This window comes from Talpa europaea (genome assembly GCF_964194135.1).
Source record: "Talpa europaea genome assembly, chromosome: 1".
NCBI lineage: Eukaryota > Metazoa > Chordata > Mammalia > Eulipotyphla > Talpidae > Talpa > Talpa europaea.
The window spans coordinates 108,169,783-108,220,933 of NC_140073.1; the positions used below are offsets into that span (position 1 = coordinate 108,169,783).

General features: G+C 36.5%; 2 protein-coding genes across 2 annotated transcripts; one reads left to right on the top strand and one right to left on the bottom strand.

Moving 5' to 3' along the window:
- Nucleotides 1–5,624: 5,624 nt before the first annotated feature.
- Nucleotides 5,625–37,850, bottom strand: CFAP210 (cilia and flagella associated protein 210; the record flags this gene model as incomplete). The annotated part of the gene is made up of 9 exons (XM_084255321.1): nt 5,625–5,969; nt 12,901–13,065; nt 14,572–14,764; nt 17,902–18,041; nt 21,518–21,674; nt 26,108–26,301; nt 26,393–26,566; nt 29,193–29,419; nt 37,784–37,850. 9 exons carry the CDS (start codon nt 37,848–37,850, stop codon nt 5,625–5,627), a joined length of 1,662 nt encoding a protein of 553 aa, XP_084111447.1.
- A 7,601-nt stretch (nt 37,851–45,451) lies between these two features.
- Nucleotides 45,452–46,197, top strand: PHOSPHO2 (phosphatase, orphan 2; the record flags this gene model as incomplete). The annotated part of the gene is made up of 1 exon (XM_084230911.1): nt 45,452–46,197. The coding sequence occupies exon 1, from the start codon at nt 45,472–45,474 to the stop codon at nt 46,195–46,197; it is 726 nt and encodes a 241-aa protein (XP_084087037.1). The 5' UTR covers nt 45,452–45,471.
- Between the last annotated feature and the right edge of the window lie 4,954 nt (nt 46,198–51,151).

A 51,151-nucleotide genomic window follows, 5' to 3' on the forward strand; every position in this document is an offset into this window, starting at 1 on the left:
AAGTAATGCTTAACATAATACTTCCCATTATTGATTAATACAGTAATGTTAGATTGGGCATTGTAGTAGCTGTTTGCAGAATGAACAGGGTTTTATTTTAAGATTGATTGGAGTATCTTGAAATAATATCCACAGTAAGTCTTTCCAAATTTTTTTCTGAATAATGAAAGTAATAGATGCATATTGTAATCCAATGTAATCAATTCCTTAGATTTTGACCACAAACCCACCTTGGGGATAAGTGAGTCTTGAGTGCCCAAGTTGTATAATCTGTTGTGTGTTTTAAGCTAGTTATTATTTAATCTCAAGTTCAGTGAACAGCTTTTTAAAAGTCTTTGTTAAAAATTATTTGAGCTTCAAGAAAGGTGCTATTTGAGAGGATTTGTAATAACAATGACATTTAAAAATTTTAAAACCATGTTAAGTAAAAATCCTTCTTTGTTGTCTGATCCCAGAGCTTTATCTACTAAGAATTAGAGATAAGCAACCATAGGTAGCAAAACTTGCTACTTTCTATATGTGGTGACTTCCTGTTTTGATTATCAAAAGAATAACTCCATGCTAAGCATAATTTATAGGCCTTTTAAAAAAAGCTTTGTGAGCTGTTTTTATAGTAGGACAGATGTGATGAAAAAATTGAGAGATGACAATCAGCTAGATTTTATTTTCAAAATATAAAGTACATTTAGAAAATGATTAAACAGCATTGACTGTACCTCAAATCTGCCTTTGCATCTAAATAGCACGTGGCTCTAAAGGTCCTTACATTACATTTTTAATAGTTGTGCCATCTTGTTACTTTGAGCATAATTATTTTTCTAAAAAGCAAATACTCTTCTCTGTGAAGTTGACGTTATAGTTACGTCTGAGCTTACAATTTACTTGCACATGTCTTTAACCTAAATTCCTCTTAAAGGTATTTCAATCCGTTTGTTTTTAATTGCTTGATTTGACATATGAGAATTTTTTTTCATGATTATTTCAAGTGAATTCTTTTTCTGTGTAAATGATCTGCTACAGAAATTGATGCTACAGGGAGATAAATGTTAATGATCAGTAGAGAAGCTACTGGGTTGCTTTAAAACACTTTTTAATTACTCTATAGTTACTGAATTCATAGGGCATTGTACTTTCAAAGTTCCCCTTAACAAAACCCTCACAAAAGTTTCAAAGAAATTGTGTAAGAAGTCTCTCTTTGCACAAGTATGATAACTTATTTCAGATTAGCTTTGCTGAATGGCCTTTGATTTTTGTGACCATTGGGAAATACAAAATTAAAATGTAAAACTTAATATTACAGACCAGAATACATTGGGTTTCTGGTATTTTGAGTACTGATATTAACTGAAATTTCTAATTTGTTTTCAAGTTAGTATGTGGAGCAAGTTTGTATGTTTTTTAGTAATTCGTTTCATCACCTTGAACCTTTTATAGTAAATTTCATAGAAACTTGTTCCCTTAGCCTTCACCAGAAGGAACTTTATATACACCATATAGTTGTGAATAAGGAAATGTGAAATGGGTATTTTTGGTCTCCTTTTGATTGTGTTTACTATAATTACTCAGTTTAGTATTCATATATTTACAGTTGAATAAACTTCAAGGATTGCAGGTTTATGACCTGTTTATTGTGAAAAGATGTTTTGTTACAAATACTTGTTTAAAAATTTAATAAATACACCAGGAAATGCAGGAGTAGCTGATACCTGCATATCATGGGCTTTCTAACTATTGGCCTTTTAAAAGATCCAGGCAAATGCCAACTGGCCTTTGATGTGACGGAAAATCAATATTAAAGGAAAAGAAAAATATATTTCATCAGGTTGAATGATGGTTTTTGGTTTCAAGGGTTTTTGTGTTTTAGGTACAGAAGCCAGTGGTGGGGTTGATTTGTGTTTCTACCTTTTTTTTTTATTAAGTAAATTCCTATGTTACTAAAAGCACATGCTGTATATTTTGTTCATTTGTGTGTTTATAATGTTTTGAAGGATTGAGAAATGGATTGGGTATTTGTACATGGGAATGTTAAAAAGTGGCTGCTTTCTGTGGAAGGGAAAAGCAAATGAAGTTGATGCACTTCTTTTCCTAGCTCAAAAGTCACTGTGATGTATATTTTTTTAATAAAATTTAGGAATAAAGCTGTTGTTGCAGTTGTATAATTAGTTTAAAAATGCTGCTTCTCTTATTAGTAACTGTTAAACTGTTTTCTGCAAACTGCATTTTACAGAATTTAAACTTTAAACTGTATCAACTTTTATAGTTAAACATTGTATTAAATAAACTATGCTATAATAACCCGTTTGTTTTGCATTTTTAATTAATGAGTTCACCTTAATTTTTATAAAAAATTAAATAGTAAAGATAAATCAATTATACTTTTAACCATGGGGATATAGAATTATTTGTGTTAAGAGTAAGGAGTTTAACAGTACTGAGCTTCTTTAAGAATTTAGCCAGCAGTGATGATTTCCAGAAGTTTGAGAATAAGTTCTAGTGTAAATGTTGATCATAGTGCTTCAGATTGCAGTGTGTCTTTTCAGCAAAATTTTAAGGTTACAGTTGGAATTTGCATTACTGTATACTGGAATGCTGCCGTTTGCTTTTTAATTCCTCCAAGTTTCTCATCATTAGAAACACTGTATTATATTCTGTTTTAATACAACACATTGTAAAGTCATATGAGTGGTGATTGGCTTTTGTAAAATAAATTGTCTTAATTTGGAGGAGGTTTATTTTTATGTAAATTAGACATTTAGGGAAAAATGCACCTATTTGAGTTAGTCACTAAATATATGTGTAGATATATATGTATATATATGCTTAGGTTAAAATCTGGCCAATCATTTTTATATGTTAACAGTTGGATATTAGCTCAAATTCTGGAGTGTTTTCCAATGCTTTAGTCAGGAAAATCTGTAAAATGTGAGTGCTTCATATGGACTGCAGATTGTGTATTAAAATACTTTTCGTATCAATTTGCTTTCTATTTTTCATTGCTTTCTAGGTTTCTTAAACATCAATACTGTATTTTTAAATGCTGATTCATAATTTTTACCCTTTTTAACTTTTTGCCACAAATTTTATAGCAATGGGTTCCTTTTGTTGGATTAGTAAGTTAGAACTGTTGTGTTTCTAGTGCTCTCAATGTGCTTTGCAGTTTTCACTTGAATTGTTCTGATTTTTAAAAATTTGACATAGCCTTTTTTTAGTGTGTGTAATTAGCAGAAAGCCCAGATCAATAGAAAGTAAAACAACTTAAATATGTGAGGGAGAATTAATGATGTCTTCAGTGTTTTATGTTAGCCTTTGTTGGGCAAAGTTGGTTTTAAAACGTAATTAACCATTTTGTAGAAGCTTATGTTCTATTGTATAATGTGAGATAGCTTTATCCCAAACTGTTAATCACCCCTGAGTAATATATGTATTAAGACAACTAAAAGATATGATAGAGGTTCACAGTTTACTGTGCATTTGTTTTTTAAAATCTCAGTTATTTTAACAAAGGGCAACCTGAAGCCAAAAGAAATACTTGTTTTAAATAAGTTCAAATAGCCAACCTACTGCCTTGTACAAAATTTTAAAACATTTTTATTTCACTCAGACATGAATAATTAATGGAATGTGTGCAACTTAGTCATTGCACAACACAAAATAGTATGCCTGTGGTGCTGTACCTATGGAAGAGTATTTTAATTAAAATACTGTTTCCCTTAAAAAATTGTTTTAATATCCTACCAACTGCATTTGTGAGTACACTCAGAACAGCTGACAATCGTGTAATGTTTCTAGCAATCAGTTACATTATTCCTTTATAGCCAAGGTTTTTGTTTTTACTAGGATACATAAACCCCAAAGCAGTGATTCAGAATGACGGTTTGCTTTCAAAACCATCTGATGGGAGTAGGGGAGGGTACAGATCCAATAGAACATGGCAGATTGTTGACACTGGTGTATAGGCAAATACAAAGGTATAACCCCACTTTACTTGAATAAACCTAATTTGGATGCTCTCTGCATCTATTGATGTAATGATACTTTTTTTGATGTGAATTATTACATGGATTGATTTTCAGGTATTGAACCATATTGTTGGATTTTTGCATCTATGTTCAGAGAAATTGGTCTGTAGTTTTTTTTGTTTTTGTGATTTGTCAGGTTTTGGCCTCATAAAATGTATGAGGATATTAAAATGTATGACTGATTTGTCAGTGACGTTGGCCTCATAAAATGTATTTAGAAGCTTTCCCTCTGTTGTTGGGATAAGTAAGATATTAGTGCATCTTTGAAGGTTTGCTAGGACTCACTGGTGAAACTGGGGGCCTGGACTTCTGTTCTTCCAAAGACTTTTGGTTACTGTTTCAGTATCCTTGTTTGTGATTGGTTTGTTTGGGTTTTCTACTTCCTGGATCAGTCTTGGAGAGTTGTAGATTACTAAACATTTCTCTATTTTATCTACATTACTCATATGGCTGTTTCAGTAATCTCTTATGATCTTTTATTTCTGAAACATAATTTCTCTCATTTCTGATTCGATTAAATTTTTCTCCCTTTTTTTTTAGTGAGTTTAGCTAGAAGTTTGTGGGGTTGTTTTTTTTCCCCAAAGAACTAGCTTTTGGTTTCATTGATCTTTTTGACTTTTTTATTTCATTGGTTATTTTTCCTTCTGGCTTTTGTGTGGCTTGCTCTTTTGCTAATACTTTGAGGTGAGAGGTAAGGTTGTTTGATATTCATTTTTTAAATGTTTAAGTGACCATCCTCACCACTACTTAATCACATTCTTGAATATGGGTGAGAGTCATTGTCCTGTGTAGCCTATGAGAGCTGTTGTTAAAGTCCTATTATGGTATATAACTGTCATGTATCACTTGTTTCCATCAATAATAGGCCACATATATGATACTTGTCTCAATAGGCTATACCATATAACCTAGGTGTGTACATAGGTATACCATCTAGGTTTGTGTAATTATACTCCAGTGTTCACACACTGAAGAAATCACCTAATGAGTAATTTCTCAATACATCCCCTTCCTTAAATGACATTTGACTGTATATATGATGGAATACTTCCAGCATAAAAAATGAAATTTTGCCATTTGTGACAACTTGGAGAGATCTAGAGAATATTACACTAAGTAAGAGACAAATACCACTCTGATCTCATGCAATCTAAAAGCAAAAACAAAACCAAAAAAACCCTAAGCTTAAAGTTAGAGAAAACAATTGTTTAATAGTATAGTATCAAAACTTGAAAAGTAACAAGGAAATATATAGAGACATAGCAGATTAGTGATTGCCATAGGCTATGGAAAGGGGAAGTAGGGAGTTTCTGCTTGTTTAATAGGTAAAAGTTCTCCTTTTAGAGCAATAAAGTTCTAGAACTATATAAGGGTAATGCTTGTACAATATTGTAGATACACTACTGGATATTTTATATGATTTATATTGTGTATATTATCAAAATTAGAAAAAGGAATCTGAGTTAACGTGGGTGGGTGAGAAATCAATTAGACTTGACATAATTAGTTGAAGAACAGCTTTATTAACAAATTTTAGGCATATAATTCACTTTGAGTTGTAGCTCATTCTATCAGCTACAACTTATTCTGACAAAAATAAACTTTCTACCACGTAAAACCTAGTCTTCCCTTAGATTTTTGAAAATTATTATATTTTGATCCATGAGAGTTATAAAATGGAAGCTGAACTCCAGTAACATCATTTGCCTGATAGCTGGGTCTTATCCCACCTCTGTCCATAAACACTGGCCCACGACCACCTCCAGGTCCCATCTGAACAGCTTTTACTAGAGGGTAAATATGTTTATTTGTTGACTCAGATTCAAATTCAATTACTTCTCTGGCATAATCCTGAAATTCTTTCTCCTTTTCAGCCAAAAGTGCATCAGTTAGTCTCCAATAGTCCAATTCAGCTTGTTTTGCTTGCTTTGCATTGAACTTATTTTTGGCCTATTTGGAAAAAAAAATACATTTTTATATTGGTAAACAAGATTAACTTTCTAAATAGACATAGCATATGAAGTTATGCATTTAATTTTCTAAACTCATTGATATTTTACATTTCCTGAGTACATAGCTATATAATTTATTTCTAAAACCTTCACATGCTTCTCATATAATGCTCAAAGTATTGGCTCAATGAAACTTACCTTAATAGCTTTGTATGATGATAACATCTTCAACAAACTATAGAAAAATAGCTAAAAAGCATGAGGTTTAGATAAAAATGAAATAACCCAAGTTGAGAATCCCATTTCTACCATTTTTAAGACATATACTTTGGCAGATGTAGAAAACTACAAGTTACGTATTCCTGCCCAACCATTACTCTGATGGAACTCACTCAAACCCACTGTCTTTAGTGCAATAGGCTACGTGAACCATGCACATAAGATTCAGCAATGAATATCTGAATTAAATTAAACCAGTTACATTCTTGTTTCTCAATAATTTGAAGTTGGAATGAGTGACTTTCATTATATCAATGTAGGTTTATCTGTGGCTGCATGGAATAAATACTCTGAAATCTTCCAAAGTTCATTTGCCAACATTTTATAAAATTTTTTTGTAAAGATTTATTTATGCATACAAGAATTGGGGTGTAAGCCAGAGGTGTGGGGGTGGGTGAAGGGATTCACCAGAGAGAATGGGGGAGCAGAACAGGCAGATCTACTGAAATACACTGCTGAGGGGAGCAGCAGGTAAGGCAGGAGAGGTCTGCTGAGCCATGTGGGTTGCTCCCTGGCCTGCCTGGGATTGAACTCACACTGCAGTGGCTGGCAATAGCTTGACAGTACTGTCTTTAACCCCTGCACAACCAGGGAGGCCCTAACATGTTTTTCTTTTAACTGTTTATAAAAATACTGTTATTTTAACTTTATATTACATGACATTTTATTTTTTATCAAATTATATTAACAATTTGTTTACAAATCTATAAACTTTTAAGGATACAGCTCACACCTTGAAGTGCACATGCTTAACTCACTCTCTGTATGAGGTGATTTTAATGCTTTTAAAAAATTCTATGAAATATTGACAAGATTTTCATTTTGTCTTCTCAGCAACATTTTTGAGAAATGCTGAGTTTATTAAAAATTAAGAATATTTTTCTTTACTTATGAATGTATTTAAAACATTCATGAAAACATTTTTCAAAATCAGGGATCTCCCTGGTGGCCTAGGGGTTATGTCTCAGCACTATCACCAGCCACTGCAGCATGAGTTCGATCCCAAGCCAGGGAGCTAACCCACATGGTGTGGCAGACCTCTCCTGTCTCACCCGCTGCTCTCCTCAGCAGGGTATTTCAATAGATCTGCCTATTTTGCCCCCCCCTCTGTCTCTGGTCCTCTGAATCCTCTCATACACACACCCCGCCCCTGCCCCACACCTCTGGTCTACACCCCAGTTCATTTATGCATAAATCTTAAAAGTTTCAAAATCAATAACCAATACTTAAGCATAAAATAGTTGCCCAAACCTGCAATCTGTCATAAGTTGTTTTGCTATTTTTATCATAAACTGAAATTTATGAGGAAATAGAAGCCATATGAATATAAAACACCACGTTTTTTTTATTAGTTCTGTAACAAGGCAAAATTAAGGCTTTAAATGTTACTTGTTTAATTTATTATAGAATACCAGGAACTTGAAAATGATATTCAGTGAGACTGGGGGAAAAAGTCAGAAAAAAGCTAAAAACTATCTCATCCAAGGTCAAATGTTATAATTTGGGAACTTGACAAGAACCATTTGGGTTATGTTGGTTTTCCAGCAGTTTGTAAATACTGAGGTAACGGGGGAAAATATTTGAAGTACAGAAAGGAAGTGACAATGGAAGGAATGGATTATAATACCGGATCACATAGGTGGTACCTCAAATTTGATATGTATTAAGCATAAATGTAGGTCATAAAGTTTTAAAATATTGATTTAACATTCTAAAAGTTATAACAAATAGGTAGCCAATGGGAGTAAAGTAAGAAACACCTTGAGGATGTTAGATTATAAAACAAAATGTATCAAGTATCCCATCTTTTCTTTCGAAATTGTACCTCAAAGAAACCAAACTGCTGATAATGAAAAGTTCTTTGAACTTCAGCAAATGAATAAAAAGAAATGAGAGACTATCAACATCTAGCCACTTCTTCATGAATTAAAAGGTCTAAGCAATCAAAGGCTGTTCATATCACAGAAAGTGAGATAACCATCATTATGTGCCTTCTAATAGGTATACCCTATAAGGAATTTTCACCAGAATATTGAACCTTAATGTGAACTAAACAAAGTTTATGAAATGTAGGGAACATATTAAACTATACCACAGAGATCCAGTCAGAAAAACCCAGACTTATAATTCTAAAAGACAAAAACCTAGTTTCTTAAATAAATTGCAACACTAACATAAAGACAAGGAGGTAAAACTTTAGAGGATAGGGCTGGAGGAGTTAAAGCTTAAAAGAGACTTGAAAGACGTAACCAGATGGAATATATGGGCCTTACTTTATCCTGTTTGAAACAACAAATCTTAAAGAATATTTATGAGACAATTTTGGGGAAATTTAAACACCAAATGCTAATAGGTTTAGATGTGATAATGGAATTGTGATAATGTTAGTTTCAAATGAGGAGGTTGGTCAATTTCCCTCCACAGGAAAAAGTTTATTATTAAAACCAAACAATCCAGAGCACTACTGGAGAAGTATTTTTGCTACTATGTCAGGTAAGAACTTCAAGCTTACAGCATTTATGTCTGTGGGCACTGTTACCTTTCCAGCTCAAGGGGTGAAAACTTGTAAATTTACTGGGCTATTCATTTGGTGGGGTGACAAAGTAACTACAAATAGAAGAGATTTTTGAAAGCAAGAGTTTTAGAAGGATAGAAGTAATAAACTCCACAAACACCCTTGGCTAATTGATAAACTACACATTCAGTCAGGAGACCCTGAGGGAGAGCGCCTAAGAAAAATTAAAAGCCTGGAGAAAATCGTTAATATGCTTTTCTTTGGAAAATCATCCTCTACCTATCACAGTTTTTGCAGCAGGGTACAAAAGCACTATTGGCTTACTTACTCTTAAAAATGACTGAAATGATAAATTTTAGGTATATTTTATCACATAAAAAATAAGTTCAAGCTCAACAAATAGTAATAAAGCTATGAAAAGATGTTTAATATCTTTAATCATTATGCAAAATAACATGAGATAGCACTACACTAGAGTAGTTAACCATTAAGGGATGACAACAAAATGTCCTCACATACACTGCTAGAAGGAACAGGAAATGGAACAACCATTTTGGAAAACAGGTGTAAGTCACAAATGATTTTTTTTTTTCCCAGATCATTTTCAGTCTTTTTTTTTTTGGCATTTTTATTTTAATTTAAAATTTATTTTTATATTCCCCATACAATTACAACCCCCTTATTCTGACCCCAAGCCCTCCTTTCCCTGCTCCCCGACCCCCCATAGAGTGTCTCTGGTTCATAGTTGTTTGTTGATTTTGATATTTTCTTGTGTATAGGAAGGCTACTGACTTTTGCATGTTGATTTTGTATCCTGCCACTTTACTGAACTGATTAGTTGAATTAGTTTTTCTGTGGAGTTTTTAGAACGGGTTCTCTATGTATATTATCATCTGCAAATAATGATAGTTTGACTTCTTCTTTTCCTATTTGGATTCCTTGTATGTCTTTCTCTTGTCTTATTGCTCTGGCTAGGACTTCCAGTATTATATTGAAAAGCAGTGGTGAGAGTGGACATCCTTGTCTTGTTCCAGATCTTAATGGAAATGCTTTCAGCTTTTCACCATTGAGAATGATACTGGCTGTTGCCTTGTCATAGATGGCCTTTATGATATTGAGGTATGTTTCTTGTATCCCAAGAATTTCAAGGGCTTTTATCATGAATGGGTGTTGCACTTTGTCGAAACCTTTCTCAGCATCTATTGATATTATCATATGGTTTTTATATTTCTTTTTGTTGATGTGTTGGATAACGTTGATTGATTTTCGGATGTTAAACCATCCTTGTGCCCCTGGAATGAATCCTACTTGGTCGTGGTGAATTATCTTATGGATACATTGTTGGATTCTGATAGCTAAAATTTTATTGAGAATTTTTGCATCAGTGTTCATTAGGGAGATTGGCCTGTAGTTTTCTTTTTTTGTGTTGTCCCTGTTCGGTTTTGGTATTAGTGTAATGTTGGCTTCATAGAACGTGTTTGGTATTGTCCCTTCCTTCTCAATTTTTTGGAAGAGTTTGTGAAGGATAGGCACTAATTCGTCTCTGAATCTTTGGTAGAATTCATTTGTAAATCCATCAGGTCCTGGGCTTTTGTTTTTGGGGAGGTTTTTGATTACCATTTCAATTTCGCTGCTTGTAATTGGTCTGTTTAGGTGTTCTATTTCTTCTTTATCTAGCTTTGGGTGATTGTAGAGTTGTAGGATTTTGTCCATCTCCTCTAGATTGTTGGACTTGTTTCCAGACAACTGTTCATAGTAGTTTCTGATTATTCTTTTGATTTCTGCTGTGTCCGTTGTGATTTCTCCTCTTTCATTTGTGATCCTGTTTATTTGTGCTTTCTCCCTTTTTTCCTTTGTGAGCCTGGCTAGGGGTTTGTCTATTTTATTGATTTTTCTGAAGAACCAGCTCTTGGTTTCATTGATCTTTTGGATTTTTTTTTTTTTTTTTTTTTAGTTTTGATTTCATTTATTTCTGCTTTGGTTTTTATTATTTCTTTTCTTCTATTGGTTTTGGGTTTTTTTGTTGTTCTTTTTCTAGATCTTTGAGCTTCGAGATTAGGTTGTTTCTTTGAGTTCTTTCTTGTTTCTTGATGTGAGCCTCTATTGCTATATATTTTCCTCTTATTACTGCTTTTGCTGCATCCCATACATTTAGGAAATTGGTGTCCTCCTTGTCATTCAATTCAAAGAATTTTTTAATTTCTTCTTTGATCTCCTCATTAGTCCAATGGTCTTCCAGTAGTGTGGATTTCAATCTCCATGAGGTAGGAGAGTTCCTTACCTTCTTTTTATGGTTTATTTCTAGTTTGATGCCTTCATGGTCAGAAAAGATGCTTGGTATGATTTCAATCTTGGTGTATCTGTTGATGTTTGTCTTGTGCCCCAGTATGTGATCAATCCTGGAGAATGATCTGTGTGCGCTTGAGAAAAATGTGTACTCAGATTTTTTTGGGTTTAGTGTTCTATAGATGTCTGTTAAGCCCAAGCACTCTAGATCCTTATTTAGAGCTTTAGTGTCTTTACTTATTTTCTGTCTCGTTGTTCTATCCATTGTTGATAGTGGTGTGTTGAAGTCTACTACGTATGTGTTTCCTCTGATGTCTGTTTTCAAAGATGACAATAGTTGTCTGATATATTTTGATGCTCCTTCATTTGGTGAATATATGTTAATGAGTGTTATTTCTTCTTGAAGTATTGTCCCCTTGATCATAATGCAGTGACCTTTGGGGTCTCTTTTTATCTTTTTGAGTTTGAAATCTGTTTTATCTTACATAAGTATAGCTGTTCCTGCTTTCTTTTTTGGTCCATTTGCTTGTAGGATTGTTTTCCATCCTTTAACTTTGAGTCTATTTTTATCTTTCGTAGCCAAATGTGTTTCCTGGAGACAGCAAAAGGTTGGGTTTTGTTTCTGAATCCAGCCTGCGACTCTGTCTTTTTATTGAAGAGTTTACATTTAGAGTTAATATTGATATGTTAGCATCTGTATTTGCCATTGTGTTTGTCTTTCCTTTGATTTTTCTTTCTTTATTCTTTTAATAAAAATTTTTTTTTTGGCCTTCTTTCGTTGTTATTCGTCCCTCTGAGGTTCTGGCTTTAGGACTCTTGTAGTATTTTTTGGAGTGGGGGTTTAGTCGTAATGAAATTCCAGAGTTTCTGTTTGTCTGGGAAGGTCCTTATTCTTTCTTCATAGAGGAAGGAAAGCTTTGCAGGATAGAGTATTCTTGGTTGGCATCTGTTGTCTTGAAGTCTGTTGACTATGTCCCTCCACTCTCTCCTTGCCCGTAGTGTTTCTTCAGAGAAGTCTGATGTCAGTCTGATTGGTTTTCCTTTGTATGTTATCTGTTTCTTCCCTCGTCAGCTTCATTATTTTTTCCTTGTCTTGGATTCTTGGGAGCTTTACTATTACGTGTCTTGCTGTATTTTTCCTTTCATAATGGAAGTTTGGTGTTCTTCTTCTTCTTGTATATCAATTTTCAGCTCCTTCTTCATGTTTGGGAAGTTCTCTTCAATTATTTCCTTGAATATTTCCTCTGTTCCTAGGTCTCTCTCCTCTCCTTCTGGGATTCCTATAACTCTTATATTTCCTTTCCTCATAGAGTCAGATAGTTCCAGAAGTCTTTCTTCAGTCTTTTTCCTTTGTACTTCTCTTTGCTTTCTGTTTTGCTTCTTTTCATTTCTGTGTCTTTGAGAGTGCTTATTCATTCTTCCATTTCCTCTATTCTGTTATCACTGCTTTTCCCAGTATTCTTCAGCTCTTCTGTTAATCCTTTGATCTCCTGCATTTCCTTCATTTCCCTCTTTAGGGACTCAATTTCATTCTTCTGAGTGTTGTTTTCCTTAATGTAAGTCACAAATGATTGAATGCCAAATCCTTCAAACATGTTCTAAATCCTCTGGTACTCCCACTCACCTCAAATCTTAAAACTGTGAGATCCACTTAATACAGACTCAGGTTTATAGTAATAAAAAGTAAAACAAAGGTGAATATCATGGCTTTCCATATGCATATGTAAAGAGATTACAATCTCTTTAATAATGTAACTAATGCACAATGCACAACAGATATTAAAGAAGCATTAATATTTGTGCAAAAGATATTTATTGCTAAAATAAGTAAACATTTAATAATACTTACTATTTGCTGAATATGGGCCTCTTGAATTTCTTTATGTTCTTTATCAGCTTTGCGTTTTTTCTCCTTTTCATGCTCATAGAAAATTTGATCTGCTTTCAAAATAGCCTGCAATTGTTCTTTATCCTCTATTTTTTTTTGCCTTTCTTCTTCCTCTTTATTTTTCATCTAGATGGCAAAGGCAAAGGAAAAATTAAACCTATTTGCAACCAATGCTTTCTCGCAGGGCACTAAGTTAGAAATCCCCAAGCTGAAAGTCAGCCAGGAGCAATGATGGAGCACAAAAACCTATATACCTGGATTGACTTTCAGATGGTCAGTTTCCTGAATAGCACACCATGCACAAAATGAAAACTTAGAGTGATACGGGTTTAAATAAGAAAACAGGAATAGAAAAGCAAGAGCTGGGCCTCCCTGGTAGCACAAGGGGTTAAGAGACAACCTGTGAAGGTGTCCTAAGCCACTGCAACACAAGTTCAATCCCCAGTTGGCCAGGGAGCTACCCACATGGAACAGCAGACCTCTCCTGATTTGCCTGCTGCTCCCTTCAGCAATGTATTTCAGTCAGTCTGCCTGTTCTGTTCCCCATTCCGTCTCTAGTGAGTCCTCTCGCCCCCCACACCTCTGGTCTGTACCCCAGTTCTTGTATGTATAAATAAATCTTTATTTATTTTTTTTTAAGATTTATTTAATGTATTTATTTATACAAGCACTGGATGCAGTCAGAAGCGCGGGAGGGTGAGAGAATTCACCAGAGCCAGAGCGTGGAGCAGAGCAGGCAGAAGGACCGAAGTACACTGCTGAGGGGGGCAGCGGGCGGCAGGAGAGGGCTGCGCGCCATGTGGGACCCTCCTCAGGTGGCCGGGGAGCAGCCGGGGATCGAACTGGCGCAGCAGAGGCTGTGGGCAGCTTCGCAACCCAGCGCTCAACCGCTGCGCCACCGGGGAGGCCCTAAATAAATCTTTAAAAAAAAAAAATGAAAAGAGCTCCTCAAGGGAAGAAAATATTTGTAAGTGAAAAGTTGCTACAGTGTTTATAAACTATCCAATTTAAATGTCATGACAGTCAGTCATGTAGAAGATAAACTTTGAAGGATTAAGAAATATAGAACTGCCACAGTAATTTTTCTTGCTTTGTCTTAATATTCCAATGCAAATATATTAAATGAGTAAAAATTTTGAATTTCAGATTGTCCTGAAACAAAGAGATTATTACTTTGCTTCTATAAACATCTTATTTGTAATTGATTGCTCCATCATCTTCTGTTAGAAAGTAAGCATGGTCGGATTTCAAGAATATAGGAAATAATTTGTACTCATTTCTCAAATCTCTGAGTTCTTTGTCAGAGAGACAGAGGGAGTAGAAACTATAGTAGAAGGGGCTTTTTTTTTTTTTAAAGATTTATTTATACAAGTACTGGGTACAATCAGAAGCGTGGGAGGGTGAGAGAATTCACCAGAGCCAGAGCAGGGAACAGAACAGGCAGAGTGACAAAATACACTGCTGAGGGGAGCAGCGGGCATGGCAGGAGAGGTCTGTCACACCATGTGGGATCCTCGCCAGCGGCCGGGGATCGAACTGGTGCTGCAGAGGCCACAAGCAGCTTCACAACCCAGTGCTCAACCACTGCGCCACCAGGGGAGGTCCATCACTTGTCATTATTGAATTGCTTACCACAGTGGCTCTGTATTCTGCAATTGCTTTTAATTCTGCTTTATTCTTTTCATATTTTTCTCTTTCTTTTTTTTCCCATTCAGCCTCAGCTTCTGCAATATCTCTAGCAATAATCAAATCTTCGTTGTCAAGTTTCTTTTTCATTAGTTCACTCAGGAAGTTGTTGATTCTTTCTCTCCGTTCCTCCATTAGCCTATAATAAAATAACGATGTCAAATCTTCATGGATTGATTTGTTACAGAGCCAATATAATTCAATTAGCGAGTCAGATATTTTAAGTATTTTATATGCCTAAAAGAAGCCCCATTACTCCATTTCTCTCTCTATATATATATACATATATACACACATACACATAAAGTGAAAATTATTTTAATACTTTATTTTTAGAAGTATATTCTAAAAATACAAAGGGGGGTAATGTATATAATATGATTTTGTGTCTGTTTCTGTGTGTGTTTCTGTGTGTGTATGTATCAAATAAAGTTAAAATTCTGTACAATTAAAAATATTTTAAGTACTTTATTAGACTGCTTACTCTAACACTGAGGTTGACTTTATAAAATAAATCAAAGTACTTTCTTCAAGTAAAACCTAAAAAATATCTAAAAAATTTATCAAACTTCTGGATAACTCCACCCTCTTACTCTACCCTGTCTGCAACTTATGTACAGCACTTTATGGACTTAATCTGTTTCTCTCCCTTTACACTGAGATTTCCAAAGTCAGAGTTAAAATAAGTCCTTCCTCACTCTAATCCAAGACCAAGGACGGTGTCTGGCACACTCTCAGTAATAACTAGGTATTTGTTAAAGGAATGGGAACATTTTCATTAAGGAAGTTAAGGGCATTAAAAAAATTTTATTCCAGTGTGACAAACACACTAATTTATTGAGTGAATTGGCAAAGAAACCTGAGAGAAATAATGAGAAAGGACACAATGCATTCCACCAGTAAATTACAACCTAAGGTAGAAAAAAGACATTTATGAAAGTAAGTACAAAATGTAAAGGGTAATAAATACCATGAGAAAACTGGAAAATGAAGTGGGAAAATGAAGGAGGCAAAGGAAGACTACATGGTGGAGGTGATATTTCATCTAGGATTTCAAAAATAGTATTTTAAAACATTATTATTTTTAAAGATTTATTTATTTATGCGTACAAGATCTGGGGTACAGGCCAGAGTTGCAGGGGTGGTGAGAGGATTCACCAGAGACAGACTAGGGAACAGAACAGGCAGATCTACTGAAATACAATGCTGAGGGGAGCAGCTGGTGAGACAAGAAAGGTCTGCTACGTCATGTGGGTAGCTCCCTGACTGGCCAGGCATCAAACCCATGCTGCAGTGGCTGTTGATAGTGTGATAGCTGTGTGTCTTTAACCCCTGTGCCACCAGGGAGGCCCTAAAACATTATTATTGATTGCCAACTATGGGCAAGGTGCTGGAAACATAACATTTAAAAAAAAAAAAACCTCTGTTATTATGGACTATTTATTATAGCTGCATTGGAGGGACAGTACCAAATTAAAATCGATAGTGCTACATATTATGCAATGAGAAAAAAGAAAGCAGTTTAAAAGACATGGAATTTGGGGGGCAGACACTGTAATTTTAAGTATTACAGTCAGGGAATGCATTAATGAGAAGGCAATATTTGAATAATAATCTAAGAGTTATGGAAAGTTATAATAGCCAAGATATGGAAACCATATGCCAACTGATGATTGCATGCTAGATAAAGAATATGACTGAATAAACTGGTGTCTACATATGCACAATGGAATACTACTTAGCTATAAAAAAGATGAAATCTTGCCATTTGCAGAAAAATGAAAATAACTCAAGGGGATTATGCTAAGTGAATTAGAAGGAGAAAGACAAATATTGATACTCTCAATAGATGTAGAGTATAAAGAAACAAAGCAAATGAGCAGATAAAAGAAAAAAAATAAACTAGTGGGCTTTGATGACAGAACTGTGGATATTAAAGGGGCACATGGTGGGGATAGGAAAGGTGGAGGGGACAAATGGTGGTGGGGTTTTGAAGTTGTTTTATTTTTGGTTGATTTAAAAAAAAAAGAATTACAGGTCTTAGGCACACAACTCCAGGCACTTCACTTTTTTGAACCAATATTAGTATATACATTAACACATTCAAACCCACACATTTCTGCTCAAGTCCCTCAAATTTTGGCACAACTCATAACTAACACATGACTTTAGAGTTTTATATTCTGTGTTATTACACTGTGCCCTTGTTAAATTAGTGTGAATGTTATATGAGAATATTTTCTTTGGAAGGGGTTATCTATTCAACTATGAGTAAGTTTTAAGACCTTTAAATTTCTTCATAGCCTTATAGATTACTAATGCAAGATCATTTGGGTATAAAAATATTTTTCACAAGTGCTATCTTTAATAAAAAATTCATCTTGACCGATACAATTTATTTTTTTGTAAAATGCTCTATGTACATTAAAACATTTGAGATCAGATTTAAATAAAAGAGCTAAGGGAGGGCCTCCCCGGTGGCGCAGCAGTTGAGCGCTGGGTTGCGAAGCTGCCCGCAGCCTCTGCAGCGCCGGTTCGATCCCCAGCTGCTCCCCGGCCACCGGAGGAGGGTCCCACATGGCGCGCAGACCTCTCCTGCCACCCGCTGCTCCCCTCAGCAGTGTACTTCGGTCCTTCTGTCTGCTCTGCTCCCCACTCTGGCTCTGGTGAATTCTCTCACCCTCCCGCGCTTCTGACTGTACCCAGTGCATGTATAAACAAAACAAACAAATAAATAAATAAATAAACATGCCTCTATTAAAAAAAAAATTAAAAAAAAAAAAAGAGCTAAGGGAAGTGACCATTCCCCAGAGAGTATACAGGAGAAATACAGCATGAGTGACAAAAAGGAAAAGAAGAACAGTAAGAGATGAGGACTGAAAAATGAGGTTGGGGTCAAGTGGAAATCAGGATGGTGTAGAGCCTTATGGGAGATAGCACAACTTCCCTAGGGAGTACACCACCTTCATTTCTTACTGGTCCAGGTGAGCTCACCTATATCCACAGCTTCAACTACCACTTATATATCAATGACTCACAAAGTCATTATCAGCTCCCTCTCCTAGCACATGGATTTCTAGTTTTCCAAGCATGTACGTGTCCTCAATATTCCAAGGGAACCCGGACTTCACACACCCCAAACTAAAATCATGTCACTAAATACCCTAGTCATATGAAATTGTATTCTAAAGACTACTCTCAAGTCACAACTTCTGATTTCCAGTAAAATAATTTCAAAGAACTATATTAATTACATAAATTACTTTAAAAGTTTACCTGTGTGTTTCATCTTCTTTTTCTTTCCTCAATTGTGTAAGACATTTTTTCGCTTTGATAAATTTTCTAATCTTTTCATCAGCTTCTTCTTGTTGCTGCTGTTCTACAGCTTTTATCATATTTTTATCATTCAGGTGTTCCTTGGGGGAGAAAACTGTGTATTATCCTATCACAAACAAAATCTTTCAACATATGAATGTTAATAAGAACCTGTTAAATGGTTACAGTCTCTCTGGTTACATTTTCTCTCTGGAAATTTATCCCATAAAGATGATCAGAGATGTGCATTAAGTTTTATGAACCATAAAACTTCATAAAACTTCATTTCAAAGTTATTTATAACAGCAAAAAATTGGGAACAATCTTTAAATATTCAATAATGTGGAAATGGCTAAATTATAGTCTAAGTGACATGGAGAGATACAAAAAATCAGTAATAACATAATTGGTAAAACATATATATGATAAATAGGTACAAATTTATGATATATATATAACCAGAAGAAATGTATCAAATATTAATATTAATCTTGAGTACGAGACTATGGATGACTTTTACATCTTCTTAATGCTTTTCTGGATTTCTTTTCAATTATCTCATTTCTTTAAAAATAATTACATAATCAGAAAAAATACACTAAATATATACAACTTTCATTTAATGTTTGAATAGTTAATATAGTTGCATGGAACATAAATTTTAAATATTTAAAAGATACACAGTGTGAAGTATCCTCCTTACTCCAGCTACTACTTAGTCCTAATTAGGACTGGGTTCTGTGACCCCAACCTGAATTAGCCATTATAAAAATATGTGCCTTTGAATACAATAGCCTGGGTACATTTAGTGTGTTTTGTTATTATAAATGGAAACCAATTCAACATGAAAATTATTAGATGTGCCATTTAACCTTCCAATATATATTCAAAACTCAGTGTCTGCTTTGTGCCTAGCACTCTTCAATTTTACAGTCTGTTACTTTTTTAAAGTCCATAATCTGGTTAAAAGATGCATTAATCAACTGAAATGCAAAAATGTTAAAAGTATTGTTTTGAATACTTTCTTTTTTTCCCCCCCTATGTTCACTGTAATATCCATACAGATTTTGTAGAATAGGAAAATATGGAGTTAAGTAACACAAAATTAATTCTCATTTTTAAACACTGCAAGTCTTAGCTCAAGGTCAGACAGTAGTAAATGGCAGAGTTAGCAATGAAAACAAAGTCTATCCCACTCCAAAGTGACTTGGAGAGAGGAAAAAATAGTGCATCTGTGAAACAGGAGTAAGATTTTATACCAAAGAAACAATAAGGTTAGGGCCTCCCCTGGTGGCACAGTGGTTGAGCACTGGGTTGCAAGGCTGCCCGCAGCTTCTGCAGCACCAGTTCGATCCCCGGCCACCGGCGAGGGTCCCACAAAAAAAAAAAAAGAAAAAGAAAGAAAAAAGAAACAATAAGGGTATAAGCAAAACTTAGAAATTAAAACTTTGATAGCTAAAATTAAAAAATTCAATAGAAAAGAATAGAAAATAAGGTTTAGAGTAATGCTCAAGGTCAGAAAAAAAAATGGCAGATTCTTCCTTCTCCATTAGTAGCAGGACATGGATTTTTATTCAAAGTGGCAATATGCCCAGCAAAAAGACTTCATTTCTAAGTTTTCTTTTCAGCCAGGTGTGACTAAATTATGACCAATGAGATTTAGTGGAAACCAGTTAAGTGGAATTTCTGGAAAAGTTCCTTAAAAGGAGAACAGATAGTTAGGGCACTCTTTGTCCTTTATCCTTTCTTCCTTCTTGCTACATAGAATGTGGCCATAAGGGTAGAGCTTTAGCAGCCATTCAGGGCAATAAGGCAACCTTAATGACAGAAGCTATCCATGTTCCAAGAATAGCAAAGGAAAGAGATGTCTCAGTCCCTGTTGATTATGGAGGTGCCATAAGTGTTTGGATGACTACTTCTGTACTTTAAGTTTTGATTTGTTTAAGGTACTGTTATATTTTGGGTTTTCTGTTATATTCTTTTGATCCTTTTCCTAACTATATAATAAAATGAGAGTTTTAAAAAATAGCTATCAATTCAGATAGTCCAATATCTATCAAAGGTTACTGAAGGGGTTCTAGAATAGAAGAGACAAAAAGGTAAGGGACAAAATTATACAAGAAACAAAATATTAAAAGTTTCCAGGATGAAAGGAATGTGAGTTTCCACATTGAAAGTATCAACTGAGTGTTCAGCAAAATGAGTGAAAATGACTTATAGTAAGGTATATCGTTATGAAATTTAGAGCTTCAGAGATGAAGACTTGAAATCTTTCAGATAAACAGAGAGAATGAAAGAAGGGAAGAAAACAAAACAAAACAAAAACCACATCAGATTACAAACACTGAATGAAGAACGCAAGTGGCATCAAATTTCTCAATAGCAATATAGGAAGCTAGATGGTTATAAAACCATGAATATAAAATTCTTAATTCTAAACCCAGAATTCTACATCCAATCAAAGTATAAAGCAAGTATGATTTGAGATGATAAACCTTTTAAATCAGAGTAAAAATTTTTACCTCCTAATTACCCTTTCATAGGAAGCCACTTAAAAATATATTTCAGCAAGATGCAGGAGCAAACCAAGAAGGAGGCAGAAGATTCAGGAAATAGAAGCTGCAACCTAGGACAGTAGCCAAGAGACATCCGAGAATGACAACTGGGCAGCAGACCTACAGAACAAGCAGTCCAGAGGGAAGGATTTTGGATGGGGGTGTTCCAAGAAAACCAGTAACATAGATAACTGAATATTACTTAGCTTAGTATCAATATACATGAAAACAATTATTTTAATCATAAAAAACAATTACACAACAAGGAAATATAATCATAGCATATTACTGAGTTCTTCTGAGAATAACATTTATATAATTATAATGATTTAACTAAAATTGTATGACAATAATTTTGGGAGAAGGGGATAGTATTAGAAAAGAGCTAACTCCTCTATTACTGGGGCAGAGAGACAGAAAATGCCTAAAATTTGTAAGTCCAATTTTAGAACTTAATATGTATTTTAAAATACAATATAGATTATTTAGAATATAATTTTTATACCAGAAGAAACAGCTAAAAGAATTTGTATGCCACCAAGAAGTAGAAGGATTGAAGTAAAGAACTACTACTCTTCTCTTAAGCCTATAGGTACTGCTTGATATTTTAACTATGTGCATGTATTATATAAGAATAAAAGCAAATTTAAAAGAAAAGAATGTAAAGACTTATGGAATAAAATAAATTTCAATAGCCATTAAGTTATAACCACATATTGAACACATATTAATAGGTCAACAGACACCAAACAGAATTCACATTCATTCTTCACAACTCTCATTTTAAGGATATGAAAACGAATACATTTAGGGGAAAAAACCATTCTCTTCTCTTTTTCTGTTGATGCAAGAAAACATATTCATATAAAATCATAAATATAGTTCCCTCAAAAGTATTCATTCCCTAGAAACACTGTAAGTGGTTTTCTACTCCGTTATTATTTCTTTAAAAAAAATTAAAAGTTAGGCACTGGACTGTGCATATTTTTAAAGAAATTAAGAAATGCTTATTTTCAACTTACAAAAAACAGTCTTCTGCTTTCATTTATCTCTTCTTTTTTCTTCTCTCGTTTTTTTCTCTTTTCTATTTCATATAATAAATTCTGTTGCTTTATTTCCTCAGCCTCCTTTTCTTCAAGTTTTCTCCTTCTTTCTTCTTCTTCTTCATGTTCCTTTATTCTAAAGTAAAAATGTAATAATAATTGAGATTAAAGTAAAGGGACAGGTTTTATTTTTATGAAATGAATCAGAGTCTAACCTGGGATGATTTGAAACTATATAAGAAGAACTTTTGGACTTCTTTGGGGATAAGAACAGATAAGTAGCAGTGACTACAGCCAAATTCAACCTTGATTACCCCAGAATTACCAATATCTTACTTCAAAATTTATTTCATTCCTCATCAAAATAAGTTCCACGTTAGACTCAAGTGTTCCTTTCCTTTAGAAAGAACTAATTAACTAATTGTATGGTGGAATGGTGACACTATTTTACAGAAAATTTTCTGACCTCTAGTACTTTTTTTTTCAATACTAGTGCTACATTATGCCTCTGCCTTTCAAGAGATGTAGTTCTATGGAAAGAGAGGAACAAAGGTTTCTTTACCCAATGCTGGTTCTCTCTCAGGTCTTGTGAGATGTGAGAGGTCTCCTCACTGCACAGCTCTGACCTGGGAGATTTAGCTTCAGCTCTACTTCTTCAACATCCCTCATGACCCTCCACAATCACTACCAGGAACTTCCACCATCAGTAGGATATTGCAAAATTCTGAGTGTCATCATCAGACAATTCTCCACATACTGGCAAGACAACTCAAGCCCATGGAGTCTACTTGCCCAAGCACCCCTGTCAGCCAATCAACAGTACAGGTTGTTTCACTGCTTCTTCTTATCTGCCAAGGCTAATATTTTTTCTTCCTGAATGGGTTGGCACAGAGTAAGTCAACAACTCACCTAAACAGATAAAAAGACTGAAAAATAAACCTTTCTTTCACATGTACCCTATTAAAAAATTTTTTTAGAGTCTCCTTACTTATCTTCAGGAAGGGAAAAATTCCCTTCCTCTCTAACACTGAGGACAATATAGAAAAGTGAGCAAGTTTTATTCACTTTGGTAGTAGGCCAGTTCAGAACAGGAAATTCCTAGTTGAGTCATCTGTTCAGAGTAAGTAGTTTTAGAGTCAATCACTCTCTTTAGGAACAGCTAAGAAAAATGTCACTGCTAGCCACAGTTATGGCAAGTTTATGACTTCCCTTTAAAAAATAGGTTTACAAAATTTTATTTGTTTATGCCCAAAAATAGATGACTGGATCAAGAAGATGTGGTACATATATACCATGGAATATTACTCAGCATTCAAAAAAGATAAACACATGCAATTTGCAGCAACATGGATGGAGCTGGAAGGGATCATGCTCAGTGAAACAAGCCAGAAAGAAAAAGAAAAATACTGGATGGTCTCACTCATAGCAGGAATCTAGAAAACTTAGATAAGGGACCAGGAAAAAGAATAACTATAAGAAAGAAAATATCAAAATCAACAAACAACTATGAACCAGAGACACTCTATGGGGGGTGGAGGAGCGGAGAAAGGAGGGCTTGGGGTCAAAATAAGGGGGTTGTAATTGTATGGGGAATATAAAAATAAAATTAAAAAAGTTTATTTGTTTGTTTAGTTTGTTAGAACTATTTAATACTTTACCAATTCTTTTAAGGCAATTTGGCAAATCAATAATCAAGATTTCAATGACATTGTAAAGAGGAACATATCCAATTTTGAGAATATTTCTGAAGTTTTTAATTGCTACTTTAAGGGAAAACACTAAGATATTTAAAAAAATGTAATGTTGACATTCCTTAGCAAGTCTGAAATCACTACCATTATACCAATATATGTATTAAATAATTCATTACCTTAGCAAAAAATTTGCCCATTCTAAGAATGAAAACAAAACTATCTCTTCTAGTGTTAGTGAAGAGGTAATTTTGTCAGTACTTAGATAAATGACTTATAACCATTAATAATTTTTGGTAATTACTTACCAAAAAAAAAAAACAATCACTATTACCTTAGTTTGGATAATCTATTCAACTATCTGCCATTAATTTGGCTTAATCAAAGTTATGTTGAAGGAAATCTGATATCCTCTAATTCAGGGAAGAAATACGTAACATTCATATCTTTACAAATGTAAAGATGTGAACCCATGCCCCTAGCAGAGACATCAATAATCACACACAAGGCTCTTCCTACTGGGTCTTGGACCTGCTCAACCCAATGCACTGGGCTGCCTCTAGCAGAGAGAATTTGTCATAAAACCTCTCTGCCATTCCTGATTCATATTATGAAGGTCCCAAATGTGTATTTATCTAGCCCAGATCTGACTTGAAGATTATATAAATATTGTATGATCCTATAAAAGGAGAAGGGACCCCTATACAAAATTTGGTTCAGATGATATTGGACATGCCAAGAGAAACAGAGAGAATATTACATCAGGGACTCTAATCTTCAGACATCAGTAGTTATGGGTTGACTTGGGCAAAGCAAAGGTAATGGGTTTGGGCTTTTATTATACCTAAGTGGTAGAACTGGGGGAATTTTCCTGTGCATAAGAGATCTAAATATCCTTCTGGAACCAAAGGAGGAGGCAAGTCCAAAGGTGTTCTTATTAGCCTGTCCAGAGGGGGAGAAAGAAGGAGATCTATAAATCCAGCAATCAAATATCAGCAAACATCAAAAATGAGATCTGACTCTTAATTACAATAAGCAAGCTTGATTCTTGCAAAGATAAACCACAAGACATTGCCATTTGGATTCACTGTATCTAGAACCAAACGCTACTTCCTCCTCTTCTAACCTGATTCTTTTGGTTTCTTATTCTTATTCTGATGAATAGTAGCATCTTCTTTTCAGTTGTCTAAGCTAGAGACTTAAGCATTATACTTAGTTTTTCTGTAATCCCCAGACCTCTCATTCATTTATTTAACAACTACTTACTGAATCGAATTTCTAATATAATGATAAAAAAATATATGGTTCTTGCCCTCAAGAAGCTATATTCTATTGGGGAGGACAGGCAAAAATGAGTAAACAGGGGCCTCCCCGGTGGCACAGCGGTTGAGCGCTGGGTTGCGAAGCTGCCCGCGGCCTCTGCGGCACCGGTTCGATCCCCGGATGCTCCCCGGCCACTGGAGGAGGGTCCCGCATGGCGCGCAGACCTCTCCTGCCGCCCGCTGCTCCCCTTAGCAGTGTGCTTTGGTCCTTCTGCCTGCTCTGCTCCCCGCTCTGGCTCTGGTGAATTCTCCCACCCTCCCACACTTCTGACTGTACCCAGTGCATGTATAAACAAAACAAACAAACAAACAAACAAACAAATAAATAAATAAAACATGCCTCTATTAAAAATTAAAAAAAAAAAGAGTAAACAAACTCAAATATATAGACAAATAATGAGATCATAAAATTCAGGTAAGTATTATAAAGAAAATAAGGGACCAAGAAAAAAGTAATATCAAGTTATTTATTTTGCATAACTTTGGTAGAATTGTTGACATGAGGGTGGCACAATGTAAAATGACAGCAGTAAATTCAAGATTTATTTTGAAGAAAAAGTTAACATGAATTGCTGATAGATTTGATGTGGTAAACAAAAGAAAATGAGGAATTAAATGTTTCTTAATAAATTTAAGATGTAGAACCTTTGGAACATTTGCAACCCAAGCTCATATGTCAGAGGATATCTGCATCCTTCCTCTCCTAATTTCACACAATGCAACCAAGGTAATAGGAGGAAATTCTACCACTACTAGAAATGAGGGTCTTCAAAAAAATGGCAAAAAATATTCACCTATGGAGTGTTGTTTAAAATTTTTGATACATCCATACAATTTGTATACAAGCAGTATAAATAAGCTTGTAAGTCTTACCTTGGAGAAAGAAGGTAGCTTCCTTCACCAACACCATCAAAAGTTTGTATGATTATTTATCAAAATAATAACATTACTAGAGTGGATTAGATTACTGTTCAAGAAGGTTCTCTCTCCACTTCCATGGGAGTTTACTTCTCTGTTGTTAAGCTTGACCATGTGACTGGCTTTAGATTCATGTAAGTCAAGTATATTTCCATGACCTTTGGCTTTGGGTTTAGTCATGTTCTTGCAAGTTTGTGCTCATTCTCTTACATCTCTGGCAAAACCATAAGAAAGGTTTCCGCTATGTGGCTGCTGTACCTTTAGCCTGTACCACAGAAAATATATACATGGAGCAGCTCAGAGCTGTCCGCACAGCAGCAAGCAATCCAGCTAGCCCTGCAGTTTAAATTTGTTCAGCCAAGCTTCTCCTTGATCAACCTATTCACAGATGCCTGAGAAACAAAGGTGTATTGTTGAATGCCATTGGATTGCATGGCTGGTTGTTATACAGCATTACAGTGACAAGAGTGACTAACATTATCTCTGGTTAAGGGAGCAATTGTGATTTTTAAGCTATTTGCATTTTTTCCTAATTAATAGGTAGTTTAGTATAAATTACCTTTAGAATCAGAAAAAAAAGCTATATCCATTATATGAGAAAGAGAATGTACAAAAAAAGGTAATTTATATGCACTTACTGTTGTAAATGATCAGTGGCAAGAGCCACTCTATCTCTGCGTTGTTTTTCTGCTTTTTCTTGCTCTTCTTTAAAAGCTTTTTCAATGTTGAGTTTCAATTGTTCTTCCCATTTTTTATCTGATTTTATTCTTCTCTTCTGAGATTCAATCTGTGCATCACGTTCTTTCATAACTTTACTAAGTAGTAGTCCTGACTAAAAAAAAAAACAATATTTTAAGAAAATAGAGTATAGTTATATAGATATGTTAAATATATATTAAAAAGTAAGAAAACTCAAGTAGTACATGAAAGTGTTTCACTCTTTCTGTCTGGTAAAATTGACATTGCCTTGCATTTTCAATGGCTTTTTTTCTTTCTCCTTGTTTATATATTGCTTCTTCCAGATCAAGAACTTGTCTTTCTGCCTCTATTTCTTCATCACGCTTCTTTTTGGCTTCAAGTTTCTGTTCTTTCATCCCCTGTAAAAAGACAAACTCTTCTATTTTCAGTTTACCATTTAACTTTCTAAAATATAACATTATAATGTGATATTTTGAGCATTCATGAGTCTTTATTGTATTTTCTTATAGTAATAAAGTCATTAATAAATACATTTATGGGACCTCCCTGGTGGCGCAGGTGGTTGAGTACAGTGCTGTGAAGGGGGCGCAGCCTCTGCAGTGTGGGTTCAATCCTGGCTGGCCTGACAGATACCCACATGGTGCAGCAGACCCCTCCTGTCTCGCCCACTGCTCCCCTCAGCAGTGTATTTTGTCACTCTGCCTGTTCTGTTCCCCGCTGTCTGTGGTGAATCCTCTCATCCTCCCACACATCTGAACCTGTACCCAGGTTCTTGTATACATGAATAAATCTTAAAATAAATATTTACAATGACATTTCTCTCATATGTTAAGTTCCCATATATAACCTAGGATTGTTTTTAGGTCTCCTGATCTATTCTTCGTCAAATCTCTATGTTTATTCTCAGTTTTTAATTGTCACAGGTTTATAGTAAGCCTTGTTGGTCAGATGCATTTTCATTTCTCCATGGAAGTATAAAGCATACTGTACAATGCACTATTTCTGTGTAAAAAAATAATACGTAAAAGAGAGCATTACCTATTCCTCCATCCCTGTATACAACTAGGTCTTGTTTAAAATCAAGTTTTTTCATGTATAATTTAATTTTAGTATGTAGCACTAGTACATTTATAGAAGTGTTGCATCCTCCCGAAATATTTCTTCACTCCCTATTAAGGGCAAATATTCCCTCCACCAGTAGTCCCTGGCAACCACTAGTCTGTTTTCTTTCCCATTAGCTTTGCTTTTTTCAGTAGCTCATATAATACATAAATAATATCAGTCATGAATTAATTCTTCCCTTTTCTAGAAAAAACAATTGATTAAATCACAACACTGTTTCTAAAGCAAGTCCTTTCCCAAAGTTAAACATATGCAACAAAGTAAGGAAACATGCTAAGTTTATAAACACATGCAGCAAAGTAAGGAAACATGCTAAGTTTATTAAAAAGTGAAATTCTAGACAGAAATTATGCTTGCATAAAGTCTTAATAATTCTACTAGGAATAGATTATACTAGGCCTCCCTGGTGGCCTAGGGGTTAAGTCTCAATGCTATCACCGCTACGGCCTGACTTCAGCTAACCCACATATGGTGCAGCAGACCTCTCCTGTCCAGCCCACCACCACCCTCAGCAGTGTATTTCAGTTAATCTACCTGTTCTGCTCCCCACTCTGTCCCTGGTGAATTCTCTCATCCCTCTGCACTCTGGCCTACACAATAAAAATTGGTAAACTGCATTTCAATAAAGTTAAAAACTATTCTTTAAAAGTGTGAGAAAAGGGGCCTCCCCGGTGGCGCAGTGGTTGAGCGCTGGGTAGCGAAGTTGCCCGCAGCCTCTGCAGCGCCGGATTGATCCCCAGCTGCTCCCCGGCCACCGGAGAAGGGTCCCACATGGCACGCAGGCCTCTCCTGCCGCCCGCTGCTCCCCTCAGCAGTGTACTTCGGTCCTTCTGCCTGTTCTGCTCCCCGCTCTGGCTCTGGTGAATTCTCTCACCCTCCCGCGCCTCTGACTGTACCCAGTGCTTGCATAAATAAATAAATAAATCTTTAAAAAAAAAATAAAATAAATAAAAAAATAAAAGTGTGAGAAAATAAAAAGCCAAGTCAATATACTGAGAGAAAATATTTAATAAAGGACTTGTATTCAAAATATATTTTAAAAATTCCCTCAACTCCATAGAAAAATAAACCCAATTTAAACACAGACAAGAAAAATGTGAACACATCACCAAAGACAGTAGACAGAAAACAAGTTCATTAAAAGATGTTTAACATTATGGTATTCAGAGAAATTCAAAATAAAACTATAATGAGATAATATTTCACACCTATTAGAATGTTTATTATTTAAAAGACTGACCATAACAAATGCTGGAAAGAATGCAAAATTACAACTACTTTGGAAAACAGTTTCCAAGTCTGTTACCAAGTTAAACATGTACCTATCTATGATTCAGGCAATCTACACCAACATATTTACCCAAGAAAAATGCAGTATATGTCCATATAGAGACATATATGAATGTGCATAGCAGCTTCATTTATAATAATGCTAAAAACTGAAAATAGTTCATATGTCAATACATGGTGAGATCCTCAATTGTACAGATAAACTGTGGTACAGTCATACAATGGGATACTCATCAGTAAAATTGACACACAACATGATGAAAAAACATCTAAATAATTGTGCTGATTTCATCATAATAAAAAAAAGATTAGTGATTGCCAGGGGACAGAGGAACAGGGGTCTGGAGGAGTGAGAGGGAATATAGTGATATAAGAGAAAACTATTTTTTGGATGATGAATATGTTCATTATCTATCTTAATGAACATAATGGTGGTTTCAGGGGTGTATAACTATGTCAAAACTTGTCAAATTGTACACTTTCAATTTTTTTTTATCATATATCACACCTAAATAAAGCTGTTGAAAATGTGTTTCAATGCAGTTTTTTTATATTTTACACATTAAAAAAAAAGTACTAAGAACCCAGGTGTACTCCTGGGTTAATACTTACTGCATATGTATTAGTCCAATGTTTTACCAGTTCTTGGGATAGGAAATGCTTTTCTCTCTTTGCCTTTCTTTCTGCACGAAGGCATGCTGCTTCTCTTGTCAAACTGTCAAGGCTGTCTCGAATTCTTTTCCATTCATCTTGCGGAATTATGGTGACCTGCCGGAGATCTACTTTGCTAGGCAGAAGAGGTGGATAGCAAACTTGACCTTGTTCAGAATTCTTTATTCCTAATAAATTTATAAAATGAATATTAAAGATTTTTCAACAAGAATTTAAGTGATACTTTTCCTCAGTTGTTTCTGTACTGGCATGACATTTGGAAATGTATTTCAAATAATAATTTTATTTTGTTATCTTAAGAACAGCAGAGATCACGTGGAAAGTATAAACCCTGAAACCAGAAGACATAGACTTGAGTCCTTGCTCAGTCAGTTCCTTACTGTGTAAATTTGGGCGAGTCATTTAAATTCTTGGAGCCTCAGTACTAACCAACAGTTGAGGATACTCCCTAACCCCCTAATTAAGGGACACAAGCCCAGAGTAAAAACATTACTATAAAGAAGCTATAGCACCTGAAGACAGTTGTCTCCCAACAAATCAGTAACTTGAAAGAAAGATAAACTTCAAGGTTTTTGGCTTTCTAAAACTCGCAGTTATGGGAAGATAAGGCCCTAAATAGGGAAAATTTTAACAACTCTCTTTGTTTTCCTCAATGCATAGATAATTTCAGGCAAATACATTTTCTAGACCCCTAGCCAAATTTTCTTTTCCTCAGAAATCCTTGAAATAACTGGAGATAAACCTCACTGAAAAGCTGAGAATTCGGGGAGCTTTCTCAGAGTTATCTACAGGCTGTTCTCAGGGTCCAAGTACTCACTCTTGGTTCTTTAATACACTCATTTAAGGCTTTGCACTCTATTGTCCCCTCTCAGGGGACATTGCAATTTATTAGTGATTACAGGGAATTGAGTTATTTCAACGCAACTTTTTGAGGCATGCATGTTTCCCTGAAGTTTTATCTTGAAATGGCACAAGAAATTAAATCAAAATATCGTAAAATTACTAAGATATATACAAGAAATGTCAGCGGGTTTTGTCTCGGACGAGAACATGAGATGCGTGCTCACGACGGTGGGAGCACTTCGCCACGCCACTTGAAAAGAGAGATAAGGGGAGTTTGTAGAAGAAAGGTCGGTTTTCGAACATAGCGCGCACTGTATAGGGAGACATATAATTACAAATAAACAAGTCTACATCTGGAGGAAAAGATTTTCAAAGCTGAGCTCATTTTGGTTTGAAGCTTCGAGCAGTGCACATAGATCTAACGAGGAGAAAATCGGAAAAGTGATTCTTTTCTTAGTGACTAAATTGTTTGGTGAAAGCTATTTTGGTAAATATCATCTTGTCAGTTAGTAATAACAATTAGAAATTTTCAACCCATGCATTTATTCATATTTTTTATTAGAACAATGGCAAAGCGTCCAACCACGAAGGAGTCTCATGACCCAAGTAGTAGTGAAGATGAGCTCCAGATGGACCTCTACACAGACACGTTAGAAAGACTAACTGTAGAACAAAACGACAGCAGTGAGAGTGATATCGTTCAACCTAGACGGCGACGAATTGTTCGCATAGATAGCGAAAGCGATAATAGTAGGACTGAAGAAAACACACGGCAACATGACAACGTATCATCAAGTGAAGAGTGGGAAGATGTTACCGAATTGGACGTTCCTCCAGCCACGATAAATTTTGATTTACACGAAGAAATAGCCGGACCACAAGTCCCAAGTAACATAAAAGAGCCCATAGACTATTTCACATTATATTTTACTGAAGGATTAGTAGACAGCATACTAAAAGAGACAAACAATTATGCCCAAGAAAAAATTGGAAAGAAACAGCTTTCCCGAAAGTCAACTTGGCACAAGCGGTACAATATTACCAAAGAAGAATTTTTAGCATTTATCGCCGTCATCCTGAATATGGGATTGATTCAACTTCCCAACATGCAAGAATACTGGTCTACTGCTGCCAATAGTAGAATCCCTTTTTTTTTTTTTCGGAAACATTTACCAGGTCCAGATTTATGCAGATATTTTGGTTATTACATTTGAACAAACCCACGCAAGGAAATGCAACGGTAAGAACTCGCATTCAGAAAGTTAGCAACTATTTAGAATATATAGATAGCAAATTTAGACAGTATTTCATACCATATAAAGCAGTCGCTGTGGATGAATCTGTTGTAAAGTTCAAAGGCAGAATAGCATTTATTACGTATAATCCCAACAAGCCAACAAAGTGGGGTATACGCATATATGCGCTGGTGGACTCAAGAATGGGATACTTATTTACAATACTTCCATACTATGGCAGCATAACCTCTGATAATATATCCCGGCCAGATCTTCCAGTAAGTACCAGGATTCCGCTACATTTATTCAAGAAATTATTAGAAAGAGTTCCTGATGCAAAAGGATACCACATGTTCACCGACAGGTACTATACCAGTATCCTTTTAGCGGAAGAACTGCTAAAGATGAATTGTCATCTTACTGGCACTATAAAGATAAATCGAAAAGGCATACCGACACAAATAAAAAAAAACAAAATTTTCCACCAATAAAACAGTTGCATACAGAAAGAATAATACTACGCTTCTTGCGTGAAAAGATAAAAGAATTATTACCATGCTCACCAATTATTATAACACAAAACTACAATCTACCCAGAGAACATTACGCGGTGGACATATCGTAACAGTTAGTAAGCCTCAAATGGTGTTAGAATATACGGCAAATATGGGCGGTGTGGATCGTGCGGATCAATATGCTTCGACGTATTGTTTCCTCCATAAATCGCTCAAATGGTGGAGGAAGTTATTTTTTGGGGGGTTGGAAATGTGTGATAAACTCATACATAATGTATTGCATCGAAAAACCAACAAGTAATGAAACGCCAATGACACACCACAAGTTTATCAAGACACTTGTTGACCAATTAAAGGACGATTTTCGTGTATGGAGAACGCGTCCATCCACATCTTCTGCGGACAATAGATTAAACAATAAACTACATATTCCTGATGTGGGACAAAGAAAACAGGACTGCATTGTGTGTTCTAACAGGAAAACACCTGGTGGCAGGCGTCAAACCACTTATTACTGTCAAACATGCACTAATCAGCCTGCAATGCATATTGGGGAGTGTTACAAAACTTGTCATACTGTACAAAATTATAAACAATAAAATATTGGTTTTTTTGCAAATATACATTCCTCGATGTCACCCAATTCATATAAGTCCAATATCATTATAATACGTTACTTGGTTCCAAAATTATACTAAATAATACGAGGGTCTGTAAATGCAAGTTTCTGCCGCAAAGTAGCGTCGAGCAGCTGGTAGCCAATGTCCAGAATGGTTCGGAGTGCAAAGGGTTAATTTTGCTTGCCTCAATTTATTTCTAGTCAACAGTATCATCATCACTAAAGCTGAGGTCAATAATACCTAACCCAACAGGTTGGGTTTTTTTTTTGTTTTTTTAAAGATTTATTTATTTATGCAAGGAAGAGTTAGGGTACAGGCCAGAGGTGCGGGGGAGGGGGAGTAAAAGGATTCACCAGAGACTGAGTGGGGAACAGAACAGGAAGATTGACTGAAATACACTGCTGAGGGGAGTAGCAGGAGAGGTCTGTTGCACTGTGTGGGTCAGCTCCCTAGCCAGGGATTGAACGTGTCCTGCAGTGGCTGCGGACAGCTTCATAGTGCTGCAACTTAACCCCTTACGCCACCAGGAAGGCCCCTAAAAGCATCTTAAATGACACAGTTAAGCTTAGAGAAATGTTCCTACCCTTTCAATCAATTGAAATTCTTAATTATAAACAATCAAACTCAATCTAACTAGTTAAGCAGAAGATGAATTCATTAAGGGATACCAGAAAGCGCACTGAATCAAAGAGCCAAAGAGCTATCCTCCGAGGCTATACAAAGCACACCGTGAGGGTCCAGAAAAGGTTCAAGGCAACTGGCATTAGGTAAACATCTGGACCTGGCCCACTTAGAACTTGCTCCATCAGATGCTATATACCTGAACCTTCACCAGTAATACACTTTTACTGCCACTCTCCCCAGAAAATGGATTGAATGTGTTGTTTCTTCATATCATTCTCTTCAGAATATAAATCTAGCACATGTACGATGGTCTCTCTAAGTGCAGGGCCCATGCCTGCATCATAGAGTGAAGAAGACAGAAAAAAATGAATTCTGCCTTTCACATGAGGAGGTGGGACTAGAAAGGAGGGAAATTCACCAAAATAGGAAACACCTTTGAATAATGAAAGGTGGGACCACAGCATTGTAAAGGTAGTAAAGGAAAGAATGGGTAAGAGGGTAGACTCCAGAGACAGACTACTTGAGCTTTTTTTTGAAAATTCCAATATGAACTATGTGAATCAAGACAAAATTATTTAACCCTTTCAGTCTATACCCTTGATTGCAAAATGGAGATATAAATAATACTTTATATGGTGGGTATGAAAATTAAATAAAGAAATATTTTAAGGTCCTCCCTGGTGGCGCAAGGGGTTAAGCACCACACTATGAAGCAATCCAAAGCCTCTGCAGCACAAGTTTGATCCCCAGCCCTCCAAGGAACAACCCACATGGTGCAGCAGACCTCTCCTGTCTCGCCCACTGCGCCTCTCAGCAGTGTATTTCAGTCAATCTGCCTGTTCTGTTCCCCACTCTGTCGCTGGTGAGTCCTCTTACCCCCCCCCCCCCGCATCTCTGGCCTGTGCCCCAGCTCTTGTATGCATAAATAAATAAATCTTTTAAAAAAGAGAGAAATATTGTTAAATGATTTAGAATAGTGTCAGGCATACAATAAGTTCAAATAAATATTAGTTATTAGGCAAATGTCTATTTGGATTCTTTTTATATTTCAGGTCATAGTTTAAAAAGGACAAGATACATGAACAAAGAGCAAAATAGAATATGAATAGAAAGACCCTCAAGCAGTAGAGATCAGATAAAAGCAGTGACAAGTAACATAAGGGTATCTTAAACCAGCCCATTTGCCTGTGATCATCAGCACATTTTTCATGGTTTATAAAATCTTTTTTTAATTGAGACTTTTTTTTTAAGTTAACAATTTTTTTAAAGATTTATTTATTTATTTATTTATACAAGAACCGGGGTACAGGCCAGATTCATGGGAGGGTGAGAGGATTCACCGGAGACAGAGTGGGGAACAGAACAGGCATACAGACGAAATACACTACTGAGGGGAGCAGCGGGTGAGACAGGAGAGGTCTGCCGCGCGATGTGGGACCCTTGCCAGCCAGCTGTGATCGAAACCAGCGCTGCAGAGGCTGCAGACAGCTTCACAGCGCTGCACTCAACCGCCTGCGCCACCAGGGGAGGCCCGCGACATATTAATAATTCACCCATCACCCATAAAACTCACCTTCATAAAGAGTTTTTAGTCTATTCACAATGCTGTGCAACCATCTAATTCTGGAACATTTTACTACCCAGAAAGGATTACTGTGTAGTAATCCTGTGACTACCACTAAACTACTTTCTTTTCTGTTGTTGTTTGTTTTTAATGATGTAACTTTGGTTTACAATACTATGTAATTCTGAGGTAAAAGATCATACCTCTTCAGATGTATTTTACCACAACACACCCACCACAAAGGCACCCAAAGTCTTCTTCCATAGTTCATCAGATCCCTTTCACAGTTTGCTCTCCACCTTCCCCTTTACAGATAGATTTCTAGGTTTGATATTGGATTGGTTTTGTTTGACCCTTTGTTTTATTTCTTATATTCCACATCTAAGTGCAAACATCTAAGGATTTTTATCTGGAAATCTCTCTTTTTTTTTTTAAAGATTTATTTATTTATTTATTTATTTATATAAGCACTGGGTACAGTCAGAAGCGCAGGAGGGTGAGAGAATTCACCAGAGCCAGAGCGGGGAGCAGAGCAGGCAGAAGGACCGAAGTACACTGCTGAGGGGAGCAGCGGGCGGCAGGAGAGGTCTGCGCGCCATGTGGGACCCTCCTCTGGGGCCGGGGAGCAGCCGGGGATCGAACCGGTGCTGCAGAGGCTGCGGGCAGCTTCGCAACCCAGCACTCAACCGCTGCGCCACCGGGGAGGTCCAAGATTTTTTTTTTTTTTAATGCATTAAAGAGCTGGGGTGTAGGCCAGAGGTGCAGGGTAGGGCGTGAGAGGATTCACCAAACAGAATAGGGAGCAGAACAAGTGGACTGACTGAAAAACACTGGTGTAGGGGAGCAGCAGGTGAGATGAGAGGTCTGCTGCACCATGTGATTGGCTCATGCTGCAGTGGCTACCAATAGCTTCATAGTGCTGAGACTTAACCCCTTGCACCACCAGGGAGGCCTCTGCCTTCTGGAACTCTTAAGTGTGTCTTATGAGCAATCAGTGTTTGATCTTATTAAGGCTTACTTGCACAGGTGTCTTGCAAAATTTTCTCTCTTGGGCTTTCGGCAATTTGATCATGATGCATTTGTTTCTGGAATTCTTTGAGTTTATCCTTTTAGAAGACAATTGAGCTTTCTTAGTGGATAGATTAATGTTTTCACTCAACTTTGGGAAGCTTTTGGTCATTATTTCTTAAAATATTTTCTTATCCCTTTCCTCTTTCTAGGACTCAAATTATATTATGTTGGTATACTTGCCGGTGGCCTATATTTCTCTGAAGATCTGTTCATTTTTCGTCATTCTTTTTTTCTTCTGTTCCTCAGATTGCATATTCTCAATTTATCTTCAAGTTTACTCTTTCTTCTGCTGTATGGTATTGAATCCCTCTAGTGAATTTTTTATTTCAATTATTGTCCTTTTCAACTCCAAAATTTCTATTTGGATCCTTTTTTTTAAATTTCTGTCACTTTACTGATATGCTCTTTTTGGTGAGTCAGCATACTTAGTAGTTTCTGGTAGTTCCTTTGGCATTTTTTTTCTCACTCTTCAAACATATTTACAATAGATATAAATTTATAAAAGTAAATTATTTCATAAGCCTAAATTCTGAGTTTTTATAGGGAGAGTTTCTATGGAAACTTTTTCCCTATATGTGGGCCATTTTTTTTTCAAAGGCACATTCATTCTGCATCATAATCAGACTATTATATTTAGCAATCAACTGCATGGGTGAAAAAAGAACCTATATTATAATCATTTGTTGGGATACTTTACAAGGAACAGAAACTAAACTAACTTGTTATACAATTAGTTACAAATACAGTCTCAGTTTTCTGCCCATACACGTAAAGATAGTCCAAATTCCTAAGATACTAGTTCTCACCATGACAACCCTAGATGGGTATTTACAAAATTTAAACTAAAATAATTGGAATTAATAAAGCGCTCTTTAGATGTCCCACTAGGTTATTTCTATTCCAAAATCAAAATTTAAATAACAGGTTATCTAAATTACACAACCTTAAGTAGCATTATTTTTTATATTCTGATACAGCTTTTACCATACGTAGAGACCTTACCTTCATTTTTAGAAATGAGGAGACTGAGACTCTCATTCAGAGACTTTCCTAAAACCACTCAGGCTCACAAGCTGAGTTCACTGATATTTCCAAATACCAATAACAAAATAACAAAATTCAAGCACTCAAAAATCCTGCAAAAACCAGATTTTTGGAGCCTCAACAGCATAGTTTGAGGATCTGACCTGCTGGGAGTCAATTTAAGTTTCTCACTTCTTCACCCCTGCTGCTGTAAACTTTCTCAACCCACCCCCACTTCCCTTTTCCCCCTTCCACCTGTGAACTTATTGTGAACATTGTGGGACCCTCACCTCCCTGATCTACTAGGCAAGAAAGCAAAGCCATCTGCATAAGCTTAATGTTAGAACTAGCTCTGTCCCTTTCTGTGAAGCAGCCAGCAAGAATCTGTTGCCAGCAGGCAAATCAAACTTTCAGCCTCCACTGAAGACTCGAAGGAGTTACCTGAAGATTTTAACAATGGGTACCTAGCCTATGTGTCTCCACAATGCATTCTTTAGAAGTCAGGAAAATTATTAAACCCCAATATTTGCCCTCTTCTGCACACAGAAAACAGAAACAGATATTTCTTTAGGTTGAGATAACTTAGGAAATTGAAAGATCTAAGCCTTCAGATGAAAACCAGAAACCCCCTATCAAGAATCCATTTTTTAAGAACAGTGACTCCTGTTCCTTTGCTATAGGTATGCTACTCTATAATAAGGTATGTAAACTCAAATGTGTGATTAATTGTCAAAGCAGTTTTCACACGGTAAAATTGGTCAGACTGTTTCCAAGATTCAAATTCTCACTTTATTCTATAAACTCTTTGTTTAACCATCATTGAGAATTTTATTTAAAGTCATCTCACCGATTCACCTGAGAGCAAAACTACACAGAGCCCAAGGAAACCCAGAGGGTTAGTGTCCACTTGGAGCCCATTTCCAAGCATTTCAAGGCAACCAAAGCCCTTACTTGAAGTCCTCTCCTCTTAACACAATGCGTGGAAGACAGAAACCTATTGTTCTTGTTTAAGCCAAGATGGGTCAGTTTAGCTCACCCGTGCTTTCCTTCGCCTGTCCTCGGCGCCGACCGAAACGCACCATCATCTCTGATGAGATGCCCATGGCAGTCTCAGGCTCGGAAAAGCAATTCCAACTCCAAGAGAGACCGCCTCCTACCAGTGGAGTGTTTATGCCAAAACGCGCGGTTGCTTGGTAACGCCTGCGGAAGTGACGCAGGCAGTCGCTGAGGGACGAGGAACGCGCAGCAGCCGGCCAAGGCCCGGGAGACCGACTGCGCCTGCGCGGAACCCGAGGCCCAGCGTGGGCGTGAGGCGGCCCTGCCGGGGGGGCGCGGGGACGACGCCGGAGGCCTGAGGCCCGCACGCCTGCCCGACGGCCGCCGCGCTAACGGCTGCCGAAACCCAGCCTAGGTCAGTGAGCAGCCTCCGGCGCCGGCCCGGGCTGGTGCTCCTGTCCTCACCCAACGCGCGTCTCAAGCGGGACGACTCGAAACTTGGTTCCGGCGCCTCCCTTTGGGGCCGCTCCGGCTGCCGTGTGGGCGGCCTCGGCGTGGTATGTGTGGCCCTGGCGTGTCAAGTGTGGCCCCCAGCGGCCCCCCGCGGGTGGCAGGCGTGGAGCGATACCGTCTTGAACTGTGGAAATTCAGGGAGTGACAGAAAATGTTTTGAAGTACTGTGGGTTCTAAGGCACGATCAGGGCTAGATGGTGCTTAGGTTTTTAAAAATGAAACTGTTACGGTTTGGATGTGGTCCTCGAATATACGCTAGGCCCTTTTATGTATTTAAATTTTCTTGGTAAACAGTAAATTGAGTGTGTTTGGGGGACCGATGAGACTTATAAAGTCACGGTTGTCTGTTAAGAGTGACTGAGCGGCCTCCATGGTGGCGCAGGGGGTTAAGACACAACCTATGAAGCTACCCAGAGTTTGATAACCGGCCAGGGAGCTACCCACATGGCGCAGCAGACCTCTCGTGTCTTGCCCGCTGCGCCCCTCAGCAGTGTATTTCAGTCAGTCTGCCTGTTCTGCTCCCCACTCTGTCTCTGGTGAATCCTCTCAGCCCTCACACCTCTGGCCTGTACCGCAGTTCTTGTATGCATAATTAAATAAATCTTTTTTTAAAAAGTCTTAAAAAAAAAAAGTGAATGAGGGCTTGATTTTAAAGTAGCCTTTTCTAATACATCCTTATACAAATGGTTTTATTACAAGCTTAGCTGTGACACATACACATTAGCCACCAAATTGCGCTCAGAATGAAAAGAGCCAAGATTTTAAATTACTGAACTTCTAATACATAATTGTACTGTTTTTTCTTTAGGTTTTCTATGAGATGGTCTTCTTTAATAATGCTGGTAAGTGTGAAAGGATCAATATTTGTTGACACAAATTAGTTTTTGCACATACAACATGTGTGTTTTTTGGAAGTCGAGTTTTTGCCTCCAAAATTTGTCAGTTTGACAGGGTGGTCAGATTACATTGGACTTCCAATATCTAGTTCTAACTCTAACCCATCGATTTTCACAAGTCATGTAGATCTGGTTGGTTATCTCTATAAAATCCACTCTTTCTGTTGTTTAACTGTGCTGTGAATTTAAGAAGATAGCACTTTGATTTGAAACAGTTTAAATTATTGAGGTGAAGTTTATTATTACATAAAGAGAATGTAGATAAAGAATGTACTACAGTTGAACCACCCACTATCCTAGCACTGTACACAGGGATTTTTTTTAACCACAATGGGATTATATTGTACTCACTATTTTTTTACTTGTTTTAATTTTTTGATATGTATTTATATATATATTTTTTTTTACATCATTGTTCATTTTGTACTTCTGATTTCTCCTATCAGGTGTAGACCCCACTAAGTCACACATAGTCTCTTGTGCTCTTTCTGCCTCTGTTTTGATCCCTCCCTCTCCCTGTCCCTTGCTGAATGTCTCTGATTTATAGTTTGCTGCTAGTTTTGTCCTGATTCCTTGTTTGGTTGGTTTTTTTTTTTTCCCCCTCATCCCTTGTTTGGTTTCCCTATATTTCTCCTATAACTGAAACTATCCGATACTTTTTTTTTAAAAAAAAGATTTATTTATTTATGCATGCAAGAACTGGGGGATAGGCCAGAGGTGCAGGAGGGAGTGTGTGAGAGGATTCACCAGAGGCAGAGTCTGGAGCATAACAGGTGGATCTACTGAAATACACTGCTGAGGGAAGCAGCGGGTGAGACAGGAGAGGTCTGCTGCACCATCTGGGTTAGCTCCCTGCTTCGAACTCATGCTGCAGTAGTTGGTGATAGCTTGATAGCACTGAGACTTAACCCCTGTGCCACCAGGAAGGCCCCAATATTTTTCTTTTTCCTTCTGACATTTCACTGAGCATAATCCCTTCCAGTGCCATCCATGTTGTGAGTTTATCTTTTTTGATTCTTGAATAATATTCCACTGTGTGTGTGTGTGTGTGTGTGTGTGTATATGTATATACAACATATCTTTTTTTTTTTTTTTTTTTTTTATAGAGGCATGCTTTATTTATTTGTTTGCTGGTTTGTTTGTTTGTTTGTTTTTACATGCACTGGGTACAGTCAGAAGCGCGGGAGGGTGAGAGAATTCACCAGAGCCAGAGCGGGGAGCAGAGCAGGCAGAAGGTCCGAAGTACACTGCTGAGGGGAGCAGCGGGCTGCAGGAGAGGTCTGCACGCCATGTGGGACCCTCCTCTGGTGGCCGGGGAGCAGCCGGGGATCGAACCGGCGCCGCAAAGGCCGCGCGCAGTTTCGCAACCCAGCGCTCAACCGCTGCGCCACCGGGGAGGCCCACAACATATCTTCTTGATCTAGTCATCTGTTTTTGGGCATTTAGGTTGTTTCCATATCTTAGATATTGTAAATAGTACTGTAGTAAACTAGGAGTGTAGGTTTCCTTTCAGATTAATGGTTTCATATCCTTTGCATAGATTCCTAGGAATTGCTGTTTATTACAGTAGCTCCATAAAGGTCCTCCACATGGCTTTGCATAGTGGCTAGACCAGTTTACATTCGCACCAGCAGTGTAAGAGGGTTCCTTTTTCTCCACATACTTTCCAGCATTTGTAATAACCAGTTTTTTAATATGGGCCATTCTCACTTGAGTGAGATGTTATCTCATTTTGGTTTTGATTTGCATTTCCCTAATTATAAGTGATGTTGAGCATTTTTTCATAGACCTTTTGGCCATTTGCATTTCCTCTTTGGAATAGTGTCTTTTTAGCTCTTCTGCCCATTTTTTGACTGGTGTGACTTACTTGTTTAATTATTATTGAACATATTTTAAAGGCTAAATAAATACTCCATTATATGGCTATCACATCTTATTTAACCAGTCCCTTATTCTTGGTTTTATATATATAGTTTCCAATTTTCATTACTACTAATTCTTATGGAGAGAATAGTTAATAATATTTTTGAGTTTTAATAAATTGATTTTGAAGTAGATTCACATTTTTAGAAAATTTGTGCACATCCTTTTAAGGCTTTAAGTAGAGCACTTAATCTTTTTTTTTTTTTTTTTTTTTTATAGAGGCATGCTTTATTTATTTGTTTGCTGGTTTGTTTGTTTGTTTTTTTTGTTTATACATGCACTGGGTACAGTCAGAAGCGCGGGAGGGTGAGAGAATTCACCAGAGCCAGAGCGGGGAGCAGAGCAGGCAGAAGGACCGAAGTACACTGCTGAGGGGAGCAGCGGGCGGCAGGAGAGGTCTGCACGCCATGTGGGACCCTCCTCTGGTGGCCGGGGAGCAGCCGGGGATCGAACCGGCGCCGCAGAGGCCGCGCGCAGTTTCGCAACCCAGCGCTCAACCGCTGCGCCACCGGGGAGGCCCGAGCACTTAATCTTTTAATGTTTATTAACAAAATGTAGTACTTGCTTATTATTTAACAAGGGAAAATGGATTCTTGAAATCTACACATAATTAGCCAAACACTGGTGATTTTATTAACTTACTATTCCCTGTTTTTCATTTTTAAGGTTTTTGTTTAATTAACATTTTCTTTCTTTCATTGCCAAGAGTTGCTTTTCTTTTCTTTTTTGTACAGTAACTTCCTTTTTCTTTTCTTTTTTTTTTTTTTTTTTTACAATTATAAACATTAGTTTACAACACTGTTTATGATTCAGAGGTACAGGTTCACACCTCTTCACACCTCTTCAGATATAAGTTACCACAGCATATCTACCACCAAGGTACCCATAAGTCCTCCATGACAGTTCATTGGGCCACCTCCTCTCTTTGCTCTCCACCCTCCCCATTTTATAGCCTCAATTCTGTTGTCAGAATTCTAGGGATTGTTTTTGTTTTTGTTTTTGTTTTTGTTTTTGTTTTAATAGAGGCATGTTTTCTTTGTTTGTTTGTTTGTTTTTTGTTTATACATGCACTGGGTACAGTCAGAAGCGCGGGAGGGTGAGAGAATTCACCAGAGCCAGAGCGGGGAGCAGAACAGGCAGAAGGACCGAAGTACGCTGCTGAGGGGAGCAGCGGGCAGCAGGAGAGGTCTGCGCGCCTTGTGGGACCCTCCTCTGGTGGCCGGGAAGCAGCCGGGGATTGAACCGGCGCCGCAGAGGCCGCGGGCAGCTTCGCAACCCAGCGCTCAACCGCTGCGCCACCGGGGAGGCCCTCTAGGGATTGTTTTTGGTTTTGATTTGTCTCACTCATTGTTTTGTTTCTCTGCATTCCACATCTGAATAACACCACCCACTATTTGTCTTTCTCCTTCTGACTTATTTTTACATGACAGACAGTATTCCCTCCAGTTCCATCCATGTTGTTTCAAATGGCAAAACTTCAGCCTTTTTTTGTATAATTGCATAGTATTCTATTGTGTAGCTATATCTCACATCTCCACATCTTAATTATTTTTTATTCTTAATTTTGTCTTTCATACATTTTTATTGAGGTAAGATTGGTTTATAACATTATAAGACACTGGATATATACTACATCATGATCCCCATCAAATGCATCGTTGTCATCTATCATCATATAATTGACCCCCTTTACCTGTTTACCCCCCCAATCCATGTCCCCTCTGGCAATTTCCCATCTGTTCTCTGTATAATTGATGATTTTCTGATGTAAAACAAACAGCACAATTTCAGAACATAATTTTAAGATTAAATGCTTTTATTAATTTCAGGAATTAAGATGTCTCCAATCCTTTCCTCCAAACCAGAAGACTTTGTTCTCTGCATATAGAATAGGAGTAATGTTGGTCAGAAACTGGCTGGTACTTAAAACTGAAGATTATAGTAACTTTAACCTAAGCTCTATGCTGCAGTAAGATTTTCTTGTAAATATTAAGTTGGGTAAGTATGTTAATAAAGGTTTATGTTGCGTGGTAAGAATAAACTAATAGAAAAAGATCTGAAATTAAGAAAAATGTACTTTTAGGTAGAAATTAATAGTACTGCAGCTGTTTTAACTGAGGCTTTTACTACATCTTATTTTGAGGTTAATAGTCCAGGAATTTCAATAATTTATGACTCATTAAACCAAAGCTTGAGGCAGTTTTTAACCAAGCGTGAGATATATTTAAAATTTTTGAAAATAATGTGTAAATTTAGAATGCTTAAACGGTATGTTTAATTTAAAATGTACTTAGGTGCAATATACCGATGATATTGTCAACTATGCTTTGTTACTGTTTATTACATTTTTTCTATGGGAATGTGAATTCTGCATTTAAATCTTGGATTACACATTTAGAAAATCAAGAAACCAGAATGTAGTCCAATACCATGTTTTCCATTTTTATTAACTTTCAAGTCAAACCAACCTGAGTTGAAAATTCCGGTTGTAACACTTAACTAATACTTAACCAGCTTATCAAATACTTAAGCTTCAGTTAACATATGTTTAAAATGAGGATAACAATGCCAACTTAATAGGATTTTGACAATTAAATGAGATGATGATGGAACTTTTTAGTCTAGTGCCTTGTATATAGTGATCTGTCTAAAAATATTACTGTTAAAAAATTTTTTGTTTCTACACAGAAGTTGTAGCCTTTTCTAATTATTTGGTAAAATTACTTCTCTTTTTTACATAATAATTTTCAACCATGCTACTGTTAACTAGTTCATTCTTTCCTTTTCTCTTTATCATTAATGCCTTTCATTGTCTTTTTTTTTAATTCAATTTTTTTTTAAAGATTTATTTATTTATTTATTTATTTATACATATAAGCACTGGGTACAGTCAGAAGTGCGGGAGGGTGAGAGAATTCACCAGAGCCAGAGCGGGGAGCAGAGCAGGCAGAAGGACCGAAGTACACTGCTGAGGGGAGCAGCGGGCTGCAGGAGAGGTCTGCGCACCATGTGGGACCCTCCTCTGGTGGCCGGGGAGCAATCCGGGGATCGAACCAGCGCTGCAGAGGCTGCGGGCAGCTTCGCAACCCAGCGCTCAACTGCTGCCACCGGGGAGGCCCCTTTCATTGTCTTTTAATGAAAAGAAACTTAACTGTCATAGCATAAGAAATGTGATTACTAAAGTATGTCCAGATATTTGGCACTCTAGAACTAAACTATCTAGAGAAAATAAAAATAAACATGAAACTTGTTAATAAAAGTTACTGCTAGTCTCAAAGAATTAAATTAACTTCCAATTTAAGTAATTTTTTAAAAATTTCTAGTAGATCACTAAGCAATCATTTAGTTGTAATATTGACATTGGCATTAGAAACTGATTTCGAGTTAAACATTTCTTAATATAAATATTGTAAGATTTGATACTAAGTTTGGTCAAATTTTTGATTATTATACATAACCCATTTATTATGAGGATTATTATAATTATTCTAAATAATTTTCACTATTACTGATAAGTTAATCAGGATGATTATCCTACATTTCTTTCTGACTTACAACTTTTCTTAATTGGACTATAAAAGAACAATTCTTCTCTCACTGGGTAGCTCATAGTTTAATTCTGAGTGCTCAAAGAATCATTCCCACAGGAACACAGTTGATACCATGAGTACCCTGTATGAATACTCTATTTTCCATTAAGTGGAAAACAGCCTTCAACTACTGGATATTGTCAAAGACTAGACGATACATGTAGTTCAATACCATGTTTTCTATTTTTATTGATCTTTTCTTTTTCTTATTGGTGGAGTTCTTCACTATTCTTTTTTAGGATTTCTTGCTAAAACCTCAGAACCATAAAGCAGAAGTCAAAGTCATAACTCACATATGAACTTTGATTCTTAAAAAATGGTGGCTAGGGCCTCTCCAGTGGTGCAGCGGGTTGAGCGCAGGGCTGTGAAGCTGTCCGCAGCCTCTGCAACACCGTTTCGATTCCCGGCCAGCCAGGCAGATTCTCACATGGCACGGCAGACCTCTCCTGTCTCACTCGCTGCTCCCCTCAGCAGTGTATTTCAGTCCTTCTGCGTGTTCTGCTCCCTGCTCTGTCTCTGGTGAATTCTGTCACCCTCCCGCGTCTCTGGCCTGTACCCCAGTGCTTGTATAAATAAATAAATCTTTAAAAAAATTTTTTTTAAAAAAATGGTGGCTAAATGGTAGTCTTGAAATGCTTAATCATTTTAACTTGTTTTAGATTAATGCCATATATTAATCCTTTGTTTTAGATTAATGCTCAAAAGTATTTGTCAATTACAAATATTAGCTAGATATGTAAAATAGAGTATCTTCAGAGAATAATATTTCTTCCTTTTCAGGGTAACCCAAATCTGTTTCTGGAACCATGAAAATTTTGCTGGTTTTTGACTTTGACAATACAATCATAGATGACAATAGTGATACCTGGATTGTACAGTGTGCTCCGGAGAAAAAACTTCCTATTGAACTACAAGATTCTTATAAAAAAGGATTTTGGACAGAATTTATGGGCAGAGTCTTTAAATATTTGGGAGATGAAGGTGTAAGAGAAGATGAAATGAAAAGAGCAGTGACATCAATGCCTTTCACTCCAGGGATGGTGGAACTTCTAAGCTTTATAAGAAAGAATAAGGATAAATTTGACTGCATTATTATTTCAGATTCAAATTCAGTCTTCATAGACTGGGTTTTAGAAGCTACCAATTTTCATGATGTATTTGATGAAGTATTTACAAATCCAGCAGCTTTTGATAGCAGTGGTCATCTCACTGTGGAAAGTTATCATACTCATTCTTGCAATAGGTGCCCGAGGAATCTTTGCAAAAATGTAGTTTTGATAGATTTTGTACATAAACAGTTACAACAGGGAGTGAATTATACGAAAATTGTATATATAGGTGATGGTGGAAATGATGTCTGCCCGGTGACCTTCTTAAAGAAGAATGATGTTGCCATGCCACGGAAAGGATACACATTACAGAAAACTCTTACCAGAATGTCTCAAAATCTTGAGCCTGTGGAATCTTCTGTTGTAATTTGGTCTTCAGGTATTGAAATAATTTCTCATTTGCAATTTCTAATAAAGGAATAATATGTCAACAATTGACATGTGTATCAATTAAGTAAAACCCCAGATAAAAGTGACTTAAAAAAAAAAATGATTTTTTTCCTCTTACTTGAAAGAAATCCAGAGGTAAGTATTTCAAGGCTGCTGTGTTGCTCTATTAACTTCAACAGTTGGCTTCTAACACATGATCCAAGATTGTTGTTCAAGCTCTGGTCCTCATGTCAACATTCTGGACAGCGAAAAACTAGTCAGGGAAGGGGGAGGTTGCATCATTATTTAAATTTCATTGGCTAAAACCTAGCCCACACCTAACTGCAGGGAAAGATTAAAAAAAAAAAAATACAGCTTTTATTACAGATGCTCATATGCCTGGCAAACATTGGAGAAAAGCTATCACAGAATTGAGGTAAGTGCAAGTAGTGGTTTCTACCAAAGGTTGTTAATTGGTAGATTATATTTAAAAATATATTCCCAGAGAGAGAGTAGTTATATTTTGCTTTCCTAGATATTTCAAAAACTTGTCCAGTATTTATAGATCTTAAAAATTAGCCCGATGCTTTATTCACACAATGAAAGGCTCCGAAATACATATAATGTCCTACTCACAAATCAGTGTATTTTAAACATAAGGATGCAATATCTATTTCCCAGTTTTTTCCATCACTTTCAACTCTTAAAAAATACAAATGTATCTTGTTCAAATATTATAAATTTATATTAGCATTACATCACTGCCGTATGTTGGTTTAATCATTGCATTATTTCTCATGACAATGTAGTCTTGAGTGACAAATACGTAATTTGTAGGAATATTCAGCTTTTAAGAGTTTCATATGATCTAGAAAGTTTTATAATTCCATGTTAATTTCTAGATTTATGTTTTAGACATAAATATCCATTATATAAATGTATCCATGTTTTTTCAAATTACAGAAAACTCAAGAAATAGAAATATTCAACATAATAGGGAAAGCTAGTATTTTCTGACTTTTTTCTGACTTGCAAGTCTTTGTTTTTCTTTAAAAGTTAAATTTTAAACATGTTTATTCTTATAGATTATTATTTCTGTACATGTGAAAGCCAGTTACAAATTGTAAATTATGGAAGAAAAAGAATAAAAGAGTTTATAGTTAATGGTAGACCAAATAATTTGGACCAGATCTTCTACATAGTACATTTAGGAAATCTGATATCTAAACAAAACTTAATATCTGCTTAAAAATATGAGAGAGGGCCTCCCTGGTGGCGCAAGGGGCTGGGCACCCTGCTATGAAGCAATCCACAGCCTCTGCAGCACAAATTCGATCCCCGGCTGGCCAGGGAGCAACCCACATGGTGAAGCGGACCTTTCCCACCTCGCCTGCTGCTCCCTTCAGCAGTGTATTTAGGTTGATCTGCCTGTTCTGTTCCCCATTCTGTCTCTGGTGAATCCTCTTACACACCCCTTTCCCCCACATCTCTGGCCTGTACCCTAGCTCTTGTATGCATAAATAAGTGAATCTTAAAAAAAAAAAATGAGAAAGCTGACAGTAATGAAGAGCTAAGGAAGCACAGAGACTTAGGTAGGTGTGCTGCTACTCTGGAAATATTGGCCAGTTCTGTAAATGATCTCTGATATGCTAAATGGAGTATCCCATGGGACCAGGGAGCTGTGGATATGCTTCTTATAGTGGTAAACTCTTTCCCTTACTTTGAGTAAGGAATCCAAAAGGCTGCACATTAGGAGTAAAAAAGATATAGAAATGAAAAAGCTTTCAATATTCTCAATCCCAGAAATTGGATTGAGATTATCTAAGGTTTTTAGAGCTCCCAGGTGTTTGACAGAAGCAAATTTAAGTTCTCTTGAGAGGAAATTAACATTGTAGGTGTTGTGGGCCACAAGTGAACATCTGAAGGTAGCTACTAGCCAACAATCAGCAAGAAGTAGACCCTTGGTCTTACAGACTGCAAAGAAGAATGCTGCATCCACATGAGCTTAGAAGTGGATCCTTTTTTAATGAAACCTCAGCCCAGATCACACTGAGGTTGACACCTTAATTGCAATCCTTGGGACCTGAGACAGAAGCCCAAACTTCATGAACTATGCTTGAATTCCTGAACCACAAAACCTATGAGATAATAAATATGTATTGAAGATAAGTTTGTGGTAATACTATTACATAGAAAATAACAGACCTAAAAATAAAAACAGTTTTGCAAATATGTTGTAGGACACAAAATTAGCAACACCAAAAGACATGAATTAACACCAACAGAAGCTGCTACTTAAGCATATCTGCAGGACCTTCAAATACTGAAGTTTTCGGATACAAACTAAGCTTAAGAGAATTTTGGTAAAGAAAATTAATTTTTAAAATGGAAATACTAGAACTGAAAGTAACCATTACTGAAATTAGAATTTTGATGGATGAATTTAAAAACAGGTATAGCTGAAGAGAAAATTGGTAATGAAAATACAGGAGAAAAATTAAGAGACATACAAGCTGTGGTGATCTAATATAGTAAATCGGCATATCAGAAGGACAGAAGAAAAAAATGAAACAAGCAGTATTTAAGATGTAATGACTGAGAACCTCACAAAACCAGATTCAAGAACCCTTATGCACCCCAGCAGGGTAAGTAAAAACACACATGAAATCACATCATTGTAAAATTGCTGATAACCAATATTGGAAAAAGTGTAGGGCAGCTAGAGGGAAAAGGACACTGAAAAGAACAACAAATGAATAGTAGTTTTTCTTAATAGGATTCACCAGTGAAGCCATCTAAACCTGGAGTTTTCTTTGTTGGAAGGTTTTTAACTAATTCAATTTATTTAATCACAGGACTATTCTGGTTGTATTCTTGAGTAAGCTTTGGTGATTTGCCATTCTTATCTATTGCTACATAATACATTTCCTCAAATTTAACATTTTGAAGCATTATCTAACAAGTATCTGTGGGTCAGGAATTCAGAAGGGTTTACCTGGGTGATTCTAACTCAGGATCTCAAATAGCTCAAGATGATGTCTGTGGTCAAGAACGTTTGCCAATGGAGGATCTGCTCACGAGGTGGTTCTCACATTGCTTTTGGCAGGAGACCTCAGTTTCAGTTATCAAGAAGTCTCAACTTGCTGGTTGTTGGCAGGAGGCCTCAATTTCCACATCAGCCTCTCCATAGACCTGCTTGAGTGTCATGAGACATGGTTTCCTGCCAAATGAGCCTTCCAAGAGAGAGGACAAAGTAGAAACCACAGTGCCTTTTGTAAACTAGTCTTAGAAGTCCCACACCATCATTTCTGCCATATGCTATTAGAACACTAAGTCAAGTCTATACTCAAAGGGAGCGGAGTTAGATCCCACCTTTGAGGAGTTAGTCAAAGAAAGTGTGGACATATTTTAAAACTTGCAGTGTCTCTTGAGGAGCTTTTCCATTGTCCTTGTAAGGTATAAAATATGTGGACATTTTATCTGCTTGTTTTATCACATAGCCTTCCTCTATTCATCCTTTTTTCCCCTTTTTTGTAATAACATAACCATTGTTTTCTTCCCCTTTTCCTTCTTTGTTCTCTAGTGTATCAAACCCAGTGCTTTTCTGGATCTGATTGGAACTCAAGTATCTTTCAGCTCTGTGCCAATTCTGGCATTTGTTTAATTTGTACTTCTTTGCAAAGATGGACTCAGCTTTGCCCAAACTTACGGCCCAAGCTATGCATGTGTGGCTTTGTGTTCAACCAAGGGAACATGCCCGCTTGCAGCTCTAATTTAGCTCCTTCCCATCTGGTACTCTACCCTGTAAAATTCTAGCAACTTCTGTCTCTCCAAACTTTCAATTTCCTCCAACTTCAGATTACTGCTTGAGATTTCTTTTCTGTACCTCGAGCTGGAACGTGTCTATAGGCCGAAATATCGGTGGGTATCACAATCCTGTACCACCTAATGTCAATTACTTAAACACTTATTTCATATACTTCATCCAACTTTTATTGTTTGCAGTGTGATGGTTAGTCAAGTCCCAGTTCCTCTAGAAACAAATTGTAATATCTCATTTTTCATTTCAAATGCAGTATGGTTTTGGATTAGAAAGACCTAAATTTGAATTCTAGCTCTGCAGTGGGTAAAACACCTCAATTTCCATATCTGTTAAGTGGAGATTATAATTTAATCTCCCTAATTTACATCCTAATATTGTGAAGATTTACTGAGTTAACCATTTTGTTTAAGTTTACTGTGGCTGCTATAACAAAATGGGTGGCAAAACCCAGAAATTCATTTTCTCACAGCCCCAAAGACCAGAATTCCCAAATGGTTTCATTGGACTGAAATCAGGATGTCAATAGGACCACACTCCATTGGAGGCTCAAGGGAGAATCTGTCCCTTGTATCCTCTTCTGTCCATATCAAATTTCCTGCTGCTGCTTTCTTACAAGAAGTCTTGTGATTGCATTTAGGGTCCCTGAAGATGATCTCCCCATCTCCAGGGTGTTAGTTTAATCACATCTATAAAGACCCACTTTCTTTGTAACATTTACAGGTTCCAGGGATTAGGACCAGACACCACTGGGTAGTCATTATTTAGCCTATTACAGGGTAAGAGGACACACTCAGTAGTAATATTCAATACATTTAGCAACCACCAAAGCATAGACATCAATCAATCAGAATAGAAGTAAGAATTGATGCTGGTAACAAACCTAACAGGGCATTTGTCTCAATAGCAGTCCTGTACTTGCCAAGTATAAATACTCAAATACATACTATGTATTCACTATTAATTCACTGAGGTCCAGCTTTATTGTTAGTCATTTCTATTTCCACATTTCAAATGTCTAGATTTACTCATTTATTTCCAGGGTCATATGTTCTACTTTTCAATTTTTATGAGTACCTCATATATGGGGGATACTAATATTGCCAAATGTGTGACAAGTGTTCGTATTATATTTGTATTGTGTTAATCTTTTCGAATCTTATGTTTGATTATTTCTAGATAATCTGC